We start from the raw sequence: 58906 nt of genomic DNA on the forward strand, positions 1-58906 counted from the left end.
TCTGTGGAGGCTGCTATCAAGAGCGGGTAGGGAAATGGGGTGCTGCTGTGGAGCAGGTGGGGGCAGGGAGGAACATGGAGTAGTGGTGGGGGGGCTAGAGATGGATCGGGGGGAGGGGCATTGTGGATTTCAGGCTGGCATTGAAGCTGGAAGATTTAATTTCACTTTCTTACCTATGTCCTGGGGGAATCAGACACGGCATCTCAGAATTGATTCCGCCACCACACACACACACCTCATCTGCAGCTCCCACCCCATGGACTCTGTCTGGGGGCAGGAAGCTGTCCTCTCAGGGAAGTGGAGAAAGGGGGGTCTCAGCGGAGGTGGGAGATGCTCTCAAAGCTGACTCTGCAAAACCTCCGAGGTGGCCAGCTCCGTGCAAGCCTCAAACAGCTCAGCTCAGCTCTGGGGCCTCCTGTGATGAAGGTCTGAGAGCCCGTCTGCAGAGACAGTCGCCCACATCCACGGCAGCCACAACCCGAGAGCAGGAGCTGAGCTGCACCCGCATCATTGCAAAAATTCAGCCCGTTCACACCTGGAGATGCACTAGGCCCAGTTTCAGCTGCTGAAGTGACGCTGAGTCAGGAGTGATTCGCTGCTGCCCTTCACCCCCAGTCACTCCTCGAATATCCTGGGGAGACCTTGCCAGGTGGCAGATGGATTGTGAATCTCTCGGTTTGTTGGCTGTGAGCCACACAACATTATGTCTGTTCCACGACCGGCTGGTGGATTCCTTGGATGCTCGAGAATGACCAGCAACACAGCAAAAGCTGCATGAATTTTGGCTGAGAATATCAGGATTCATTGAAACATTAGTTTCAAAAACCACTGTGACGGGGTTCCCAGAATGCAGCCTGGACTGTGGGACAGCTGAGTCCTCTATGCCACCAACCTGGGGTGTCCCTCTCACACTGTGATATTGTGTCAAGCTGCAAACCTCTGGCAGGCCCTGCACTTACACAGCCATCCCCAAGCAGGGACACACCCAGCTGAGTTCTATGAATGCTTCTCCCAGCCACTCATGAACAATCACTAGGGAGGCTCCAGTCAATTTCCCCCGGCTTCCTGGCCTTGCAGCCCAGAAATGTACCGTCCTGCCTTGGTCAGAAGTCTGGCCAGTCTAAGTTGATTACCCAATCGATGCCTCCCTCAATGTGGAGAGGATACGCATCAGCTTTTGTAAACTGAGCTGAGATTTCCCAGCACTTCAACCAAACACACAGTTCCAGGTAGAATATAAAACAGGTTTATTAACTACAGACAGATGGATATTAAGTGATTATAAGCAGCGAGCTTAGAGATCAAACTTGGTTACCTAAGATTTAAAAGTAAATTCGCAGTCTGAGTTCTATGAACTAGACAGGATTTGAATCAGTGTCTCACCCTGGCAGATGGTACATGCAGGTGAAAGTTCCTCAATACACAGGCTGGGCTTGTCTTCCAGCCAGATACCAAATTTCCCCAGTTCAAAGTCTTTGTCCTCCAGATGTTTTTCCAGGAGTTGTGGGGGGAGTGAGGCCAAGTGGAGATGTCACTTTTGTAGTTTCTTTCAGTTTGCTGGGAATATATTTTGCTGCGACGTGGGTCAAACAGTCTCCATTGTCTATGTGCTCTTTGTGATAAAACTCCATTGTATCCAGTTCCTGAGATAGTGGATTCTTGAATGGGTTTTGATGAGCCAATTACGCTGTCTGGCTCCTCCATTGTCATACCTGAGAGGCTGGTTGTGGGTGTTCCCCAACATCAAAACTTACTTCAGTAACACACATATAGCAAAACTTCACAACCTCACATACAATGACAGCATGTACAATCCAATGGGATATTAATGTTCAACAGATCAAGACTCACACCTCACAAGGCAGACTTTGTACAGAACATATCATAATATTATGACAGTGGTGAATATGTGGGTTCCAGGGTGCTGTTTTGAGGTACAGAGTACAACAGCCACACATTTTTTTTAAAGTCCCCAATATTTTAAACACCTTCTCACTCCATTGGCTTCCGAAACAGAGCTGGATATTTTCAGTAACACACACATAGCAAAACTTTATAACTCCCCATACAATGACAGCACATAAAATTCAAGAGGATATTAATAATCAACACATCAAGACTTTTTAATGATACCTCACAAGGCAAAGTTTGTTCATATTGATATGATAGTGGTGAATATGGGTTAGGGTTAGGGTTAGGGTTAGGGTTAGGGTTAGGGTTAGGGTTAGGGTTAGGGTTAGGGTTAGGGTTACAAAACAGACCTGGATATTTCTGGTTTTCCAAAACAGTTTTGTAGTGTCACCAACTCTTACAATTTATTTGCAGCATTCACCAGGCTTCTCGTTTTTCTCCAAACCCCAGACCCTGGAATCAGATGGTTAAGTGTGAATTTCAGCTTTTCTTTCTTTTTTTTAGGTAAGTTTCTAGCCTTTACAGAGAAAAGCTTGAAATGGATGGACAAAAAAATCATAAGGCAAAAAAGAAGAACCCAAATGTCTTTCTTTTCAAACCAATCACATGATGTTTTGGGGGTGACTCATGAGGTTTCAAGGCTTTGGCTTGGCACTGAAGATACAGGACTAGATTTATAAAAGTGGCTGAGGGAGTTAGGTGAAAAATTCCCATTGAGGTTGGCCGTTAAGCACCTAATTCACACAGGTGCTTTTGAAAATGTTACCCGTAGAAGTCAATTCAATCACATCACGTAATGGCAGGCAGCTAAAAAGTGACATTTAAGTTCTTATATACAAATACTAGAAATCTAAATAATAAGATAGGTGAACTAGAGTGCCTCATATTAAATAAGGATATCAATATAACTGACATCACAGTCACTTGGTGGAATGAGGATAATCAATGGGACACAGTAATAGCTGGTTACAAAATATCTTGGAAAGACAGAACAGGTTCTGCTGGTGAGGGAGTGGCACTATATTTGAAAGAAAGCATAGAGTCAAATGAAGTAAAAATCTTAAATTAACCCAACTGTACCACAGAATCTCGATGGATAGTAATTCCATGCTCCAATAATAAGAATATAGCAGTAGGGATATATTATCGACCACCTGACCAGGATGCTGATAGCGACTGTGAAATCTTCTGGGAGACTAAAGAGGCTATTAAAATAAAAACAACTCTATAGTAATGGGGGATTATCAACTATCCCCATATTGATTGGATAGATGTTGCCTCAGAACATGATGCAGAGATAACATTTCTTGACCCCTTAAATATCTGCTTCTTGGAACAGCTACTCCTGGAACCCACAAGGGGAGAGGCAATTCTTGGTTTAGTCTTAAGTAAAGCATAGGATCTGATCCAAGGGGTGAATATAACTGAACTGCTTGGTAATAGTGAACATAATATAATTAAATTTAACAACCCTGTGACAGGGAAAACTCCACAGCAGCCCACCATGGTAGCATTTAATTTCAGAAAGGGGAACAACACAAAAATTAAAAGGTACAGCGCCAAAAGTGAAATTCCTCCAACCTGCATGGAAACTTTTTAAAGACATCATAATAGAGGCTTAATTTAAATGTATACCCCAAATAAAAACACATAGTAAGAGAACCAAAAAACACCACCATGGTTAAACAACTAAGTAAAGAAGCTTTGAGAGGCAAAAAGGCATCCTTTAAAAAGTGGAAGATAAATCCTCTTGAGGAAAATAGAAAAGAGCATAACTCTGGCAAATGAAGTGTAAAAATATAATTAGGAAGGCCAAAAAAGAACTTGAAGAACAGCTAGCCAAAGATTGAACAAGTAATAGCAAAAAAAAAATGTTAAGTACATCAGAAACAGGAAACCTGCTAAACAACCAGTGGGGCCACAGTACAATCAACATGCAAAAGGAGCAGTCAAGGACGATAAGGCCATTGAGGAGAAACAAAATGAATTCTTTGCATCTGTCTTCACAGCTCAGGATGTTAGGGAGATTCCCAAACCTGAACCATTCTTTTTAGGTGACAAATCTGAGGAACTGTCCCAGATTGAGGTGTCATTAGAGGAGGTTTTGGAACAAATTGATAAACTAAACAGTAATAAGTCACCAGGACCAGATGGGATTCACCCAAGAGTTCTGAAGGAACTCAAATGTGAAATTGCAGAACTACTAACTGCGAGGAGCTACAAAGGGGTTTCACACCTACGGGCATAAACATTTTTAAAAATAGGACTTATGTTACCCTTCATTTCATAGACCACTTGATCTTCAACAAACAGGAAAGAAAGCTCCATTGGGAGAGAAGATGACATGATGAGAAGAATAATGAAACAAAGACGCAGAAAAGGACAGACCATAAAGAACCAACCATTCCAAAATGATCTCAAAATGAACAAAACCAAAAATCGATATATTTCACAGATTCCAAGGCTGGAAGGTACCATTGTGATCATCTCATCTTACCTGCCAGAACACACAGGCAAGAGAACTGACCTCATATAATTCCTGGAGAAGAACTTTTAGAAAAACATCCCAGCTGGATTTAAAATTGCTAGTGATGGAGGATACACTACGACCCTTGGGAAATTAGTCCAATGGTCAGTTACTCTGATGGTTACAAATTTACATCTCCTTCCAGTCTGAATTTGTCTAGGTTCAACTTTTGTTCACTGGATCGTGTTAGACCTTCTGCTAGAGTGAAGAGCCCGTTATTAAATACTTGTTCCCCACATAGGTACTTACAGACTGTAATCAAGTCACCCCTTCACCTTCTCTTTGCTCAGCTAAATAGATTGCGCTCCTTGTGACCCTCACTCTAAGGCAGGCAGGTTTTCTAATCCTGTAATCATTCTCATGGCTCTTCTTTGATTAAGGCCAAAAATTCACTTGCTAAAAAAGACAATTTTGGGATCAAGAGGAAGTTATGGGTCCAGCGGACAGAATTATTTTTCCATGCAAATATCGACAATTCCATCTGTTCCCCTAGTCATCCGGCTCTGGCCCCAAGATGTTGGTGGTTTGGAGGTTGCGTGCACGTTGCCGGTACCTCAGAAACTCTTTATCCATGGTGAGGTAGAAGATGGGGTTGAGGCAGCTACTGAAATAGGTCAAGACACAAGCAAAAGCGATTCCTGTGTTCCAAACAGACCCAGTGTGCATAGCTGAGATCTGCAGGAGGGAGAAGACGTGATATGGCAGCCAGCAGAGGAAAAAGGTCGGGATCAAGCCAAGAAGGATCTTGAGTGGCTTGGTGGACTGGATCCGCCTGTTCCTTCTCAGCTTGGCAGCTAGAACAATGTAGAAGGTTGGGATCAAGATCAAGGCTAATGGGATCAGAAACCCGACCAGGAACTGGATCACTACGGCAGCCTTCACCCTCCCTTCATCCAGTTGGAAATTCATGCTGGTGCTGACAGGTGAGAGGAGGTATTCCCAGAGATCACCATACCGCAAGCTGAACCCAAGAGACAAGGCCCATATGCCACAAACCATCATGACAGCTAGCGGGGCTGTGCGGTGGTTCTGGGCACGCTCAGGGCGTGCCACGAGGATGCAGCGATCAACACTGAGGGCCGTGAGGAGGAAGGCGCTGGAGAACATGTGGAAGGAGGTGACTGTGCTGCTCACCACCTTGATCGTGTCTAATTCCTTGATGAAGATGGAAATGAATCTGAGGGGCAGAAAGACGATGAAGATGAAATCGGCCACGGCCCAGCTCCAGAACCACACGGTGCTGGCCGTCCTCTCTACACGGCAGCCGGCAACGAAGAGGACGTAGCAGTTTAACGGCATCCCAGCAAGGAAGGCCATGCCAGACAGCACCATGAAGAGGATTGGGAACACCATTTTTGGAAGAGTTGCAGTCACAATATCCCCTCAGTCATCTCAGGGCTCGGCGAAGCCAGTGCAGATGTTGTGCTGAGCAAAGGAAGGAAGAGTAATGAAATGGGCTCCAGGACAAGGACTGAGTTTGGTTTCTACTAAACTAAATGTTTAAAAAATACACCCCTTTGCTTCTTGCTGAAAACTTGGATTTCTAGGGAAGCGGAGGTGGACAATGGGGATCTCCAGGATGCAGAGACAGAGATCTGAGAGACGCCCCCCCTCACTAAAATTCCCAAATAATCTTCTTGCTGTCAGTTTCCCAAAGGAGTTGGCTATTCCCATGTTGATTAAAAAAAAAAGAATGATCATTTGTCCCCCCCCCCCCTTTTTTTTTAATTAATGGAATTTTTGAAAGTGATTCTTCTCCTGCCTCCTTCATTTCAAAGAGGAGTTTTTGTGCGGTTTGGGCCATTTGGGGTGGAGGGTCCCATTTGGGGTGGAATTAATGGAGCCGGGTGGGCAAAATCCCCACCCCCCATGTAAACTGCCAGAAACGGAGCGCAACTTCCCAAGACAAGAAAAGTAAGATTGAAAAGACAACGATGACAAAAAAGCCACCCGGCAAAACACCAGGGGAAGAAGAGACCAGTAACAAGTGGGTAGACAGGGAGTCCGGACACCTGGGTTCCATCTCAGACTCTGACACTGAACTGTTTGGGTATCCCGGACAAGTCATATCATGGCCCCATGCCTCAGTTTCCCCGCCAAACATTTCTCTGTTTAAATGTGAGCTCCCTGTGGCCAGGCCTGTTTCTCCCTGTGGGTCTGTGCACTGTCTGACACGATGGGGCTCCCAAGCTCGGTCAAGGTCTGTGCAACACCCAGCACGACAGGGGGCCCTGACCTCTGACAACAGGACCCACAAATAATTTCAACCAGTTCAATCCGGAGTGGATGAGGGGAGGGGATTGGGACAGCTGGAAGGGGAGATCCAGGGGGCAGTGATGGGAGTGGCAGAATGAATCCCAGTGGGGAGCTGGGGGATTTACCTCATTTCCTTACCGTGTTTTGGGGGGACGCAGCGTCTCAGAGTCAACCCGCGTCCCAGGTCCCCAATGCAACACCTGCAGCTTGCCTAGACTGGCTCAGCTCAGAGCAGGAAGCCGATCATGTGGGGGTATATCTGGGGGGGGGCAATGGGGGTAGATCACAGGACGTGGCTGGGTCCGATCATGTCTGCAAAGCCTGATAGGTCTTCGGCACCCACTGCTACACGCAGACATCACGTGAACCACAAGCTCCAACCTCCCCCAAGCTGGGCCCTAACAAGGTGTCTGCATTCAGCTGCCTACATCCTGGGGCAGGCCGGTGGGGCCCCTATCGTAGAGGAGGGGCTGAGACAGCCACGTCCAGTCAACTCCACCGGGCGAGGTCCCAGAAGCAGAGACGCCAGCTGGGACTTTGCCCTCCAGCTCATCCTGGCTGGGGAAAGGGAAAAGTGCCCCGCTGGGAGTTGGACTTGTTAGATTCTCAGCCCTGCCTTTGCTGCAGGGAAACCACCAATCAGCCCGGGGCACGTTACAGGGCCACCAAAGTTAAGGAAACCCTCGCTCTGTGCTGGAGACCACACAAACCACAGCCCGGCCTGCAACCTGCCTTCATCTCATATCATTTGCCTGGAGGCCTCAGGCGTGGGGACACTTTTCAGCTCAACGTGAGCTCCCAGGGCCAACAGAGCTCAGGCTGTCCTGAGATGCATAAATAGGGGAGCAGGAAGGAGATTTTCCCTCTGTATCCGGCCCTGATACAACCGCTGCTGGGATCCTGTGTCTGGTTCTGGCTTCCACCCTTCAAGAAGGATGTTGAGGAACTGGTAATGGTCTCAAGTTGCAGTGGGGGAGGTTTAGGTTGGATATTAGGAAAAACTTTTTCACTAGGAGGGTGAAGCACTGGAATGGGTTACCTAGGGAGGTGGTGGAATCTCCTTCCTGAGAGGTTTTTAAGGTCAGGCTTGACAAAGCCCTGGCTGGGATGATTTAGTTGGGAATTGGTCCTGCTCTGAGCAGGGGGTTGGACTAGATGACCTCCTGAGGTCCCTTCCGAACCTGATATTTTATGATTCTATGATTCTATGAACTGGAGGGGGTCAGAGAAGAGCCACGAGAAGGATTAATGGACTGGACCCAGGCTTGGCAGAGAGAGACTCCAGGAGTCAGTCAGTTCCGTTTATCAAAGGACACGTCTACACCGGAAAGGCTGCACAGATGCAGCTGCACTGCTGTAGCGGCTCAGTGAAGATGCTGTCTATGCTGATGCAAGAGCTTCTCTCATTGGCGTAGTTAATCCACCCCACCACACCCCCGAGAGGCGGTAGCTGTGTTGACAGAAGAAGCGTTGTCTACACCGGGAGTTACGTCAGTATAACAGGGTCACCCAGGTCGGTGGGTTTTACATACCCCCGAGGGACGTAGTTATACCAACAACAGTTGCGAGTGTAGACCAAACAAAAGGGAAGGTGATGGGGTGACTTGATTATTAGTTTCTGACAAGCAATTGGAATGCACGGATGCTGCCATCTATCGGACAGGTGGTTTTACTGCCATCGTCAGCCCTGAGCCTTTGCATAACGGTCTATAGCAGTGGTTCTCAACCGGGGTACGTGTACCACTGGGGGTACGCACAGATCTTTCAGGGGGTACATCAACTCCTCTAGATATTTGCCTAGTTCTACAACAGGCTACGTAAAAAGCACTAGCCTAGTCAGTACAAACTACAATTTCATACAATGACTTCTTTCTACTGCTCGATATATTGTGCACTGACATGTAAGTAGAATATTTATATTCCAATTGATTTAGTGTATAATTATATGGTAAAATGAGAAAGTAAACTATTTATCAGTACGAGTGTGCTGTGACATTTTTATTTTTATGTCTGATTTTGTTATCAAGTCGGTTTTAAATTAGGTGAAACCTTGAGGTACACAAGACAAATGAGAATCCTGGAAGGGGTACAGTAGTCTGGAAAGGTTGAGAGCCACTGGTCTATAGGGCTTTTTCCCACTGAGATGTGGCCACCTTTGGGTTGGGGTATGGGGGCTGTTTATACAAGTGACAGGGAGGATTGTGTCTGTGGGGGGGTCTGCAGTGGGGAGTGGGGTGGAGTCAGAGTTCCTGGAATAATTTGTATAGTGGGGGTGCTCAGAGCCACTGAATCAAACTTTAAACCCTGTATATGATGGGAACCACTTCAATTCTGGGGGTGCTGCACCAATGGGTGAGGCAGGGAGAGATCTGGGGAGGCTTCTTTAGGGAGTGGAGTCGGGGGGCCAGAGGGATCTGGGGAGTGGGTAGGGAAATGGGGGCTGCAGTGGAAGAGGGGGTGGGGGAACGGAGGAACCTGAGGTAGGCGGTAAGGAGGGCAGAGACATATCTGCAGAGGGGACACTGTGGATTTCACCCTAGCATTGAAGCTGGAAGGTTTAATCTCACTTTCTTACCTATGTCCTGGAGGATTCAGACACAACATCTTAGAATTGATTCCCCCAACACACATACGCCACCTGCAGCTTCCCCCCCCCCCCAACACTGTCTGGGACAGGAAGCTGTCCTCTTGGGGGCGGGCGCACGGGGGGGTGGGTTGGTTCAGTCGGGTTGGGAGATGCTCACAAAGCTGAGTCTGCAAAACCTCCAAGGAGGCCAGCTCCGTGCAAGCCTCAAACAGCTCGGCTCAGCTCAGCTCTGGGGCCTCTCGTGAAAAAAGGTCTGAGGTCCCATCTGCAGTGATGGTCACCCACATCCACAGCAGCCACAACCCGAGAGCAGGAGCTGAGCTGCGGCCTCATCGTTGCAAAAATTCAGCCTGTTCACACCTGGAAATGCACCAGACCCAGCTTGGGCCCCTGAAGTGTCGCTGGGTCAGGAGTGATTCGTGGGTGGGCCCTGCCGCCCTTCACCCCCAGTCACCCCACAAACATCCTGAAGAGACCTTGCCAGGTGGCGAATGGATTGTGAATCTCTCGCCTTGTTGGCTGTGAGCCACAAAACATTCTGTCTGCTCCACGACTGGCTGGTTGATTGGTTGGACACGGGAGAATGGCCAGCGATTTGGGCCAGGAATATCAGGATTCATTCAGACATTAGTTTAAAAAGCCACTGTGACGGGGTTCCCGGCATGTAACCTGGACTATGGGACCACTGAGCCCTCTGTCCCAACACCCTAGAAGTCCCTCTCACACTGTGATGCTGTGTCAAGTTACAAACCGCTGGCAGGCCCTTCACTTACACAGCCATCCCCAGGCAGGGAAACACCCAGCTGAGTTCCAGGAATGCTTCTTCCAGCCACTCATGAACCATCAATAGGAAGGCTCCAGTCAATTCCCCCGGCTCCCTGGCCTTGCAGCACAGAAATGTACAGTCCTGCCCTAGTCAGAAGCCTGGCCAGCGTAAGTTCCTTACCCAGTCGGTGCCTCCCCCGATGTGGAGAGCACAAACACCAGCCTTTGTAAACTGAGCTGACATTTCTCAGCATGTCAACCAAACACAGAGTTTTACGTAGAATATAAAACAGGTTTATTAACTACAGCCAGAGAGATTTAAAGTGTTTATAAGCATCGAGCATAGAGATCACAGTTGGTTACACAAGAAATAAAAGTAAATTCACAGTCTGAGTTCTATAAACTAAACAGGCTTTGAATCAAGCCATGTTTCACCCTGGCAGAGGGTACAAGCAGGTGACAGATCCTCAATAAGCAGGCTAGGACTTAGTCCCCATCCCCATTTCAAAGTCTTTGTCCTCCAGACATATTTCCAGGTGTTGGGTTGTGGGGGGAGTGAGGCCAAGCGGTGATGTCATTTCCTCTCTTTTATAGTTTTTTCCAGCTTCAGGAAAGATCTTTTGCTATGATGCGGGTCAAACAGTCTCCATTGTCTAGGTGCTCCCTCTCAGAAATCTCCATTTTATAAAGTTCCTTAGACAGTGGATTCTTGGATGGGTGCTGATGAGCCTTTAATGCTGTCTGGCTCCTCCATTGTCATACCTGAGAGGCTGGTTGTGGGTGTCCCCAACATCAAAACTTACTTCAGTAACACACATATAGCAAACTTCACAACCTCACATACAATGACAGCACGTACAATCCAATTGGGTATTAATGTTCAACAGATCAAGACTTTTAAAATCACACCTCACAAGGCAGATTTTGTACAGAACATATCATAATATTATGACAGTGGTGAATATGGAGGTTCCAGAGTGGTGTTTAAAGTACCCAATATCTTAAACACCTTCTCACTCCATTGTCTTCTGAAACAGAGCTGGATATTTCTGGGTTTTTGAAACTTTTGGCGGAGTTTTGTAGCGTCGCCGAATCTTACAATTTGGTTGTGGCGTGCACCATGCGTCTCGTTTTCCTCCAAGCCCCAGATCCTGGAATCATATCATTAGCTGGGAAATTTAGCTTTCCTTTCTTTTTTTTAGGTAAATTTCTAGCCTTTGTTGTTGCAAATAAAAGCTTGAAATGGCAAAAAACAAGAACCCAAATGTCTTTCTTTTCAAACCAATCCCATGATGTTTTGGGGGTGGCTTATGAAGTTTCAAGGCTTGGGCTTGGCAATGAAGAGACAGGGCTAGATTTTTAAAAGTGGCTAAGGGAGTTAGATAACAAATTGCCATTGAAATTATGAGTTAAGCACCTAACTCTTATATGTGCTTTTTAAAATCTCACCCGTACAAGCCTAAGTCAATTCAATTACATCATGTAATGGCAGACAGCTCAAAAGTGACATTTCAGTTCTTATATACAAATGCTAAAAGTCTAAATAATAAGATGGGTGAACTAGAGTGCCAAATATTAAATGAGGATATCGATACAACAGGCATCACAGAAAGTTGGTGGAATGAGGATAATCAATGGGACAGAGTAATACCAGGTTACAAAATATATCAAATATATTGGTAGGACAGAAGAGGACATCCGGGTGGGGGATTGGAGCTATATGTGAAAGAAAGCATAGAGTCCAATGAAGAAAAAATCTTAAATGAACCAAACTGTACCATAGAATCTCTCTGGATAGTAATTCCATGCCCGAATAATAAGAATATAGCAAGAGGCATATACTATCAACCACCTGACCCAGACGGTGATAGTGATTATGAAATGCTCAGGGAGATTAGAGAGGCAATAAAAGTAAAAAATTATGGGGGATTTCAACTGTCCCCAAATTGACTGGGTACATATCACCTCAGGACGGGACACAGACATAAAGTTTCTTGACTCTATAAATGACTGTTTCTTGGAGCAGCTAGTCCTGGAACCCGCAAGGGGCGAGGCAATTCTTGATTTAGTCTTAAGTGGAGCACAGGATCTGGTCCAAAAGGGGAATATAATGGAACAGCTTTGTAATAGCGACCAGAATATAATGAAATTTAACATCCCTGTGGCAGGGAAAATGCCACAGCAGCCCAACACGGTAGCATTTATTTTCAGAAAGGGGAACGACATAAAAATGAGGAAGTTAGTTAAACAGATATTAAAGGCACAGTGCCAAAACTAATATCCTTGAAAGCTGCATGAAAACTTTGTAAAGACCCCATAATAGAGGCTCAAACATATATCCCAAATTAAAAAACATAGTAAGAAAATGAAAAAAGGGCCACCATGGCTAAACAACAATGTAAAAGAAGCTCTGAGAGGCAAAAAGGCATCCTTTAAAAAGTGGAAGTTAAATCCTATTGAGAAAAATAGAAAGGAGCATAAACTCTGGCAAGTGAAAATACCATTAGAAGGCCAAAAGAGAATTTGAAGAAGAGGTAGCCAAAGACTGGAAAAGTAATAGGAAGCCTGCTTAACAACGAGAGGGGCCTCTGGATGATCGAGATGCTGAAGGAGCACTCAGTGATGATAAGGCCATTGCAGAGAAACTAAATTAATTCTTTGTATCTGAGGATGTGAGAGAGATTCCCAAACCTGAACCATTCTTTTTCAGTTACAAATCCGAGGAACTGTCCCAGATTGAGGTGTCATTAGAGGAGGTTTTAGAACAAATTGATAAAATAAACAGTAATAAGTCAGCAGGACCAGATGGGATTCAGCTAAGAGTTCTGAAGGAACTCAAATGTGAAATTGCAGAACTACCAGCTGTGGTATGCAACCTATCATTTCAATCGGCGTCTGTACCAAATGACTGGAGGATAGCTAATGTGACACCAATTTTTTAAAAAAGGCTCCAGAGGTGAACCCCCGCAATTTCAGGCCAGGAAATCTGATCTCAGTAATGGGCAAACTAGTTGAAACTATAGTAAAGAACAGAATTATCACACACATAGATGAACATAATTTGTTAGGGAAGAGTCCTCATGGTTTTTGTAAAGGGAAATGATGCCTCCAAAATCTACTAGAATTCTTTGTGGGGGTCAAAAACGATATGGACAAGGGTGATCGAGTGGATACAGTGTACTTGGCATTTCAGAAAGCCTTTGACAAGATTCCTCACCAAAGGGTCTTAAGCAAAGTAAGCTGTCGTGAAATAAGAGGGAAGATTCTCCCATGATCAGTAACTGGTTAAAAGATAGGAAACAAAGGGTAGGTCTGTTAATAAATGGTCTGTTTTCAGAATAGAGACTGGTTAATCGCGATGTCCCTCAGGGGTCTGTACTGGGACCAGTGCTGTTCCAAATATTCATAAATGATCTGGAAAAAGCGATAAACAGTGAGGTGGCAAAATTTTGAGATGATACAAAACTACTCAATATAATTAAGTTCAAAGCAGACTGTGAGGAGTTACAAAGGGATCTCACAAAACTGAGTGACTGGGCAACAAAATGGCAGATGAAATTCAGTGTTGATAAATGCAAAGTAATGCATATTGGAAAACATAATCCCAACTATTCATAAAAAATGATGGAGTCTAAATTAGCTGTTCCCACTCAAGAAAGAGATCTTGGAGTTATTGTGGAAAACATCCACTCAATGTGCAACAGCAGTCAAAAAAGTGAACCGAATGTTGGGAATCTTTAAGAAAGGGATAGATAATAAGACTGAAAATATCATATTGTCTCTATATAAATCCATGGTACACCCACATCTTGAATAGTGCATGCAGATGTGGTCGCCCCATCTCAAAAAAGATATATTGGAATTGGAAAAGGTACATAAAAGGGCTATGAAAATGATTAGGGGTATGGAACAGCTTCCATATGAGAAGAGATTAATAAGACTGGGGCTTTTCAGCTTGGAAACGAGATGACTAAGGGGGGATATCATAGACGTCTATAAAATCCTGAATGGTGTGGAACAAGTAAATAGGGAAGTGTTATTTATTCGTTCTCATAACACAAGAACTAAGGGTCCCCCAATGAAATTAATAGATAGCTGGATTAAAAGAAACAAAAGAAAGTATTGCTTCACGCAATGCACAGTGAACCACGGGATGTTGTGAAGGGCAAGACTATAATGGTTAAAAAAAGAACTAAACAAATTCATGGAGGACAGGTCCATCAGTGGGTATTAGCCAGGCTGGGCAGGGATGGTGTCCGTAGCCTCTGTTTGCCAGAAGCTGGGAATGGGTGACAGTGGATGGATCACTTGATGATGACCTGTTCTGTTCATTCCCTCTGAGGCACCTGGCTTTGACCACTGTCAGAAGACAAGAAACTGGGCTAGATTGACCTTTACTCTGACTCAGTATGGCCGTTCTTATGTTATGTTCTCATTGACTCTCAGCAAAGTTCCTACAAGCCAAAACACTTTTAAAAATAGGACTTAGACACTTTTGAAAATGTTACCCTATGTTTCATAGACCTGTTGATCTTCAGGAACCACCAGACAGAAGAAGAGCTGGAGCTCCACCAGATGCAAGGATGACATGATGACAAAAACAAAGACATGAAGACACAGAAAAGGACAGACCATAAATAACAAAACACCCCAAAATAATCTAAAAATGAAAAAAAAACCCCTAAGAATCCAAATATTTCTTTATAATGACAGATTCATAGATTTCAGGACTGGAAGAGACTGGTGTGATCATCTCCTCTGACCTCCCGGATCACACGGGCCAGAGAACTACCCCAAAACAATTCCTAGAGCAGAGCTTTTAGATAAACATCCCGGCTTGATTTAAAATTGCCACTGATGGAGGATCCACCACAACCCTTGAGAAATTGCTTCAACGGTCAGTTAATCTGATCGTTACAAATTTACACCTCATTTCCAGTCTGAACTGGATCATGTTAGACCTTCCTCTGCTGGCTTGAAGATCCCGTTATTAAATACTTGTTCCCCACGTAGGTACTTACAGACTGTTATCAAGTCACCTCTTCACCTTCTTTTTGATAAGCTAAATAGATTGAGATCCTTGTGTCTGTCACTCCAAGGCAGGTTTTTTAACCTGTAATCATTCTTGTGGCTTGCTAAAAAAGAAAATTTTGGAATTAAGAGGAAGTTACGGATCCAGCGAACAGAATTCTTTCTCCAGGCAAATATCGACAATTCCATCTGTTTCCCTATTCATCCGGCTCCGGCCCCGAGTTGTCAGTGGTTTGGGGGTTGCGTGCACGTTGCCGGTACCTCAGAAACTCTTCCTCCATGGTGAGGTAGAAGATGGGGTTGAGGCAGCTACTGAAATATGTCAGGACACAAGCAAAAGCGCTTCCTATTTGCAGAAGAGGCAGAGGGTATATATCTGTGATCTGCAGGAAGGAGAAGATGTGATGTGGCAGCCAGCAGAGGAAAAAGGTCGGGATCAAGCCAAGAAGGATCTCGAGTGGCTTGGTGGACTGGATCAGCCTGTTCCTTCTCAGTTTGGCAGCTAGAACGATGTAGAAGGTTGGGATTAAGATCAAGGCTAATGGGATCAGAAACCCGACCAGGAACTGGATCACAACTGCAGCCTTCACCCTCCTTCCATCTGGATGGAAATTCATGCTGATAATGGGTGGTGAGAGCAGGTAGTCTGAGAGATCACCGTAACTCAAGCTCAACCCAATAGACAGGGCCCACAAGCCTATAACCACCCTGAAAGCCAGGGCAGGCGTGCAGCAGTTCCAGGCCCACTCAGGGCGTGCCACAAGGATGCAGCGATCAACACTGAGGGCTGTGAGGAGAAAGGTGCTGGAGAACATGTGGAGGGAGGTGACGGTGCTGATCAGCTTCCAGGTACAGTCAAAGTCAAGGATGAAGATGGAAATGAATCTGAGGGGCAGGAAGATGATGAAGATGAAATCAGCCAGGGCCCGGTTCCAGAACCACACGGCACTGACCGTTCTCTCCAAACAGCACCCAGCGACAAAGAGGATGTAGCCATTCAATGGCACCCCGACTAGGAAGGTCACACCACACAGCACCAGGAAGACGATTAGGAACACCATTCTTTGAAGAGTTGCAGTCACAATATCCCCTCCTTCGTCAGGTCTTGGTGGGGGCAGTACAGACGTTCTACTGAACAAAGGAAGGAAGAGCAATGAAAAGGGCTCCAGGAGGGGATGTGGACAGAATGAGACAGCCACAAAGTTTGTAATCTTCTCAGAGTTTACAAACTCCCCAGATCCTAAGCTTAGCTCAAATAGGACCAAATACAATGGTTCAAAGACCTTAGAAGCATAGAGCCAGAGGGTTAGGCGGGGACCACAAGGGTCATCTCATCTAACCCCCTGCCAAATGCTAGAAGTCTAAATAATAAGATGGGTGAACTAGACTGCCCCGTGTTAAAGGAGGATATTGATATAATAGGCATCACAGAAACCTGGTGAAGTGAGGACAATCAATGGGACACAATCATTCCGGGGTACAAAATATATCAGAGGGATAGAACAAGTCATGCGGGGTGGGCAGAGTGGCACTATATGTGAAAGAAAATGTAGAATCAAATGAAGTAAAAATCTTAAATGAATCCACATGTTCCATAGAATCTCTATGGATAGTAATTCCATGCTCTAATAAGAATATACCAGTAGGGATCTATTATCGACCAGCTGACCAGGACAGTGATAGTGATGATGAAATGCTAAGGGAGATTAGAGATGCTATCAAAATAATGAGCTCAGTAATAGTAGGGGATTTCAATTATCCCCATATTGACTGGGTACATGTCACCTCAGGACGAAATGCAGAGACAAAATGTCTCGATACTTTAAATGACTGCTTCTTGGAGAAGCTGGTACAGGAACCCACAAGGGGAGAGGCAATTCTCGATTTAGTCCTGAGTGGAGCGCAGGAACTGGTCCAAGAGGTAACTATAACAGGACTGCTTGGAAATAGTGACCATAATACAATAGCATTCAACATCCCTGTGGTGGGAAGAACATCTCAACAACCCAACACTGTGGCATTTATTTTCAGAAAGGGGAACTATCCAAAAATGAGGGGGTTAGTTAAACATGCATTAAAAGGTACAGTGACTAGAATGAAATCCATGCAAGCTGCATGGACACTTTTCAAAGACATAAGAGAGGCCCAACTTAAATGTATACCCCAAATTAAAAAACCCAGTAAAAGAACTAAAAAAGAGCCACCGTGGCTTAACAACCATGTAAAAGAAGCAGTGAGAGATAAAAAGGCATCTTTTAAAAAGTGGAAGTCAAATCCCAGCGAGGTAAATAGAAAGGAGCATATACACTGCCAAATTAAGTGTAAAAGTATAATAAGAAAAGCCAAAAGGGAGCTTGAAGAACATGTAACCAAAAACTCAAAAGGTAATAACAAAATGTTTTTAAGTACATCAGAAGCAGGAAGCCTGCTAAACAACCAGTGGGGCCCCTGGACGATCGAAATACAAAAGGAGCACTTAAAAACGATAAAGTCATTGTGGAGAAACTAAATGGAATCTTTGCTTCAGTCTTCACAGCTGAGGATGTTAGGGAAATTCCAAAACCTGAGCTGGCTTTTGTAGGTGACAAATCTGAGGACAGACTAACACGGCTGTTACTCTGAAACGGATTGAAGTGTTACTAGAGAAGATTTTGGAATTAATTGATAAATTTAACAGTAACAAGTCATCGGGACCAGATGGCATTCACCCAAGAGTTCTGGAAGAACTCAAATGTGAAATTGCAGAACTATTAACTATGGTTTGTAACCTGTCCTTTAAATTGGCTTCTGTACCCAATGACTAGAAGATAGCTAATGTAATGCCAATATTTAAAAAAGGCTCTAGAGGTGATCCCGGCAATTACAGACAAGTCTAACATCAGTATCGGGCAAATTAGTTGAAACAATAGTAAAGAATAAAATTGTCAGACACATAGAAGAACATAAATTGCTGGGCAAAAGTCAACATGGTTTCTGTAAAGGGAAATCATGTCTTACTAATCTATTAGAGTTCTTTGAAGGGGTTAACAAACACGAGGACAAGGGGGATCCAATGGACATAGTGTATTGGATTTCCAGAAAGCCTTTGATGTCAGGAGAGAGATCACTTGATCATTACCTGTTAGGTTCACTCCCTCTGGAGCACCAACATTGGCCACTGTTGGTAGACAGGATACTGGGCTGGATGGATCTTTGGTCTGATCCAGTACAGCCGTTCTTATGTTCTTATGTTCAAGATGCAGGATTTGTTGTGTCTATTCTTTGCCTGAACATTTTTTTGTTTTTACATAGTATCAGTTGTTTTTACTAAATCAAATATTTAAAAAAACCCACATTTGCTTCTTGCTGAAAGGTTAGATTTCTAGGCAAGGGGAGGTGGACAGTGGGTAGTGGGGTGTCCTGGAGGCAGAGACAGAGTGTGAGACACCCTGAAATCTAATTAAAATTCCCAAATAATTTTCTTGCTTTTAGTTTCCCAAAAGGAGCTGGTAATTCCAGTCATTCTTAAAAAAAAAAGTTAATGAATGATTGTCTCCCCCCCCCATTTTTTTTTAAATAATGGAAATTTTGAAAGTGATTCTTCTCCCGCCCACCTTCATTTTGATGTGGAGTTTTTGTGTGGTTTGGGCCATTTTGGGAGGTGAATTAGTGGAGTAAGTAAAATCCGCACCCAAAGATTCGCCCCATTGGAAATGTCTGGTGACAGAGAGCAATTCCCCAGGAGGAGAAAAGTAAGACTGAAACAACGAGGACAACAGAAAAGTCCAAAAAACACCAGAAGAACAAGAGACCAGTAACAAGCCAAAAGATATTTTTTTTAAGGGAGGATATTGCAAGAGTCTATTTTAGTGGACAGACATGGAGTCAGGACGCCTGGGCTGCATCCCAGACTCTGTGACTGAATTGTTCGGGGAGATTGGATAACTCACGTCATCGCCCCGTGACTCAGTTTCCAATCCAAACAGTTCTCTGTTTAAATGTGAGCTCGCTCTGGCCAGGCCTGTTTCTCCCTGTGGGTCTGTGCAGCGCCTGGCACGACGGGGCCCCTGAACTTGGTCAGGGTCTGTGCAACACCCGGTGTGACGGGGGCACCTGACCTCTGACAAAAGAACCCACTAATAATTTCAACCCGCTCTATCTGGAGTGGATGAGGGGAGGGGATGGGAAAGCTGGGAGGGGGGATATTGGGCAGTGATGGGGGGCAAAATCAGAGCCAGTGGGCCATCTGGGGGGTTTACCTCATTTCCTTACCTGTGTCTTGGGGGGATGCAGCGTTTCAGAGTCGACCCCCGTCCCAGGTTCCCCAATGCGATGCCTGCAGCTCGCCCAGAGTGGCTCAGCCCAGAGCAGGAAGCTGTTCATGTGGGGGTATATCTGGTGGGGGGGACAATGTGGGGAGATCACAGGACGTGGCTGGGTCCGATCATTTCTGCAAAGCCTTGAAGGTCTTCGTCAACCACATCTATATGCAGACATCACATGAACCACAAGCTCCCCCCACCTCGCTGGGTCCTAGCAAGGTGTCTGCATTTGGCCTTCCACATCTGGCGGCAGGCGGGTAGGGCCCCCAGTGAAGAGCAGGGGCTGAGACAGCCACGTCAAGCTGACTCCACTGGGTGAGGTCCCAGGATCTGAGACACCAGCTGGGACTTTCCCCTCCAGCTCCTGCTGGCTATGGAAAGCAAACAGAGTCCCGCTGAGAGAAGGATGCTTGAGATTCTCAGCACTGCCTTTGCTGCAGGGAACCCACCCCTTGGCCCAGTCACGTTACAGGCCAGGCAACGCTAAGGAAACCCTCGCTCTGTGCTGGAGACCACACAAACCACAGCCCAACCTGAAACCTGCCGTCGTCTCTCATCATTTGTCTTGAGGCCTCAGGCGTAGAGACACTTTTCAGCTAAACGTGAGCTCCCATGGTGAACAGGGCTCCAGCCATCCTGGGATGCATCAACAGGGGAATCTTGATTAGGAGCAAGGAGGTGATTTTCACTCTGGATTTGGCCCTGCTGAGACCGACACTGGGATCCTGTGTCCGGTTCTGATGGGAGATCTTCCCATCAGGAGTGATTTGTGGGTAGGTCCTGCCACCCTTCACCCCCAGTCAACCCTCGAATGTCCTGGAGAGGCTATGCTAGGTGGCGAGTGCATCATGACTCTCTTACTTCATTGCCTGCAAGCCACATGACATTATGTCTGTTCCACAACTGGCTGGTGGATTGGTTGTACGCTGGAGTACAGCTAGTGATGGGGCAAAGGGCGAAAGCTGCGTGAATTTTGGCCAGGAATATCAGGATTCATTGAGACACTGGTTTAAAAAGCCACTGTGATGGGCTCCGTGGCCTTTAACCTGAACTGTGGGACCACTGAGCCCTCTGTCCCGCCAACCTGGAGAATCCCTCTCACACTGTGATACTGTGTCAAGCTACAAACCTCTGGCAGGCCCTGCACTTACACAGCCATCCCCAGGCAGGGACACACCCAGCTGAGTTCCATGAATACTTCTCACAGCCACTCATGAACCATCAATAGGGAGGCTCCAGCCAATTCCCCCCGGATCCCCAGCTTTGCACCCCAGAACTGTACTGCCCTGCCCTAGTCAGAAGCCTGGCCAGTGTAAGTTCGTTGCCCAATCTGCACCTCCCTCAATGTGGAGAGGACACGCACCAGCTTTTGCAAACTGAGATGAGATTTCCCAAGTACTTCAACCAAACACACAGTTTTAGGTAGAATATAAAACAGGTTTATTAACTACAGATAGAGAGATTTAAAGTGGTTATAAGCATCGAGCATAGAGATCACAGTTAGTTACCTAAGAAATAAAAGTAAATTCACAGTCTGAGTTCTACAAACTAAACAGGATTTGAATCCAGCCATGTTTCACCTTCATAGATGGTACAAGCAGGTGAGAGATTCTCAGTAAGCAGGCTGGGATTCACCTCCAGCCTGGGACCCCTTCCCCAGTTCAAAATCTTTGTCCTCCAGACGTGTTCCAGGTGTTGAATTGTGAGGGGAGTGAGGCCAAGCGGTGATGTCACTTCCCCTCTTTTATAGTTTCTTCCAGCTTGCTGGAAAGATCTTTTGCTATGACGTGGGTCAAACAGTCTCCATTGTCTACGTGCTCTCTCTGAGAAATCTCCACTGTGTACAGAGCCTGAGATAGTGGATTCTTGGATGGGTGCTGATGAGCCATTAACGCTGTCTGCTTCCACCGTCATACCTGAAAGGCTGGTTGTGGGTATTCCCAACAACACAACTTATTTCAGTAACACACACATAGCAAAACTTCACAACCTCACATACAAGGACAGCATGTACAATCCAATAAGATATTAATTATCAACAAATCATGACTTTTAAACTGATACCTGACAAGGCAGACTTTGTACAGAACATATCATAATTATATGACAGTGGTGAATATGGGGGTTCCGGAGTCCTGTTTTGAGGTACAGAGTGCCACAGCCACCCACATTTTATTTAAAGTCCCCAATATTTTAAACACCTCCTCACTCCATTTGTTTCCAAAATAAAGCTTGATATTGTGGAGTTCCAAAACTTTTGTAGGTTCACCAACTCTTACAATTTGGTTGCGGCATTCACCATGATTCCCATTTTCCTCCAAGCCCCAAATCCTGGAACGAGATGATTAGGTGGGAATTTCAGCTTTCTTTTCTTTTTTTTTTTAGGTAAGTTTCTAGCCTTCATGGTCGCAGGGAAAAGCTTTAAATGGCCAGGAAAAAAATCAGAAGGCAAAAAAGAAGAACCTCAAAGTTTTTCTTTTCAAACCAACCTCATTATATTTTAGGGGGCGGTTCATGAGCTTTGAAGGCTCGGGCTTCACAATGCAGATACAGGATTATATTTTTGAAACGTGGCTAAGGGAGTTAGGTGCCAAATTCCCATTGATGGTCAATAGAAGTGAAGTGCCTAACTCACAGAGGTGCTTTTGAAAATCTCACCCATAGAAGCCGAAGTCTCTTTAACTCCAACCAAGGTAACTATGGGCCTAAATGCTTTTAAAAATAGGACTTAACCCCTTTGAAAATGTTACCCTTTGTTTCATAGACCCATTGATCTTCAGGAACCAAAGGACAGAGGAAGACCTGGAGCTCCACTGGTGCAAAGATGACATGATGACAAGAGCAACGGCACGAAAACACAGAAAATGACAGATGAAAAAGAACTCAATGCCCCAAAATGATCTAAAAATGAACAAAACCAAGACTCTAATATAGTTTGCAAAAATCATAGATTCATAGATTCCAAGGCTGGAAGGGACCGGTGCGATCATCTCGTCTGACCTCTTACATCACACGGACCAGAGAACTGCCCCAAAATAATTCCTAGAGCAGAACTTTTAGAAAAACATCCCAGCTTGATTTAAAATTACCACTGATGGAGGACCCTTCACAACTCTGGGGAAATTGCTCCAATGGTCAGTTATTCTGACGTTACAAATATACTCCTCATATCCCGTCTGAATTTGTCTACGTTAAACTTCTGTTCACTTTATCATGTTAGACCTTCCTCTGCTAGATTGAAGAGTCGTTATTAAAGAGAGTGTGGCCAAGTCCCTCATAGACTCATAGACTTTAAGGTCAGAAGGGACCATTATGATCATCTAGTCTGACCTCCTGCACAATGCAGGCCACAGAATCTCACCCACCCACTCCTGTAACAAGCTCCTAACCTATGCTTGAGTTATTGAAGTCCTCAAATTGTGGTTTAAAGCCCTCAAGGTGCAGACAATCCTCCAGCAAGGATTCTCCTTCACCTTCTCTTTGTTAAACTAAATAGATTGAGCTCCTTGAGTCTCTAATCCTGTAATCATTCTCATGGGTCTTCTCTGAATAAGGCAAAACAATTAACTGGCTAAAAAGACAATTTTGGGTTCTAGAGGAAGCTACAGGTCCCAGTAAACAGAATTTTTCATCTTTCTTCATGCAAGTGTTGACAATTCCATCCATTCCCTTATTCAGCCAGCTCTGGCCCCAACTTATCAGTGGTTTGGGGACTGCATCCACATTGGTGGTACCTCAGAAACTCTTCCTCCATGGTGAGGTAGAAGATCGGGTTGAGGCAGCTGCTGAAATATGTCAGGACACAAGCAAAAGTGCTTCCTATGACCAGAAGAGGTGGAGGGTATGTAACTGAGATCTGCAGGATGGAGAAGACGTGATACGGCAGCCAGCAGAGGAAAAAGTTTGGGATCAAGCCAAGAAGGATTTTGAGTGGCTTGGTGGACTGGATCAGCCTGTTCCTTCTCAGCTTGGCAGCGAGAACGATGTAGAATATTGGGATCAAGATTAAGGTGAATGGGATCAGAAACCCAACCAGGAACTGGATTGCAATGGTGGCCTTCACCCTCCCTTCATCCATTTGGAAATACATGCTGGTACAGGCAGGTCATAGGAGGGATTCCTGGAGTTCACTGTACCATGAGCTGAACCGAAGAGACAGGGCCCATGCACCCAGAACCACCCCGAAAACTGGGTGTGTGCAGTGGTTCCAGACCCAAGCAGGGTGTACCATGAAGATGCAGTGATCGACACTGAGGGCCATGAGGAAGAAGGCACTGGAGTCATTACACTAATTGAATCTTTTTCGCCATTTTAAGTTCTCCTCACACCTTCTATGGGTCATCTTGATTATCACTTCAAAGGTTTTTTTTCCTCTGCTGCTGATAGATCATCTCAATTGATTGGCCTCTTACAGTTGGTATGCGTACTTCCACCTTTTCATGTTCTCTGTATGTATAAATATCTTCTGTCTGTGTGTTCCATTCTATGCATCCGAAGAAGTGGGCTGTAGACCACAAAAGCTTATGCTGAAATAAATTTGTTAGTCTCTAAGGTGCCACAAGTACTCCTGTTCTTTTTGCAGATACAGACTAACATGGCTGCTACTTTGAAAGCTGGAGAACATGTGGAGGGAGGTGATGGTGCTGCTCAACCTCCAGGTGCAGTATAAGTCTAAGGTTAATGATGGAGATGAATCTGAGGGGCAGGAAGATGACAAAGATTAAATCGGCCATGGTCTGGTTCAGGAACAGCATGACACTGGCTGTCCTCTCCACACAGCAGCCGGCGACAAAGAGGACATAGCCGTTCCATGGCACCCCGGCGAAGAAAGCCACACCACAAAGTATCAGAGAGATGATTAGGAACACCGTTCTCAGAGGAGTTGCAGTCACAATATCCCCTCCTTCGTGTCAGGGCTTGATTGGGGTACCACAGATGTTGTACTGAGTAAAGGAAGGAAGAGCAATGAAAAGGGCTCCTTGTAAGCCAATGGCACCAATGGTTCAAAGATCTTTGGAGCATAGAGCTAGAGGATTAGAAGGGTACCTCAAAGGTCATCTCCTCTAACCCCCTGCCAAGACTTGTTGTGTCTATTCTCTGCCCAAACATTTTTTTTACATAATATCATTTGTTTTACTAAACCAAATGTTTTAAAATCCCACATTTGTTTCTTGCTGGAAAGTTAGATTTCCAGGTAACGGGAGGTGGACAGTGGGGAGTGGGATGTCCCGGATGAAGAGACAGAGACAGAGATTTGACAGAAGCCTCACTAAAATTCTCAAATAATCTTCTTGCTGTTAGTTGCACGAAGGAACAGGTTATTCCCATCTTTGTTAAAAAACAAAAAAGTAAATCAATGATCGTTCACCCCTCCCTTTTTTTTCTTCAAATAATGGAATTTTTAAAAATGATTCTTCTTCCCCCATCCCTTCAATATGAAGTGCAGTTTCTGTGTGTCTTAGGCCATTTTGGGGGATGAGTTAGTGGAGCAGACAGAGTCCCCACTGAAAGAACCCACCTATGGAAACAACGATGGCAACAAAAAAACCACCTGGTTAAAAAAAAAAAAAAGAGGAAGAAGAGACCAGTAACAAGTCAAAAGATTTTTTCTTTAAAGGAAGGATATTGCAAGAGTCTATTTTGGTGGTTAGACTGAGAGTCAGGATTCCTGGGTTGCATCCCAGACTCTGTGACTGAACTGCTTGGGTAGATTGGACAAGTCACATCATGGCCCCATGACTCAGTTTCCCCTCCAAACATTTCTCTGTTTAACTTAAAGTGTGAGCTCGCTCTGGCCAGGCCTGTTTCTCCCTGTGGGGCTGTGCACTGCCTGATCTGATGTGACCCCCGAGCTCAGTCAGGGTCTGTGTAGCACCCAGCATGATGGGACCCTTGACCTCTGACAACAGGAACCACATATAATTTCAAGCAGCTCTATCCAGAGCACATGGGTTAGGGATTGGGGGCAGCAGGAAGGAGGGAGATCCAGGGGGCAGCGGTGAGGGGGTGAGAATGAGTCCAGTGGGGTACTTGGTGGGTTTACCTCATTTCCTGACCCGTGTCTTGGGGGACGCAGCATCTCAGAGTCGACCCCCATCCCAGTCCCCAACCAGACACCTGCAGCTTGTCCAGACTGTCTCAGCCCAGAGCAGGGAACTGTTCATGTGGGGGTATATTGGGGAGAGGACAATTGGGGGAGATCATAGTATGTGGCTGGATCCAATCATGTCTGCAAAGCCTGGAAGGACTCCGGCACCCACTGCTACATACAGATGTCAGATGAATCACAAGCTCACCTCCCACCTCCCGCCCGGCTGGGGCCTAGCAAGGTGTCTGCATTTGGCTGTCCACATTCAGGGGCAGGAGGGTGGGGCACCCAGTGAGATCCCAAGAGCAGAGATGGCAGCTGGGACTCTGCCCTCCTGCGCCTCCTGGCTGGGAAAAGTGAACAGAGCCCTGCTGGGAGTCGGATGCATGAGATTCTCAGCCCTGCCTTTGCTGCAGGTAACCCACCCTTGGCCCCGGGCTACATTACAGGCCAGCCAATGCTACCCTCGCTCTGTGCTAGAGACCACACAAACCACAGCCCGGCCTGCACCCTGCCTTCGTCTCTCATCACTTGCCTGAAAGCCTCAGGTGTGGGGGCACTTTTCAGCTCATCCTGAGTTCCCAGAACCAACAGGGCTCCAGCCGTGCTGGGATGCATCAACAAGGGACTCTCGATTAGGGGCAGGGAGGTGATTTTCCCTCTGGATCTGGCCTTGGTGTGACCACAGCTGGGATCCTGAGTCCGCTTCTGGCGCCCACCCTTCAAGAAGGATGTTGAGCAACTGGAGAGGGATCAGAGATGAGCCACAAGAAGGATTAATGGACTGGACCCCGGGCTTGGCAGAGAGAGACTCCAGGAGCTCAGTCAGTTCAGTATCAGAGGGGTAGCCATGTTAGTCTGAATCTGTAAAAAGCAACAGAGGGTCCTGTGGCACCTTTAAGACTAACAGAAGTATTGGGAGCATAAGCTTTCGTGGGTAAGAACCTCACTTCTTCAGATGCAAGTCTTGCATCTGAAGAAGTGAGGTTCTTACCCACGAAAGCTTATGCTCCCAATACTTCTGTTAGTCTTAATTGCATCTGAAGAAGTGAGGTTCTTACCCATGAAAGCTTATGCTCCCAATACTTCTGTTAGTCTTAAAGGTGCCACAGGACCCTCTGTTGCAGTCAGTTCAGTTTATCAAAGGACACGTCTACACCGGGAAGGCTGCACGGATGCAGCTGCGCCGCTGTAGCGGCTCAGTGAAGACGCTGTCTATGCTGACGTGAGAGCTTCTCCCATCGATTACATTAATCCCCCCTCCCCCCCGAGAGGTGGTAGCTGTGTTGACGGGAGAAGAGTTGTCTAAACTGGGCATTAGGTTGTATAACAGCGGCACCCAGGACGGTGGGTTTTCCACACCCATGAGCGATGTAGTTATACCAGCATCATTTGCTAGTGTAGACCAAGCAAAAGGGAAGGTAAGGTGACGGGGTGACTTGATTACCAGTTTCTGACAAGCAAGTGACTAGCATGTATAGTCAGAGACAGACAGGAGTGTGTGTGTGTGTGTGTGTGTGTGAGCTAATGCCCGGTGTATGCTTCCATCTACTGGCCAGGTGCTTTTACTTTCATAGTCATCCCTGAGCCATTGCATAAGAGTCTATAGCAGTGGTTATCAACCAGGGGTATGTGTATCACTGGGGGTACGCACAGATCTTCCAAGGCGTACATCAACTCATCTAGATATTTGCCTAGTTTTACAACAGGATACTTAAAAAGCAATGACTTCTTTCTACTGCTCTATAGACTGTCCACTGAAATGTAAGTACGATATTTTTATCCCAATTTATTTATTTTATAATTATATGAGAAAATGAGAAAGTAAACGATCTTTCAGTACTAGTGTGCTGGGACACTGGTATATTTGTGTCTGATTGGGTAAAAAAGTAGTTTTTAAGGGAGGAGAAACTTGGTGTTTCTCAAGAAAAATGAGAATCCTGAAAGGGGTAGAGTAGTCTGGAAAGTTTGAAAGCCACAAATCTATAGAGTCTTTTCCCACTGAGATATGGCCACCACTAGGGTGGGGCATGGGGGCTGCTTATACAAGTGACAGGGAGGAATTTGGGGGGGGGGTTGCTGTGGGGAGAGGGATTGGGTCAGGGTTGCTAGAACAATTTGTACAGGGGGGGTGCTGAGAACTACTGAATCAAACTGCAAACCCTGTATATGATGGGAACCACTTTAAGCAAGATGGTGCGGAGGGGAAGGGAGAGATGTGGGGAGGCTGCTTTGGGGACCGGGATGGGGAAGCTGAAAAAGATCTGGGGCAGCTTCTATGGGGAGCGGGATAGGATATGGGGGGCTGCTGTGGGGGGTGGAGTGGGGGCAGGGAAGAACCTGGGGCATGGGATGGGGGGGCAGAGACTGATCTGCAGGGGCCATTGTGAATTTCACCCTAGCATTCAAGCTGGAAGGTTTAATCTCACTTTCTTACCTATGTCCTGGGGGAATCGCACATGGCATCTCAGAATTGATTCCCACAATACACACACCACCTGCAGTTCCCACCCCCCACCCCCACAGACTCGGTCTGAGGGCAGGAAGCTGTCTTCTCGGGGGTGGAGCACAGGTGGTGGGCGGCTCAGTCGGGATGGGAGATGCTCACAAAGCACAGTCTGCAAAGCCTCCGAGGCAGCCAGCTCTGTGCAAGCCTCGAACAGCTCGGCTCAACTCTGGGGCCAATTGTGATGAAGAATCGGTGATCCCGTCTGCAGAGACGGTCACCCACATCCGGGGTAGCCCCAGCCCCAGAGCAGGAGCTGAGCGGCAGCCGCGTCATTGCAAAAATTCAGCCCGTTTACACCTGGAGAAACCACCAGACCAAGCTTGGGCCCCTGAAGTGACGCTGGGTCAGAGTGATTAGTGGGTGGGTCCTGCCACCCTTCACCCCTGGTCAACCCTCAAAAGTCCTGGAGAGACCTTGTCAGGTGGCGAGTGAATCATGAATCTCTCACTTCGTTGGCTGTAAGCCACACGACATAGTGTCTACTCTACAACTTGCTACTTGATTGGTTGGATGCTGGAGAACGGCCAGCAACGTAGCGAAGGTCGAAAGCTGCATGAACTTTGGACACACCCAGCTGAATTACATGAATTCTTCTCCCAGCCACTCATGAACCATCTATAAAGAGACTCCAGTCAATTCCCCCTGGCTCCCTGGCCTTTCAGCCCAGATATGTACCATCCTGCATTGGTCAGAAGCCCGGCTAGTGTAAGTTCATTACCCAGTCCACCCCTCCCTCAATGTGGAGAGGACACGCACCAGCTTTTGTAAACTGAGCTGAGATGTCCCAAGAACTTCAACCAAACACACAGTTTTAGGAAGAATATTATACAGGTTTATTAACTACAGACAGATGGATATTAAGTGATTATAAGCTGGGAGCGTAGAGATCAAAGTTGGTTACCTAAGAAATAAAAGTAAATTCACAGTCTCAGTTCTATAAAATAAACACGATTTGAATCAAGCCGTGTCACACCCTGGCAGATGGTACAAGCAGGTGACAATTCCTCAATACACAGGCTGGGGTTGTCTTCCAGCCCGATACCAAAGTTCAAAGTCTTTGTCCTCCACATGTGTTTCCAGGTGTGGGGGGAGTGAGGCCAAATGGTGACGTCCCTTGACATGGGTCAAACAGTCTCCATTGACTACATATTCTCTCTGAGAAATCTCTATTTTATACAGTTCTTGAGATAGTGGATTCTTGCATGGGTGCTGATGAGCCCTTAACACTGTCTGGATCCTCCATTGTTGTACCTGAAAGGCTGGTTGTGGGTGTTCCCAACATCACAACTTATTTCAGTAACACACACATAGCAAAACTTCCTAACTCCCCATACAATGAGAGCACATACAATTCAACAGGATATTAATAATCAACTGATCAAGACTTTGTTAAGGATATCTCACAAGGCAGACTTTGTTCATATTTATAGCACAGTCATGAATATGGGGGTTCCAGGGTGCTGTTTTGAGGTACAGAGTGACACAGACACACACTTTATTTTAAAGTCCCCAATATTTTAAACAGCTCCTCACTCCAGTGGCTTCCAAAACAGAGCTGGATAGTTCTGGTTTTCTGAAACTTTTGGCAGAGTTTTGTACCATCATCGACCCTTATAATTTGGTTGCAGCATTTGCCAGGCTTCTGGTTTTCCACCAAGCCCCAGATCCTGGAATCATATGATTAGTTGGGAATTTCAGATTTCATCTCTGTTTTATTTTATTTTTTAGCAGGTTTCTGTCCCCCTTTGTTGCAGAGAAAAGTTTGAAATTGCTCAAAAAATCAAGGAGGCAAATATGTCTTTCTGTTCAAAATAATCTCATGATGTTTTATGAGGTGGCTCATGAGATTTGAAGACATGCATTTGGCAATAAAGATACAGGACTAGGTTTTTAAAGTTGACTAAGGGAGTTAGATGCCAATTTCCCATTGAAGTCATAGGAGTTAAGCACCTAACTCACATAGGTGCTTTTGAAAATCTCACCCATAGAAGCCTAAATGAATTCAATTACATCACGTAATGGCAGACAGCTAAAAAGTGACAATTTTTAAAGTGATTATATACAAATGCTAGCAGTCTAAATAATAAGATGTGTGAACTAGAGTGCCTTTTATTACAGAGGAGATTAACAGAAACTTGGTGGAATGAGGATAATCAATGGGACCTAGTAATATGAGAGTACAAATTATATCGGAAGGGCAGAACAGATCGTGCAGTTGGGGGAGTGGCAGTATATGTGAAAAAAGTGTAGAGTCAAATGAAGTAAAAATCTTAAATGAACCAAACTGTACCATAGTATCTCTATGGATAGTAATTCCATTCTCGAATAATAAGAATATAGCAGTGGTGATATACTACCGACCACCTGACCAGGATAGTGATACTGACTGTGAAATGTTCAGGGAAATTAGAGAGGCTCTAAAAATAAAAAAAACTCAATAATAATGGAGGATTTCAACTTATCACCAAAGGCTCTGAATCAAAGAAAACTGTCCTGAGATAAAGGGGAAGGTCCTCCCATGCATCAGAAACTGGTTAAAAGATAGGAATAAATGGTCAGTTTACAGAATGTAGACAGGTAAATAGCAGTGTCCCCCAGGGATCTGTACTGGGACCAGAGCTGTTCAACGTATTCATAAACAATCTGGAAAAGGGGGCAAACAGTGGGTTCTGGAAAAGGGGGCAAACAATGGGTAGGGGCAAAGTTTGCAGATGATACAAAACTACAAAGATAGTTAAGTCCAAAGCTGACCACAAAGAGTTACAAAGGGACCTCACAAATCTGGGTGACTAGGCAACAAAATGGCAGATGAAATTCAATGTTAATAAATGCAAAGTAATGCACATTGGAAAGCATAATCCCAACCATACACATAAAATGGGATGGGGTCTAAATTAGCTGTTACCACTCAAGAGAGAGATCTAGGAGTAATTGTGGATAGTTCTCTGAAAACATCCACTCAATGTGCAGCGGCCATCAAAAAAAGCGAACAGAATGTTGGGAATCATTAAAGGGATAGAGAATAAGAATGAAAATATCATATTGCCTCTATATAAATCCATCTAAAAAAAGATATATTGGAATTGGAAAAGGTAAAAAAAAGGGCAACAAAAATCATTAGAGGTGTGGAACGGATTCCATATGAGGAGAGATTAATAAGATTGGGACTTTTCAAATTGGAAAAGAGACGACTAAGGGGGGATATGATAGAGCTCTATAAAATCTTAACTGGTGTGGAGAAAGTAAATATGGAAGTTTTATTAACTCCTTCCCATAACGCAAGAACTAGAGGTCACCAAATCAAATTAAGAGTTGCCAGGTTTAAAACAAACAAGAGGGTTAAAAAAGGAACTGAATAATTTCATGGAGGATAGGTCCATCAGCGGCTGTTAGTCAAGATGGGCAGAGATGATGTCCATAACCTCTGTTTGCCAGAGGCTGGGAATGGGCATCAGGGGATGGATCACTGGCTGATTCCCTGTTCTGTTCATTCCCTTTGGGGCACCTGGCACTGGCCACTGTCGGAAGATAGGGTACTAGGCTAGATTGACCTTTGTTCTGACTCAGTATGGCCATTCTTATGTTCTTATGTTATGTCTCATTGACTTTCAGCAAGGTTCCTACGGGCCTAAACACTTTCAAAAATAGAACGTAGATCCTTTTGAAAATGCTTCCCTTTCATAGACCCGTTGATCTTCAACAAACACAGGGAAGAAGAAGAGCTGGAGCCCCAATGGGAGCAAAGATGAAATGAGAAGAATAAGGACATGTAGGAAAGATCAGACCACAAAGAATCAAACAGCCTAAAATGCTCTAAAAATTAACAAAAGCAAAACTCTAATACATTTCGTTAAAATGACAGATTCATAGATTCCAGGGCTGGAAGGGACCATTGTGATCATCTCGTCTGACCTCCCTGATCACACAGAGAACTGCCCCCAAACCATGCCTAGAGCATAGATTATAGAAAAATATCCCCAATTAATTTAAAATTGCCGGTGACGGATGATTCACCATGACCCTTGGGAAATTGCTCCAATGGTCAGTTACTCTGATCATTACAAATTTACACCTCATTTCCAGTCTGAATTTGTCTAGGTCCAACTTCTGTTCAGTGGATAATGTGAGACCTTCCTCTGCTAGAGTGAAGAGCCCGTTATTAAATATTTGTTCCCCATCTAGGTACTTACAGACTGTGATCAAGTCACCCCTTCACCTTCTCTTTGTTCAGCTAAATAGATTGTGCTCCTTGAATCTCTCACTCCCAGGCAGGTTTTCTAATCCAGTAACCATTCTTGTGGCTCGTCTATGCTTAAGGCCAAAAAAGTCACTTGCTAAAAAAGACAATTTTGGGGTCAAGAGGAAGTTACATGTCCCAGCGAACAGAATTCTTTCTCCATACAAATGTCGACAATTCCACCCATTCCCCTATTCAGCCGTCTCCGGCTCCGAGTTGTCAGTGGTTTGGGGGTCGCGTGCACGTTGCCGGTACCTCAGAAACTTTTCCTCCATGGTCAGGTAGAAGATGGGGTTGAGGCAGCTGTTGAAATATGAGAGGACACAAGCAAAATTGCTTTCTGTGACAAGAAAAGAAAGGGGGTACTTAGGTGAGATCAGCAGGAAGGAGAAGATGTGATACGGCAGCCAGCAGAGGAAAAAGGTCGGGATCAAGCCAAGAAGGATCTTGAGTGGCTTGGTGGACTGGATCAGCCTGTTCCTTCTCAGCTTGGCAGCTAGAAAGATGTAGAACGTTGGGATCAAGATCAAGGCTAATGGGATCAGAAACCCGACCAGGAACTGGATTGCAACAGCGGCTTTCACCTTCCCTTCATTTAGTGGGACATTCGTGCTGATACTGTCAGGTGAGAGGAGGGATTCCCAGAGATCCCCATACCGCAAGCTGAACCCAAGAGACAGGGCCCACAGGCCCATAACAATCATGAAAGCCAGGCGGGGCGTGCGGTGGTTCCGGGTCCACTCAGGGTGTGTCACGAGGATGCAGCGATCGACACTGAGGGCCGTGAGGAGGAAGGCGCTGGAGAACATGTGGAGGGAGGTAATGGTGTTGTTCAGTATCTTGGCCCGGTCTAAGCTCAGGATGAAGATGAATCTGAAGGGCAGGAAAATGATAAAGAGGAAATCGGCCACGGCCCGGTTCAGGAACCACACAGCGCTGGCCGTCCTCCCCATACGGCAGCTGTTGACGAAGATGACATATCCATTCAACGGCAGCCCGGCGAGCAAGGCCACGCCACTCAGCACCAGAGAGAGGATTGGGAACACCATTCTCAGAGGGGTTGAAGTCACGATATCCCCTCCTTCTCCTCAGGGCTCGGCGGGGGCAGCGCAGACGTTGTACTGAGCAAAGGAAGGAAGAGCAATGAAACGGGCTCCAGGTGAGGACCAGGACAGAGCGAGACAGCCGCAGAGCTTAAAAACTCCCCCGATCCTGAGGATCAAATACTTTTAGGCCAATGGCACCAATGGTTCAAAGACCTTAGAAGCACAGAGCCAGAGGCTTAGAAGGGGACCCCAAGGGTCATCTGGTATACCACCCTGCCAAGATGCAGGACTTGTGCCTATTCTCTGCCCGAAAGTATTTGTTTTAACATAATATTTTCAACTAAATGAAATATTTAAAAAAATAATTGAGCTTCTTGCTGAAAAGTTGGATTTCTAGGAAAGGGGCAGTGGACAATTGGGGGGGGGGGATACTCCAGGATGCACAGACAGAGAAAGGAGAGACCCCTCCCACCGAATGCTGACCAAAATTCTGAAATAATCTTCTTGCTGTTAGTTTCCCAAAGGAGCTGGTTAGTCCCATCTTGGTTAAAAAAAAATTAAGGAATGATCGTCTCCCCCCTTTCTTTTGAAATAATGGAATTTTTGTAAGTGATTCTCCTCCTCCCTGCCCCCTTCATTTTGAATTGGAGGTTTTATGTGGTTTCAGCCATTTTGGGAGGGTGAGATAGTGAAGCCGGGCGGGCAAAATCCCCACTTAAAGACCCCCTCTGTAAAAACCTGAAGTGATGGAGAACAGCTTCCAAGAAGGAGAAAATTAAGATTGAAAAAACAATGACAAAAAAGACACCCAGCAAAACACAAGAGGAAGAAGAGACCAGGAACAAGCCAAAAGGAAGGATATTGCAAGAGTCTATTTTAGTGGTTAGATGGGGAGTCAGGATGCCTGGGTCCCATCCCAGAGTCTGGAGCTCAATTGCTTGGGGAGGTTGGAGAAGTCACGTCATGGCCCCCGACTCAGTTTCCCCTCCAAAGATTTGTCTGTTGAGAGTGTGAGCTCATTGTGCCCAGTCTGTGCAGTGCCTGGCGTGATGGGGCCCCCGACCTCAGACAGGGTCTGTTCACTGCCTGCAATGATGGAGCCCCCAACCTTAGTCGGGGTCTGTTCAGCACCCAGTATGATGGGGGACCCTGGCCTATGACAACAGCACCACAAATAATTTCAACTGGCTCTATGCGGAGCAGATGAGGGGAGGGGATAGGGACAGCAGGAAGAGGGGAGATCCAGGAGATAGTTGGGGTGGGGGAAGAATGAGATCCAGTGGAGCAGCTGGAGGGTTTACCTAATTTCCTTACCCGTGTCTTGGGGGACGCAGCGTCTCAGAGTCAAACCCCGTCCTAGGTCTCCGACACGATGCCTGCAGCTCATACTAACTGGCTCAGCCCGGAGCAGGGAGCTGTTCATGTGGGGGTATATCTGATGGGGGGGGAACAATGGGAGGAGCTCACAGTACATGGCTGGGTCCGATCAAGTCTCTAAAGCCTGGAAGGCCTCTGACACCCACTGCTACATGCAGACATCATGAAAACCACAAGCTCCCCTCTGCTGGGCCCTAGCCAAGTGTTTGCATTCGGCTGTCGACATCCGGGGGCAGGTGGCGGGCCCCCAGCAGAGAGCAGGGGCTGAGACAGCCAAATCCAGCTGACTCCCCCAGGCGAGGTCCCAGGAGCAGAGACGCCAGCTGGGACACGGCCCTCCAGCCGCTCCTGGTTGGGGAAAGTGAACAGAGACCCACTGGCAGTGGGACGCATCAGATTCTTAGCCCTGTCTGTGCTGCGGGGAACCCACCCTTGGCCTGGGACACGTTACAGGCCAGCCAATGCTAAGGAAACCCTCGCTCTGTGCTGGAGACCACACAAACCACAGCCCAGCCTGCAACCTGCCTTCGTCTCTCGTCTTTTGCCTGGAGGCCTCAGGCATGGGGGCACTTTTCAGCTTAACATGAGCTCCCAGGGCCAACAGGGCTCCAGCCGTCCTGGAATGCATCAACAGGGGAATCTCGATTAGGAGCAGGGAGGTGATTTTCCCTCTGGATCTGGTCCTGGTACGACCACAACTGGGATCCTGTGTCCAGTTCTGGCGCCCACCCTTCAAGAAGGATGTTGAGCAACTGGAGAGGGGTCAGAGACGAGCCACGAGAAGGATTAATGGACTGGACCCCAGGCTTGGGAGAGAGAGACTCCAGGAGCTCAGTCTGTTCAGTTTATCAAAGGACACGTCTACACCGGGAAGGCTGCTTTGGTGCAGCTGTGTCGCTGAAGTGGCTCAGTGAAGACGCTGTCTATGCTGATGTGAGAGCTTCTCCCATCGGCGTATTCATTGACCCACCAAGAGGCATGAGCTTTGTTGACAGGAGAAGCGTTGTCTACACCAGGAGTTAGGTCGGCATAACAGTGTTACCCAAGGGGGTGGGTTTTCCACACACCCCAGCGACGTAGTTATACCAACATCAGTTGCTAATCTATAACACAGGGGTTGGCAACCTTTCAGAAGTGGTGTGCTGAGTATTCATTTATTCACTCTGATTTAAGGTTTCGCGCGCCAGTAATACATTTTAACGTTTTTAGAAGGTCTCTTTCTATTTCTATAATATATAACTAAACTATTGTTGTATGTAAAGTAAATAAGGTTTTTAAAATGTTTAAGAAGCTTCATTTAAAATTAAATTAAAATGCAGAGCCCCCCGGACTGGTGGCCAGGACCTGGGCAATGTGAGTGCCACTGAAAATCAGCTCGTGTACTTCCTTCAACACGTGTGCCATAGGTTGCCTACCCCCGGTATAACAAATGAAGGGTAAGTGTAAGAGGTGCCTTTTTTAGCATCTTAGGACAAGCACCTGAATTGTACCTTTGCTGCCATCTATTGGTCAGATGGTTTACTGCCATCGTCAGCCCTGAGTCTTTGGATAACAGTCTAAAGCAGTGGTTCTTATCCAGGGGAACACACGTTCCCCTGGGGGTAGGCAGAGATCTTCCAGGGGGTTCATCAACTCATCTAGATATTTGCCTAGTTTTACAACAAGGTACATAAAAAACCACTAGCAAAGTCAGTGCACACTAAAATTTCATACAGACAATGACTTGTTTAATCACTGCTGGGGGAATTCTGCGCTAAGGTGTGTGTGCATAATTAATGAGCCAGACATATTTTTATTTTTTTTACTCAGAAAAAAGCTTCTTCCAAAACGTTGCTGCAGTTCTGCCTTTTGCCCACCAGAGGGCGCTGCTGTGATAGAACACAGCAGCAGCTCCCAGCCAGCAAGGGAGGAGCCTGCTGTGCCTTCTTCACAGTGGTCCAGGTCAGCAGATAGGGGCTATGGGGAGTCAGGCTGCTGGGGGGTCAGTCAGGGGCTCATAAAGAATAGTGGGGGAGAACAGACTGGGGCAGGGGCTGAATGGGAATGGAGGCACAGGGCCACTCGGGGAAGCAAGGTGCAGGGCCATATGGTGGGGCTGTTTGCAGAGCTACATAAGGACAGAGAGTGGCTGGGTGGGGGCACAGAGACACGTGGGGACTGGGGAGGGGTGAAGAGCCACATTGGGAGGGGGGAGTAGGTGTCTGAGTGGGGATGGAGGGATACGTATGGACAGGGAGTGCAAGGACACATGGGGGTGCAGGAACACATAGTGACAGGGGCAGATGTGCCTGACTGAATGGGAGAGACTAGGGGTCAGCCAGGGTCTGCATGGGGATGGGGGAGTGGGTGTCTGAGTGGGGGTGCAGGGACACATGGGGATGGGGGGAGGAGTGCAGGGACACATGGGGTTGGGGGAGTATCTGAGTCAGGGTGTGCTGGTATGGTCTCTGGGAGCAGGCAGAGGCACGCACTATTCCATCGCTTAATAGATAAAGTGTTACCCCTTTCCCCTCCCTTCGCCTTGTTAAGAATTGAGAAGTGTTGCAGCGGCATAAGAAATTGTGGAGATCTAAAGGATACCTTTTGGGTAAAGAAGTGTTATCTCCCCCTCCCTTCCTTTCCCAGTGACATAAGCTAGCCTGGGGTCATGGCCCCTTCCTCCCTCCCCTGAGAACTGCAGATTAAGGGAATGTATAGCAACAAATTACTGCAAAGAAATGTATTTTCAAGGCAAAAATGTGTGTATAATATGCGTAATGCTGTAATCAGTCAAGGGGGGGTGGGTATGATCATAGTATGGGAGTTTCTATTACTTAATAAGGGGTGTGGTAGCTGATGTAGGCGTTTACATACTAACTCAAATTTAAAAAGTGTAATATAACTCATTCAGGGCTTACCTGACAATTGGATCGAGGGGAACACATATTGCAATAAAGAAGCCTGTACTCAAATCCACCTCTGGGTCAACCTGCTCCTTTTTCTTCTAACACCAACAACCCTCCAAGTTCACACCCAGGCTCTTTCCCAGCAATTACTTCCCTCTCCCTCAGCTCTTGCATTACCCCTGACTCCCCCAAGCCTTTTCACTGCTTCTGAGAGGGTGGGAAATATGGTTTTGTATGGTAGTTTAAATGAATGATCACATTATTAATATGCCTAGTAAGGAATATGTTTGTCAAAAACCATTTCCTGAATCTTTTTTGTTCTCTGTGGTTACAGACATACTTGCAGAGAGGTATTTTGTAATTAATGACCAAAAATAGTTGAAACTGGTGTGATTATATTGTGTTATTTTGACAAATAAAATATGCAGAATTTTGCAGAAATTTAAAATATTGTTGTTAGGGTTCCCTCCCCACTCTGAACTCTAGGGTACAGACATGGGGACCCGCATGAAATACCCCCTAAGCTTACTCCTACCAGCTTAAGTTAAAAACTCCCCAAGGCACAAATTCTCCCTTGTACCTTGGATTAGTAAATGCTGCCACCACCAAGTGATTAGACAAAACTCAGGGAAAGGACCACTTGGAGTTCCTACTCCCCCCTTGCCCCCAATATTCCCCCAAGCCCTACACCCCCTTTCCTGGGGACGCTTGAGAATAAACAAGATGAGCACAGACCAACCTGGGTTTTTTTTTAGGACACTAAAAAAAAAATCCGATTTTTTTAAAAAACAGAACTTTATTAGAAAGAAAAAAGGTAAAAGAAGCATCTCTGTGAAATTAGAATGGAAGATAATCTTACAGGGCAATCAGATTCAAAACACAGAGGATTTCCCTCTGGGCAAAACTTTAAAGTTACAAAAAGAAAACCAGGAATACACCTCCCTCTCAACACAGAGAAAATCACAAGTCAAAATAAAAGTTAGCTAACACATTCCCTGGCTAGTACTTACTAATCCTAATGGAGTTGGATTGCTTGCTTTCTTGATCTGTCTCCGGCAAGCACACAGAACAGACAGACAAAGCCTCCCCTCGCCCCACAGATTTGAAAGTATCTTGTCCCCTTATTGGTCCTTTGGGTCAGGTGGCAGCCAGGTACTTGAGCTTCTTAACCCTTTGCAGATAAGAGGATTTGGTGCCTCTGGCCAGGAGGGATTTTATAGTACTGTCCACAGGAAGGTGGTTACCCTTCCCTTTATAGTTATGAAAATTGTGCACACAATTTTTAATTTTTTGTTGCAGAATTTTTAATTTGAGGGCACACAATTGCCCCGGGAGTATTTAATCGGCTCTATATACGGTCACTGAAATGTAAGTAGAATATTTCTATTCCAATCGACTTATTTTATAATTATATGGTAAAATGAGAAAGTAAACAATGTCAGTACGAGTGTGCTGTGACACTTGTATTTTTATTTCTGATTTTGTAAACAAGTCGTTTTTAAGGAGAAACATGGGGGTACACAAGACAAATGAGAATCCTGAAAGGGGTACAGTAGTCTGGAAAGCTTGAGAGCCCTATAGGGTCTTTTCCTACTGAGATGTGACCACCTCTGGGGTTGGGCCTGGGGGCTGTTCATACAAGTGACAGGGAGGAACGGGGGGGGCTGCTGCGGGGAGTGGGGTGGAGTCAGAGTTCCTGGAACAATTTGTACAGTGTGGGGTGCTGAGAGCCACAGAATCAAACTGTAAACCATGTATATGATGGGAAACACTTCAAGCCAGGAGGTGCGGCACCTATGGTTGTGGGGGGGCATTGTGGATTTCACCCTAGCATTGCAATTGGAAGGTTTAATCTTACATATGACCTGTGCGAATCAGACACGGCATGTCAGAATTGTTTCCCTCAACATATACACACCACCTCAGCTCCCACCCCCACCCCACCCCCGCCATGGACTCTGTCTGGGCACAGGAAGCTGGGGGCACGGACTCTGTCTTGGGGGGAGTAGGAGAGGGTTGGAGATGCTCACAAAGCTGAGTCTGAAAAGCCTCCAAGCCGGCCAGCTCTGTGCAAGCCTCAAACAGCTCGGCTCAGCTCTGGGGCCTCTCGTGATGAAGGGTCTGAGCTCCCATCTGCAGAGATGGTCGCCCACATCCGGGACAGCCACAGCCCAAGAGCAGGATCTGATCTGCGGCTGCATCATGGCAAAAATTCAGCCTGCTCACATCTGGAGATGCACCAGACCCAGCTTCGGCCCCTGCAGCGACACTGGGTTGGGAGTGATTCATGGGTGGATCCAGCCACCTTTCACTCCGGTCACCCCTCAGATGTCCTGGACAGACCTTGCCATGTGGCGGGTGGATTGTCAATCTCTCGTGTCATTGGCTGTGACCCACACAACATAGTGTCTGCTCCATGACTGCCTGGTGGATTGGTTTATGCTGGAGAACGGCCAGCGATGTAGTGAAGGGCGAAAGCTGCATGAATTTTGTCCGGGAATATCAGGATACATCGGTTTAAAAAGCCAGTGTGACGGGTTCCCGGCATGCAACCTGGACTGTGAGACCAATGAGCCCTCTGTCCCACCAACCTGGGGTGTCCCTCTCACATTGTGATGCTGTGTCATGCTACAAACCTCTGACAGGCCCTGCACTTACACAGCCATCCCCAGGCAGGAACACACCCAGCTGAGTTCCATGAATGACCTCCCAGCACTCATGAACCATCAATAGGGAGGCTCCAGTCAATTCCCCCTGACTCCCTGGCCTTGAAGCCCAGAAATGTACTGTCCTGCATTGGTCAGAAGACTGGCAAGTGTAAGTTCATTATCCAGTCTGTGCCTCCCTGATGTGGAGAGCACAAACACCAGCATTTGTAAACTGAGTTCAGATTTCCCAAGCACTTCCATCAAAACACACACTTTTAGGTAGAATATAAAACAGGTTTACTAACTACAGACAGATTTTAAGCAGCCAGCGCAGAGATCACAGTTGGTTACACAAGAAATAAAAGTAAATTCGCAGTTAAATAAACTAGACAGGATTTGAATCAAGCCATGTCTCACCCTGGCAGATGGTACAAGCAGGTGATAGTCCATCAATACACAGGGCTTGTCTTTCAGCCCGATACCAAACTTCCCCAAAGTCAAAATCTTTGTCCTCCCGACATGTTTCCAGGTGTTGAGTTGTGGAGGGAGTGAGGCCAAGCGGTGACGTCACTTCCCCTTTTTTATAGTTTCTCCCAGCTTGCTGTAAAGAGCGTGGGCTATGACCTGAGTCAAACAGTCCCCATTGTCTACGTGCTCTCTCTGAGAAATCTCCACTGTGCACAGTGCCTGAGATAGTGGATTCTTGGATGGGTGCTGATGAGCCATTAACACTGTCTGGCTCCTCCATTGTTGTACCTGAAAAGCTGGTTGTGGGTGTTCCCAAAATCACAATTTATTTCAGTAACACACACGTAGCAACGTTTCCTAACTCCCCATACAATGACAGCGCATACAATTTAACAGGATATTAATAATCAACAGATCATGACTTTTAAATTGATACCTCACAAGGCAGACTTTGTTCATATATATATGAAAGTGGTGAATATGGGGGTTCCAGGGCGCTGTTTTGAGGTACAGAGTGCCACAGCCACCCATTTAATTTAAAGTTGCCAATATTTTAATCACCTCCTCACTCCATTGGCTTCCAAAATAGAGCTAGATATTTCTGGTTTTTTAAAACTTTCAGTGGAGTATTGTAGCATCGCCGACTCTTAAAATTTGGTTGCGGCATTTGCCATGCTTTCCATTTTCCTCCAAGCTGCAGATGCTAGAATCAGATGATTAGGTGGGAATTTCAGCTTCCTTTTCTTTTCTCTTTTTTAGGTAATTTTCCAAACTTCGTTGTTGCAGAGAAAAGCCTGAAATGGTCCCCCTCCCCCCCAAAAAACATAAGGCAAAAAAGAAGAACCCAAATGTCTTTCTCTTCAAACCAATCGCATGATGTTTTACGGGGTGTCTCATGAGGTTTGAAGGCTTGGGTTTTGGCAAAGAAGACACAGGACTAGATTTTTAATAGTTGCTAATGGAGTTAGGTGCCAAATTCCCATTGATGTTATGATTTAAGCACCTAATTCACATAGGTGTTTTTGAAAATCGTACCAGTAGAAGCCTAAGTCAATTCAATTACATCATGTAATAGCAGACAGCTAAAAATTGACATTTAAGTTCTTATATAGAAGTCTAAATAATAAGGAGGGTGAACTTGAGAGCCTCATATTAAATGACGTTGTCGATATAACAGGCATCACAGAAACTTGGTGGAATGAAGATAATCAGCATTTAACTTAAGATTTAACCAATCTTAACATATTGTAACATAATTCTCTAACCAATTATATCCCACTAACCTAATTAACTGACACCTAGAAAAATTAATTATACAGCAGACAGAAACAATTAGAGAACCAGACAGATTAAGAATAGAGAAGTGGGGGCCATAAAGATAAAACACAACCACAAATATTGATACGTGATTTCTTGCCAGACAGGATGCTATCAAAATAAGCTTTCTTTACCCGTCTTTATCTGGTGGTGATGGGCACTATCAGGACAGGATTATCTTCATAACAGCCCAATAGCCCCTTATTTCCGTGTGGCTGGTTTGGGATGTGAGGATGTGATCATTCGCTTCCCAATTTATGGCTGCCCCTGCTGCTTAGCCTAAGAACCATGTCTTAGACTATCCTAGTGAGAAAAGGCCCAGACACAGGCAGACTGTGATTTTCATTCTTTGTATTATACCCCCGTAACTAGCTAAGTGATAAACATACACCTAAGTTCTTAAAGTGTAGGCTTTACAGGCAGGCCTGGAATCTATATTCTAACAGCTTCTAAGAGCATCTAGTCCTGGAACCCACAAGAGCAGAGGCAATTCTTGATTTAGTCCTAAGGAGAGCACAGGATCTGGTCCAAGGGGTGAATATAACTGAACCGCTTGGTAATAGTGACCATAATATAATTAAATTTAACATCCCTGTGGCAAGGGAAACACCACAGTGGCCCAACACTGTAACATTTAATTTCTGAGAAGAAAACACCACAAAAATGAGGAAGTTAGTAAAAAAGAAATGAAAAGGCACAGTGCCAAAAGTGAAATCCCTGCAAGCTGCATGGAAACTTTTTAAAGTCCCATAATAGAGGCTCAACTTAAATGTATACAAAAATAGTAAGAGAAGCAAAAAAGTTCCACCCTGGGTAAACAGCTAAGTAAAGAAGCTTTGAGAGGCAAAAAGGCATCTTGTCAAAAGTGGAAGTTAAATCCTATTGAGGAAAATAGAACGGAGCATAAACTGTGGCAAATGAAGCATAAAAATGTAATTAGGAAGGCCAAGGACTCAAAAAGTAATAGCAAAAATATTTTTAGGTACATCAGAAGCAGAAAGTTTGCTAAACAACCAGAGGGGCCACTGCATGATCGAGATGTTAAAGGACCACTGAAGGATGATAGGGTTTGCGGAGGGAAAAAATGAATTCTTTTCATTGGTCTTCATGGCTGAGCATGTGAGGGAAATTCCGAATCTTGAGCCATTCTTTTTAGGTGACAAATCTGAGGAACTGTCCCAGATTGAAGTGTCATTAGAGGAGGTTTTGGAACAAATTGAAAAACTAAACAGTAATAAGTAACCGGGACCAGATGGCATCACCCAAGTGTTCTGAAGGAACTCAAATGTGAAATTGCAGAACTCCTAACTAACAAAGAGTAGGGATAAATCATCAGTTTTCAGAAAGGAGACGGGTAAATTGCGGAGTCTGTACTAGGACCAGTGCTGTTCAACATATTCATAAACAATCTGGAAAAAGGGATAAAGAGTGTGGTGGCAAAATTTTCAGATGATACAAAACTACTCAAAATAGTTAAGTCCAAAGCAGACTGCCAGGAGTTACAAAGGGGTCTCACAAAATTGGGTGACTCGGCAACAAAAGGTCACATGAAATTCAGTGTTATAAAATGCAAAGTAATGCACAATGGAAACCATAATCATAACTATACATATAAAACGATGGGGTCTAAATTAGCTGTTACCACTCAAGAAAGCAATCTTGGAGTCATTGTGGATAGTTCTCTGAAAACATCCATTCAATGTGCAGGGGCAGTGAAAAAATCAACAGTATTTTGGGAATCATTAAGAAATGGATAGATGATAAGACTGAAAATATCATATTGCCTTTATATAAATCCATGGTATGCCCACATCTTGAATACTACATGCAGATGTGGTGGCCCCATCTCAAAAAAGATATATTAGAATTGGAAAAGGTACAGAAAAGGGCTGCAAAAATGATTAGGGGTATGAAACAGCTTCCTTTTGAGGAGAGATTGATAAAACTGGGACTTTTCAGCTTGGAAAAGAGACGAATTAGGGGGGATATGATAGAGCTCTATAAAATCCTGACTGGTGTGGAGAAAGTAAATAAGAAAGTGTTATTTACTCCTTCCCATAACACAAGAACTAGGGGTCACCAAATGAAATTAATAGTCGGCAGGCTTAAAGCAAACAAAAAGAAGTATTTCTTTCCAAAACGCTCAGACAATCTGTGGAACTCTTTGCCAAAGGATTTTGTGAAGGCCAAGACTATAACAGGGTTATATTATGTTATATTCTGATTGACTTTCAGTGAGGTTTCTATGGGCCTAAACACTTTTAAAAATAGGACTGAAACACTTTTGAAAATGTTACCCATTTTTCATATACCCATTGATCTTCAACAAACACAGGAAAGAAAGATCCACTGGGAGCGAAGATGACATGATGAGAAGAATAATGACACAAAGACGCAGAAAAGGACAGACCATAAAGAACCAAATGCTCCAAAATTATCTAAAAATGAACAAAAAGGAAAATCTATATATTTTTTTAAATAATAGATTCACAGATTCCAAGGCTGGAATGAACCATTGTGATCATCTTGTCTGACCTCCCTGATCACACGGGTCAGAGAACTGCCCCAAAACAATTCCTAGAGCAGAGCTTTTAGACAAACATTTCAGCTTGGCTTAAAATGGTGAGTGATGATCCACCACGACCCTTGGGAAATTGCTCCAATGGTCAGTTACTTTGACCATTGAAAATTTACACCTCATTTCCAGTCTGAATTTGTCCAGGTTCAACTTCTGTTCACTGGATCATGTTAGACCTTCCTCTGCTAGAGTGAATAGCCCGTTATTAAATATTTGTTCCCCGCATAGGTACTTATAGACTGTAATCAAGTCACCCCTTCCCCTTCATTTGTTAAGCTAATTAGATTGTGCTCCTTGAATTTCTCACTCTAAGGCAGGCAGGATTTTTAATCCTGTAATCATTCTCATGTTTCTTCTTTGATTAAGGCCAAAAAAATTCACTTGCTAAAAAAGAAAATTTGGGGATCAAGAGGAAGTTACCTGTCCAGCGAACAGAATTCTTTTTCCATGCAAATATCAACAAATTCCATCTGTTCCCCTATTCATCCGGCTCTGGCCCCAAGTTGTCGGTGGTTTCGAGGTTGCGTGCATGTTGCCGGTACCTCAGAAACTCTTTATCCATGGTGAGGTAGAAGATGGGGTTGAGGCAGCTACTGAAATATGTCAGGACCCAAGCAAAAGCGCTTCCTATTTCCAGAAGAGGTAGAGAGTATGTAGCTGATATCAGCAGGAAGGAGAAGACGTGATACGGCAGCCAGCAGAGGAAAAAGGTCGGGATCAAGCCAAGAAGGATCTTGAGTGGCTTGGTGGACTGGATCTGCCTGTTCCTTCTGAGCTTGGCAGCTAGAAAGATGTAGATGGTTGGGATCAAGATCAAGGCTAATGGGATCAGAAACCCGACCAGGAACTGGATCACCACGGAGGTCTTCACCCTCTCTTCATCCAGTCGGAAATTCATGCTGCTGCTGGCAGGTGACAGCAGGGATTCCCAGAGATCACTGTACCGCAAGCTGAACCCAGCAGACAGGGCCCACAGGCCCATAACCATCCTGAAAGCCAGGTGGGGCGTGCGGTGGTTCCGGGCCCACTCAGGGCGCGCCACAAGGATGCAGCGATCGACACTGAGGGCCGTGAGGAGGAAGGCACTGGCAAACATGTGTAGGGAGGTGACGGTGCTGCTCAGCCGCTTGGCCCAGTCTGTGTCCAGCATGAAGGTGGAGGTGAATCTGAGGGGCAGGAAGACGATGAAGGTGACATCGGCCATGGCCTGGTTCAGGAACCACACGGAGCTGGCCGTCCTCTCCATATGGCAGCCGGTGACAAAGAGGATGTAGCCGTTCAACAGCACCCCGGCAGGGATGGCCACGACACACAGCACCAGAGGGATGATTAGGAACACCATTGTCAGAGGAGATTCAGTCACCATATCCCCTCCTTCTCCTCAAGGCTCGGTGGGGGCAGTGCAGACGTTGTACTAAGCAAAGGAAGGAAGAGCAATGAAAAGGGCTCCAGGACAGGACAAGGACAGAGAGAGACAGCCGCAGAGTTTATAATCTCCTCAGAGTTCACAAACTCCCAAGATCCTGAACTCAGATATGATCAAATCCTTGTAGACCAATAGCACCAATGGTTTGAAGACCTTAGAAGTATAGAGCCAGAGGGTTAGGAGGGACTGTTAGGGTCATCCAGTCTAACCCCCTGCCAAGATGCAGGATTTGTTGTGTCTATTCTCTGCCCGAACATTTTTTTGTTTTTACATAATATCATTTGTTTTACTAAACCAAATATTTAAAAATAAAAACATTTGCTTCTTGCTGAAAAGTTTCTTGCTGAAAAGATTTCTAGGTAAGGGGAGGTGGACAGTGGGGAGTCGGGTGTCCTGGATGCAGAGACAGCGATATGACAGACACCTTCACTCCCCGAAGCCATACTGAAATTCCCAAATAATCTTCTTGCTGTTTGTTTCCTAAAGGAGCTTGTTATTTGTTCTTAAAATTAAAAAGTAATCAATTATTGTTTCCTCCCCCCCTTTTTTTCCAAATAATAGAATTTTGAAAGTGATTCTCCCCCCGTCCCCAGACCGTTCTTTTTGAACTGTAGTTTTTGTGTCGTTTAGGCCAGTGGAGCAGACAAAATCCCCACCGACAGAACCCTGCTATGGAAACAAGGACGACAACAAAAAAGCCACCTGGTTAAAAAAAAGAGGAAGAAGAGACCTGTAACAAGTCAAAAGATTTTTTTCTTTAAAGGAAGGATATTGCAAGAGACTATTTTAGTGGACAGACGTGGAGTCAGGACTCCTGGGTTGCATCCCAGACTCTGCCACAGAACTGCTTGGGTAGATTGGACAAGTCACGTCATGGCCCCGTCACTCAGTTTCTCCCTGTGGCTCTGTGCATGGCCTGGTGTGAGCTTAGTCGGGGTCTGTGCAGCATCCAAAGTGATGGGGCCCCTGACCTCTGACAACAGAATGCACATATAATTTCAACCAGCTCTATCCAGAGCAGATGAGGGAGGGGATGGGGGGGAGACCCAGGGGGCAGAGGTGGGGGGTTGAGAATGAGATCCAGGGGGGCAGCTGGAGGGTTTACCTCATTTCCTTACCCGTGTCTTGGGGGACGCAGCGTCTCAGAGTCGACCCCCGTCCCAGGTCCCCAACGCGATGACTGCAGCTTGCCCAGACTGGCTCAGCCCAGAGCAGGGAGCTGTTCATGTAGGGGTATATCGGGGGGGGGGAACAATGGGGGGAGATCACGGGATGTGGCTGGGTCTGATCACGTCTGCAGATGTCATACGAATCACAAGCTCCCACCACTACTCTGTGGGGGCCCAGCAAGGTATCTGTATTCAACTGTCCACATCCAGGGGCAGGCGGGTGGGGTCCCCATCAGAGAGCAGGGACTGAGAAACCCATGTCTAGCTGACTCCAAAACCAGGAACTCTGCCGAAATCAGTACGAACTAAAATTTCATACAGTCACTTGTTTATACTCCTCTAAATACTGTCCACTGAAATGTAAGTACAATATTCATATTCCAGTCGACTTATTTTATAATTATATGGTGAAATTAGACACTCAGCAGTTTGTCAGTACTAGTGTGCTGTGACACTTGTATTTTTATGTCTGATTTTGAAAACAAGGAGGTTTTAAATGAGGTGAAACTTGGGGGTACACAAGACAAATCAGAATCCTGAAAGGGGTACAGTAGTCTGGAAAGGTTGAAAGCCACTGGTCTATAGGGTCTTTTCCCACTGAAATGTGACCACCTCTGGGGTGGGGCATGGGGGCTGTTTAGACAGGTGACAGGGAGGAATAGGGGGGCTGCTGTGGGGAGTGGGATGGGGTTAGGGTTGCTGGAAACATTTGTACAGTGGGGGTGCTGAGAGCCACTGAATCAAACTGTAAACCCTGTAAATGGAACCACTTCAATCCAGGGGGTCCAGTACCTATGGGGGAGCAGGGAGAGATCTGGGAGGCGGCTATGGGGAGTTGGGGGGGCAGGAGGGATCAGAGGAGACTGCAATGGGGAGCGGGGACAGATCTGGGGGGCTGCTGTGCAGGCAGGGAAGAATCTGGGGTACGGGGTGGGAGGCAGAGACAGATCTGGGGGGGGGACATTGTGGATTTCAGCTGGAAGGTTTAATCTCACTTTCTCACCTATGTCCTGGGGGAATCAGACACGGCATCTCAGAATTGATTCCTGCAACACACACACCCCACCTGCAGCTCGCTGCCCCCCGTGATGCTGTCTGGGGGCAGGAAGCAGCCACTTGTGGTGGGGAGCAGCGGGGTGGCTCAGTGGGGCTCGGAGATGCTCTCAAAGCTGGGTCTGCAAAGCCTCCCAGGCGGCCAGCTCCGTGCAAGCCTCCAACAGCTCGGCTCAGCTCTGGGGCCTCTCGTGATGAAGGGTCTTGGCTCCCATCTGCAGAGACGGTCGCCCACATCCAGGGCAGCCACAGTCCCAGAGCAGGGGCTGAGCGGCAGATGCATTGTTGCAAAAATTCAGCCTCTTCACACCTGGAGACACGCCAGACCCAGTTTGGGCCCCTGAAGTGTCACTGGGTCAGGAGTGATTCGTGGGTGGGCCCGGCCGCCCTTCACCCCATTCACCCCTCGAAAGTCCTGGAGAGACCTTGTCAGGTTGATCATGAATCTCTCACTTTGTTGGCTGTGAGCCACACGACATTGTGTCTGTTCCATGACTGGCTGGTGGATTGGTTGGACTCTGGAGAACGTCCAGCGACGTAGCGAAGGGAGAAAGCTGCATTAATTTTGGCCGGGAATATCAGGATTCATTGCGAGATTGGTATTAAAAGCCACTGTGATGGGGTTTCCAGCATGCAAGGTGGACTGTGGGACCGCAGAGCCCTCTGTCCCACCAACCTGGGGTGTCCCTCTCACACTGTGATGCTGCGTCAAGCTACAAACCTCTGGCAGGCCCTGCACTTACACAGCCATCCCCAGGCAGGGACACACCCAGCTGAGTTCCATGAAGGTCCTCCCAGCCACTCATGAATCATCAATAGGGAGGCTCCAGTCAATTCCCCCCGGTTCCCTGGCTTTGCAGCCCAGAAATGTTCCATCCCACACTGGTCAGAAGCCTGACCAGTGTAAGTTCATTACCCAGTCGGCGCCTCCTCCGATGTGGAAAGGACACGCATCAGCTTATGTAAACTGAGCTGAGATTTCCCAGCACTTCAACCAAACACACAGTTTTAGGTAGAATATAAAACATGTTTATTAACTACAGACAGATGGATTTTAAGTGATTATAAGCAGTGAGCGTAGAGATCAAAGTTGGTTACCTAAGAAATAAAAGTAAAGGCACAGTCTGAGTTAAATAACTAGACAGGATTTGAATCAGTTTCTCAACCTGACAGATGGTACAAGCATGTGACAGATCCTCAATACATAGGATGGGCTTGTCTTCCAGCCCGATACCAAACTTCCGCAGGTCAAAGTCTTTGTCCTCCAGACATGTTTCCAGGCCCTGAGTTGTGCGGGGAGTGAGGGTAAGCGGTGATGTCACTGGCCCTCTTCTGTAGTTTCTTCCAGTTCGCAGGAAATATATTTTGTTATGATGTGTCAAACCATCTCCATTGTCTACGTGTTTTCTCTGAGAAATCTCCATTTTATACGGATCCTGAGAGAGTGGATTCTTGGGTGGGTGCTGATTAACACTGATTAACGCTGTCTGTCCCCCCCGTCCATTGTGGTACCTGTAAGGCTGGTTGTGGGTGTACCCAACATCACAACTTATTTCAGTAACACACGCATAGCAAAACTTCATAACTCCACATACAATGACAGCACATAAAATTCAACACAATATTAATAATCAACAGATCAAGAATTGTTAATGATACCTCACAAGGCAGACTTTGTTCATATTTATATGACAGTGGTGAATATGGGGGTTCCAGGGTGCTGTTTTGAGGTACAGAGTAATACAGCCACACATTTTATTTAACGTCCCCAATATTTTAAACACCACCTCACTTCTTTGGCTTCCAAAACAGTGCTGGATATTTCAGGTTTTCTGAAACTTTTGGCAGAGTTTTGTATTGTCTCCAACTCTTACAATTTGGTTGTTTCATTCGCCATGCCATGCTCCTCACTTTCCTCCAAGCCCCCAGATCCCGGAATCATCTGATTAGGTGGGAATTTCAGCTTTCTTTTCTGTTTTATTTTATTTCTAGCAGGTTTCTGGCCTCCGTTTTTGCAGAGAAAACTTGAAATTGCCCCAAAAAATCAGTAGGCAAAAAAGATGAACCTAATCATCTTTCTGTTCAAAATAATCTCATGATATTTTATGAGGCGGCTCATGAGGTTTGACAGAATGGATTTGGCAATGAAGATATAGGACTAGATTTTTAAAGTTGGCTAAGGGAATTAGGTGCCAAATTCCCATTGAAAGTCAATAGGAGTTAAGCACCTAACTCACATAGGTGCTTTTGAATATCTCATCCATAGAAGCCTAAATCAATTCAATTACATCATGTAATGGCAGACAGCTAAAAAAGTGACCATTTTTAAAGTGATTATAGACAAATGTTAGAAGTCTAAATAATAAGATGGGTGAATTAGAGTGCCCTGTACTAAATGAGGAGATTGATATAATAGGCATCACAGAAACTTGGTGGAATGAGGATAATTAATGGGACACAGTAATAGCAAGGTACAATATATATCAGAAGCAGAGACCAGATCGTGCTGGTGGGGGAGTGACACTATATGCGAAAGAAGCGTAGTGTCAAATGAGTTAAAAATCTGAAATGACCCAAACTGTAACATAGAATCTCAATGCATAGTAATTCCATGCCTGAATAATAAGAATATAGCAGTAGGGATACACTACCGACAATGTGACCAGGATGGTGATCGTGACTGTGAAATGTTCTGGGAGATTAAAGAGGCTATTAAAATAAAAACAACTCAATAATAATGAGGGATTTCAACTATCCCCATATTGACTAGGTACATGTCACCTCAGGATCAGATGCAGAGATAAAGTTTCTTGACACCTTAAATGACTGGTCTTGGAGCAGCTGGTCCTGGACCCTACAAGAGGTGAGGGAATTCTTGATTTAGTGCTAAGTACACCTCGGGTTCTGGTCCAACGTGTGAATATAACTGAACTGCTTGGTAATAGTGACCATAATATAATTAAATTTAACATCCCTGTGGCAGGGAAAACAGCACAGCAGCCCACCATGGTAGCATTTAATTTCAGAAAGGGGAACAACACAAACATGAGAAAGTCAGATAAACAGAAATTAAAAGGTACAGTGCCAAACGTGAAATCCCTGCAAGCTACATGGAAACTTTTTAATGACACCATAATACAAGCTCAAATGTATACCCCAAATTAAAAAAAAAAAACATAGTAAGAGAACCAAACAAGTGCCACCCTAGGTATACAAGTAAGTAATGAAGCTTTGAGAGGCAAAAAGGCATCCTTTAAAAACTGGAAGTTATTGAAGAAAATGGAAAGGAGCATAAACTCTGGCAACTGAAAATATAATTAGGAAAGAAAAAAAGAATTTGAAGAACAACTAGCCAAACACTGAAAAAGTAATACCAAAAAAATATTTAAGTACATCAGAAGCAGGAAGCCTGCTAAAACAAGTGGGGCCAGTGGATGTGTGAGATGTTAAAAACAACAAGAAGTCCGGTGGCACCTTAAAGACTAAGTGAGGGTTTTTTTACCCACAAAAGCTTATGCCAAAATAAGTCTTTAAGGTGCCACCAGACTTCTTGTTGTTTTTGTGGATACAGACTAACACGGCTACCCCCTGATACGAGATGTTAAAGGAGCACTCAAGGAATATAAGGCCATTGCAGAGAAAACAAATGAATTATTTGCATCAGTTTTCATGGCTGAGCATGTGAGGGACATTCCCAGAGCTGAGCCATTCTTTTTAGGTGAAAAACCTGAGGAACTGTCCCAGATTGGGGTGTCATTAGAGGAGGTTTTGGAACAAATTGATAAACTAAACAGTAATAAGTCACCAGGACCATATGGGAGTCACCCAAGAGTTCTGAAGGACAGTAAGCCTGACTTCAGTAGCGGGCAAACTGTTTGAAACTATAGTAAAGAACAAAATTGTCAGACACATAGATGAATGTGATTGGTTCAGGAAGAGTCAAAATGTTTTTTGTAGAGGGAAATCATGCCTCACTAAGCTACTAGAATTCTTTGAGTGGGGACAACAAGCACGTGGACAAGGGTGATCTAGAGGATATAGTGTACTTAGATTTTCAGCAAGTCTTTGACAAGGTTCCTCACCAAAGGCTCTTAAGCAAAGTAAGCTGCTGTGAGATGAGGGGGATCGGTAACTGGTTAAATGATAGGAGACAAAGGGTAGGAATAAATGGTCAGATTACAGAATGGAGACAAGTAAATAGCAGTGTCCCCAGGAGTCTGTACTGGGACCAGTGCTGATCAACATATTCATAAATAATCTGGAAAAAGGAGTAAACAGTGGGGTGGCAAAATTTTCAGATGATACAAAACTACACAAGATAGTTAAGTCCAAAGCTGACTGCGAAGAGTTAAAGGGACCTCATAAATCTGGGTGACTGGGCAATAAAATGGCAGGTGAAATTTAATGTTGATAAATGCAAAGTAATGCACATTGGAAACCATAATCCCGACTATACATATTAAATGATGGGGTCTAAATTAGCTGTTACCACTCAAGAGAGAGATCTAGGAGTAATTGTGGATAGTTCTCTGAAAACATCCACTCAATGTGCAGCGGCAGTCAAAAAAGCGAACAGAATGTTGGGAATCATTAAGAAAGGGATAGATAATAAAACTGAAAATATCATATTGTCTCTATATAAATCCATCTCAAAAAAGATATATTGGAATTGGAAAAGGTACAGAAAAGGGCTAGAAAAATGATTAGGGGTATGGAACAGATTGCATATGAGGAAAGATTAATAAGATTGGGACTTTCAAACTTGGAAAAGAGACGACTAAGGGGGGATATGATTGAGCTCTATAAAATCCTGACTGGTGTGGAGAAAGTAAATAGGAAAGTGTTATTTACTCCTTCCCATAACGCAAGAACAAGGGGTCAACAAATGAAATTAATAGTCACCAGGTTTAAAACAAACAAAAGGAAGTATTTCTTCACACAACGCACATTCAACACGTGGAACTCTGCCAAAGGATGTTGTGAAGACCAAGACTGTAACAGGGTTATGTTATGTTCTGATTGACACACAGTGAGGTTCCTATGGGCCTAAACACTTTTAAATTTAGGACTTAGATATTTTTGAAAATGTTAGCCTTTGTTTCATAGACCCATTGATCTTCAAGAAACACCACATTTCTAATCTGAATTTGTCTAGATTCAACTTCTGTTCACTCGATCATGTTACACCTTCCACTGCCAGACTGAAGAGCCAGTTATTAGATATTTTTCCCACACATAGGTACTTACAGACTGATCAAGTCACACCTTCACCTTCTCTTTATTAAGATAAATAGATTGAGCTCCTTGTTTCTCTCACCCAAAGGCAGATTTTCTAATCCTGTAATCATTCTCATGGCTCTTCTTTGAGTAAGGCAAAAAAAAAAAAATTCAGTTGCTAAACAGGAGAATTTTGGGGTCAAGAGAAAGTTACAGGTCCCAGCCAACAGAATTTTTTCTCCATGCAAATATCGACAATTCATCCATTCCCCTATTCAGCCGGCTCTGGCCCTGAGTTGTCGGTGGTTTGGGGGTTGCGTACACATTGCCGGTACCTCAGAAATTCTTCCTCCATGGTGAGGTAGAAGATGGGGTTGAGGCAGCTGCTGAAATATGTCAGGACACAAGCAAAAGTGCTTCCTGTGTTCAGAAGAGGGTGAGGGTACGTAGCTGAGATCTGCAGGAAGGAAAAAACGTGATACGGCAGCCAACAGAGGAAAAAGGTCGGGATCAAGCCAAGAAGGATCTTGAGCGGCTTGGTGGACTGGATCCTGTTCCTTCTCAGCTTGGCAGTGAGAATGATGTAGAAGGTTGGGATCAAGATCAAGACTAGTGGGATCAGAAACCCAACAAGGAACTGGATGGCAACGGCAGCCTTCACCTTCCCTTCATCCAGTTGGAAGTTCATTCTGATGCTGGAAGGTGAGTACACGTATTCCCAGAGATCACCATGCCGCAAGCTGAAACCAGCAGACAGGGCCCACATGCCTATAACCATCTTGAATGTCAGGCGGGGTGTGCGGTGGTTCCTGGCCCACTCAGGGCATGCCACTAGGATGCAGTGATCAACACTGAGGGACATGAGGAGGAAGGCACTGAAGAACATGTGGAAGGAGGTGAAGGTGTTGCTCATCTCATTGGCTGAGTCTAAGTCCGGGATGAAGTTGGAGGTAAATCTGAGGGGCAGGAAGATGATGAACATTAAATCAGCCACGGCCCGGCTCCAGAACCACATGGTCCTGGCCGTCCTCTCCACACGGAAGCTGGCAACGAAGAAGACGTAGCTATTCAATGGCACCCCAGCGAGGAAGGCCACACCACACAGCACCAGGAAGACAATTAGGAACACCATTCTTGGAAGAGTTGCAGTCACAATATCTCCTCCTTTGCGTCAGGGCTTGGAGGGGACAGTGAAGATGTTGGACTGAGAAATGGAAGGAAAAGCAATGAAAATGGCTGCAGGAGAGGATGACAGAGAGAGACAGCCACAGAGTTTATAATCTCCTTAGAGTTTATAAACTCCCCAGATCCTGAGCTGAACGCAAATAGGATCAAATCCTTGTAGGCCAATGGTACCAATGGTTTGAAGACCTTAGAAGCATAGAGCCAGTGGGTTAGAAGGTGACTGCAAGGGTCATCTCATCTAACCCTCTGCCAAGATGCAGGACTTGCGTCTATTCTCTGTCCAAACATTTTTGTTTTTACATAACCCCCACATATGCTTCTTACTGAAAAGTTGGATTTAAGGGCAAGGGGAGGTGGGCAATGAGGGGGCCAGTCCAGAACAGAGATAGGACAGACACCCGCACACACCCGCCACCCTCCACAGCCTCACCAAAATTCCCAAATAATCTTCTTGCTGTTAGTATCCCAAAGGATCTGGTTATTCCCGTCTTGGTTAAAAAGTTAATGAATAAGCACTTCCCCATTATTATTTTTTTTTTTTTTGAATAATGGAATTTTTGAAAGGGAGTCTTCCTCAGCCCCCCTTCATTTTGAAGTGGAGTTTTTGTGTGGTTTGGGACATGTCAGGGGGTGAATTAGTGGAGCAGGCAAAATCCCCACCAAAAGACACCCCCCCCCCCGTGAAAACCTCCAGTGATGGAGAGAAACTCCCCAGGAGGAGAAAAGTAAGATTGAAACAAGACGACAACAAAAAAGCTGGCCAAACACCAGAGGAAGAAGAGACTGGTAATCAGCTAAAAAACTTTTTTTTTAAAGGAAGGATATTGCAAGAGTCTATTGTAATGGTTAGACGGGGACTTCCATCCCAGACTTTCTCACTGAACTGCTCGGGGAGCCTGGACGAGTCACGTCACAGCCCCGTGCCTCAGTTTCCCCACCAAACATTTGTCTGTTTAGAGTGTGAGCTCGCTGGGAGCAGGCCTCTTTCTACCTCTGGGTCTGTGCAGCGCCTGGCACGATGGGGCCCCCAAGCTTGGTCAGTGTCTATGCACCACCCTGTGTGACGGGAGCCCCTGACCTCTGACAACAGGACCCACAAATAATTTCAACCCGTTCTAACTGAAGTGGATGAGGGGAGGGGATGGGAACAGCTGGAAGGGGGGAGATCAAGGGGGCATTGGTGTGGGCAGCGGGACAGAATGAGAGCCAGTGGGGGCAGATGGGGTTTATCTCATTTCCTTACCCGTGTCTTGGGGGGACACAGCGTCTCAGAGTCAACCCCTGTCCAAGGTCCCCAACGTGATGCCTGCAGCTCTCCCAGACTGGCTCAGCCCGGAGGAGGAAGCTGTTCATGTGGGGCGGGGAGAACCATGAGTGGAGATCACAGGATGTGGCTGGGTCCGAATACTTCTGCAAAGCCTGGAAGGCCTCAGGCACCCACAGTTACATGCAGATGTTATGCGAACCACAAGCTCCTGTTAGAATATAGATATTCAAGCCTGCCTGTAAAGGCCTATACTTTAAAACTTAGGTGTATTTTTATCACTTAGCTAGTGACAGGGGTATAAAAACAAAGAATGAAAATCCCAGCCCGCCTGTGTCTGGGCCTTCTCTCACCAGGATAGTCTGAGCCTTGTTCTTAGGCTAAGCAGCAGGGGCAGCCGTAAGCTGAGAAGGGAACGGTCACATCCTCACATCCCAAACCAGTCACACTGAAATAAGGGGCTATTGGGCTGTTAGGAAGACGATCCTGTCCTGATAGTGCCCATCACCACCAGATAAAGAAACAGATCTTAAGATGGTTAAAGAAAACTTAGTTTGATAACATCCTGTCTGGCAAGAAATCACTGATCAATGGTTGTGGTTGTGAAACCCTCATTTCTGTATGGTTTTTTTTATCTGTATGCCCCCCACTTTTCTATTCTTAATCTGTCTGGTTCTCTAATTGTTTCTGTCTGCTGTATAATTAATTTTGCTAGGTGTAAGTTATTGAGGTTAGTGGGATAAAATTGGTTAGAGAATTAGTTACAGTATATTAGGATTGGTTAGTTAAATTTCAGTAAAATGATTGGGTAAGGTACAGCTGAGAATATTACTATATAAACTGGGGTCAAACAGGAAGTGGGGGAAGGGAAATTGGAATCATGCTTGCTGGACATTAACCCCGATGTACATTGCATTGTCTGCACTACGGACTGCTGGTCTTTTGCTGCTTGCTGTCTGCTTGACAAGAACCGGGGAAGTGGGAGGGTGGAGGGAACACCCTCTAACAGCTCCCCTCTCCCTGCTGGGCCCTAGCAAGGTGTCTTCATTCTGCTGTCCACTTCCGTGGGTAGGCGGGCGGGGCCCCATCGGAGAGCCAGGGCTGAGGCAGCCACGTCCAGCTGACTCCACCGTGCGAGGTCCCAGGAGCAGAGACACCAGCTGGGACTCTGCCTTCAAGCCGCTCCTGGCTGGGGAAAGTGAACAGAGCTCCTCTGGGAGTCGGATGTATGAGATTCTCAGCCCTGCCTTTGCTGGAGGGAACCCGCCCCTCGGCCCGGGCCACGTTACAGCCCAGCGAATGCTAAGGAAACCCTCGCTATGTGCTAGAGACCGCAAAAACCACAGCCAGGCCTGCAACCTGCCTTATTGTTTCATCATTTGCCTGGAAGCCTCAGGCATGGAGGCACTTTTCTCAATTAGGAGCAGGGAGGTGATTGTCACTCTGGATTCAGCCCTGGAGCAACCGCCGCTGGGATCCTGTGTCCGGTTCTGGAGCCCACCATTCAAGAAGGATGTTGAGCAACTGGAGAGGGCTCAGAGACGAGACACGAGAAGGATTAACGGACTGGCCCCAGGCTTGGCAGAGAGAGACTCCAGGAGCTCAGTCAGTTCAGTTTATCAAAGAAATGTCTACACCGGGAAGGCTGCACTGATGTAGCTGCACTGCGGTAGTGGCTCAGTGAAGACGCTGTCTATGCTGATGCGAGAGCTTCTTCCATCGGCGTAGTTAATTCCTCCCCGCCCCCCCACCCCCGAGAGGTGGTAGCTGTGCTGATGGGAGAAGCGTTGTCTACACCGGGCATTAGGTCAGTATAACAGTGTCACCCGGTGTGTTGGGTTTCCACACCCAAGAGCGACATAGTTAGACCAACATCAGTGGCTAGTGTAGACCAAGCGAAAGGGAAGGTGACGCTGTGACTTGATTGCCAATTTCTGATAAGCAACTGAATTGCACGTGTGCTGCCATCTACTGGCCAGGTGCTTTTACTGCCATTGTCAGTCCTGAGTTTTTGGATAAAATTCTATAGCAGTGGTTCTCAGGGGTACATTTAATCCTGGGGTTATGCAGAGATCTTCCTGTGGGTACATCATCAGCTCATCTAAATATTTGTCTAGTTTTACAATAGGCTACATAAAAAGCACTAACATAGTCAGTACTAACTTAAATTTCATACGATGGCTTTTTATACTACTGTATATACTATCCATTGAAATGTAAGTGTATTAATTATATTCCAATTGATGTATTTCATAATGATATGGTCAAATGAAAATGTAAACTATTTATCAGTACTAGTGTGCTGTGAAACTTGTATATTTATGTCTGATTTTGTAAATAAGCAGTTTTAAAATTCGGAGAAACAAGACAAATGAGAATCTTGAAAGGGGTACAGTAGTCTGGAAAGGTTGAGAGCCACTGGTCTTTTCTCACTGAGATGTGGCCACCTCTGGGGTGAGTCATGGGGGCTGTTTGCACATGTGACAGGGAGGAATGTGGGGGCTGCTGTGGGGAGTGGGATGGGGTCAGGGTTGCTGGAATAATTTGTATAGTGGGGGTGGTGAGAGCCACTGAATCAGGGGAGGGGTTGCTGTGGGAGGTGGGTTGGGGGCAATGAGGAACCTGGGGTGGGGAGGCAGAGACAGATCTGTGGATTTCACCCTTGCATTGAAGCTGGAAGGGTTAATCTCACTTTATTACCAATGTATGGTGGGGGAGTGGCACTCTACGTGAAAGAAAGCATGGAGTCATAGGAAGAAAAATCATAAATGAACCAAACTGCACCATAGAATCTCAATGGAGAATAATTCCATGCCCGAATAATAAGAATACAGAGTAGGGATATATTACCGACCACCTGACCAGGATGGTGATAGTGACTGTGAAATATTCTGGAAGATTAGAGAAGCTATTAAAATTTAAAAAACTCAATAATAATGGGGAATTTCAACTCTCCCTATATCGACTGGATTCATGGCGATCGGGGGAGGTCCCAGATGACTGGAAAAAGGCTAATGTAGTGCCCATCTTTAAAAAAGGGAAGAAGGAGGATCCGGGGAAC

At 45.7% G+C, this 58906-nt stretch overlaps 5 protein-coding genes and 1 pseudogene across 5 annotated transcripts; all 6 read right to left on the reverse strand.

The window, feature by feature from the left end:
• Positions 1-4927: 4927 nt before the first annotated feature.
• LOC128826898 (chemerin-like receptor 1) lies at positions 4928-5791 on the reverse strand. Its single transcript, XM_054010425.1, has one exon. It carries the CDS (start codon positions 5789-5791, stop codon positions 4928-4930), a length of 864 nt encoding a protein of 287 aa, XP_053866400.1.
• A 9483-nt stretch (positions 5792-15274) lies between these two features.
• LOC128826895 (chemerin-like receptor 1) lies at positions 15275-16138 on the reverse strand. The gene has a single exon (XM_054010419.1). It carries the CDS (start codon positions 16136-16138, stop codon positions 15275-15277), a length of 864 nt encoding a protein of 287 aa, XP_053866394.1.
• Positions 16139-23048: 6910 nt separating this feature from the next.
• On the reverse strand, positions 23049-28449 carry LOC128827380 (C3a anaphylatoxin chemotactic receptor-like; annotated as a pseudogene).
• A 3954-nt stretch (positions 28450-32403) lies between these two features.
• Positions 32404-33261, reverse strand: LOC128826866 (chemerin-like receptor 1). The gene has a single exon (XM_054010379.1). The coding sequence runs from the start codon at positions 33259-33261 to the stop codon at positions 32404-32406; it is 858 nt and encodes a 285-aa protein (XP_053866354.1).
• An 11748-nt stretch (positions 33262-45009) lies between these two features.
• LOC128826900 (C3a anaphylatoxin chemotactic receptor-like) lies at positions 45010-45873 on the reverse strand. The gene has a single exon (XM_054010427.1). The coding sequence runs from the start codon at positions 45871-45873 to the stop codon at positions 45010-45012; it is 864 nt and encodes a 287-aa protein (XP_053866402.1).
• A 7794-nt stretch (positions 45874-53667) lies between these two features.
• Positions 53668-54528, reverse strand: LOC128826873 (chemerin-like receptor 1). The gene has a single exon (XM_054010390.1). The coding sequence runs from the start codon at positions 54526-54528 to the stop codon at positions 53668-53670; it is 861 nt and encodes a 286-aa protein (XP_053866365.1).
• Positions 54529-58906: the final 4378 nt, after the last annotated feature.

The sequence above is a fragment of the Malaclemys terrapin genome, chromosome 21 (assembly GCF_027887155.1).
Source record: "Malaclemys terrapin pileata isolate rMalTer1 chromosome 21, rMalTer1.hap1, whole genome shotgun sequence".
Lineage (NCBI taxonomy): Eukaryota > Metazoa > Chordata > Testudines > Emydidae > Malaclemys > Malaclemys terrapin.

What these genes read in the sequence shown, in the direction of transcription:
- LOC128826898 (XM_054010425.1), bottom strand. Translation starts at nt 5,791, where the DNA reads ATGGTGTTCCCAATCCTCTTCATGGTGCTGTCTGGCATGGCCTTCCTT.
- LOC128826895 (XM_054010419.1), bottom strand. Translation starts at nt 16,138, where the DNA reads ATGGTGTTCCTAATCGTCTTCCTGGTGCTGTGTGGTGTGACCTTCCTA.
- LOC128826866 (XM_054010379.1), bottom strand. Translation starts at nt 33,261, where the DNA reads ATGGTGTTCCCAATCCTCTCTCTGGTGCTGAGTGGCGTGGCCTTGCTC.
- LOC128826900 (XM_054010427.1), bottom strand. Translation starts at nt 45,873, where the DNA reads ATGGTGTTCCTAATCATCCCTCTGGTGCTGTGTGTCGTGGCCATCCCT.
- LOC128826873 (XM_054010390.1), bottom strand. Translation starts at nt 54,528, where the DNA reads ATGGTGTTCCTAATTGTCTTCCTGGTGCTGTGTGGTGTGGCCTTCCTC.